This window comes from Siphateles boraxobius, unplaced genomic scaffold (genome assembly GCF_051911475.1).
Source record: "Siphateles boraxobius isolate OS27281-9 unplaced genomic scaffold, OSU_SipBor_1 30, whole genome shotgun sequence".
NCBI classification, from domain to species: Eukaryota; Metazoa; Chordata; class Actinopteri; order Cypriniformes; family Leuciscidae; genus Siphateles; species Siphateles boraxobius.
The window spans coordinates 376,759-448,847 of record NW_027508920.1 but is presented as its reverse complement, the minus strand read 5'-3'; the positions used below and the strand labels follow the sequence as shown (position 1 = coordinate 448,847).

The 72,089-nt window shown below is 43.3% G+C and overlaps 2 protein-coding genes across 2 annotated transcripts; one reads left to right on the top strand and one right to left on the bottom strand.

The window, feature by feature from the left end:
* The first annotated feature begins 29,037 nt into the window (after positions 1-29,037).
* LOC143757166 (extracellular calcium-sensing receptor-like) lies at positions 29,038-33,037 on the top strand. Its single transcript, XM_077248113.1, has 6 exons — positions 29,038-29,246; positions 29,507-29,795; positions 29,879-30,634; positions 30,699-30,926; positions 31,583-31,706; positions 31,847-33,037. Exons 1-6 carry the CDS (start codon positions 29,038-29,040, stop codon positions 32,755-32,757), a joined length of 2,517 nt encoding a protein of 838 aa, XP_077104228.1. The 3' UTR covers positions 32,758-33,037.
* A 9,650-nt stretch (positions 33,038-42,687) lies between these two features.
* LOC143757157 (uncharacterized) lies at positions 42,688-56,385 on the bottom strand. The gene is made up of 9 exons (XM_077248105.1): positions 56,304-56,385; positions 53,285-53,431; positions 46,187-46,383; positions 45,988-46,124; positions 45,690-45,783; positions 45,193-45,537; positions 44,911-45,088; positions 43,444-43,571; positions 42,688-43,002 (listed from the first exon to the last, which is right to left on the bottom strand). Exons 1-9 carry the CDS (start codon positions 56,383-56,385, stop codon positions 42,688-42,690), a joined length of 1,623 nt encoding a protein of 540 aa, XP_077104220.1.
* Positions 56,386-72,089: the final 15,704 nt, after the last annotated feature.

Here is a 72,089-nt window from a genome sequence, read left to right as displayed (position 1 = left end):
GCCGCCCGAGGGGTCTTCACCGCCCTGGCCGCCCGATGGACTGTCTGCTTTGCCCTGGCCGCCCGATGGACTGTCTGCTTCGCCCCCTGGCCGCCCGATGGACTGTCTGCTTCGCCCTGGCCGCCCGATGGACTGTCTGCTTCGCCCTGGCCGCCCGATGGACTGTCTGCTTCGCCCTGGCCGCCCCATGGACTGTCTGCTTCGCCCTGGCCGCCCGATGGACTGTCTGCTTCGCCTTGGCCGGCCGATGGACTGTCTGCTTCGCCCTGGCCGTCCGATGGACTGTCTGCTTCGCCCTGGCCGGCCGATGGACTGTCTGCTTCGCCCTGGCCGTCCGATGGACTGTCTGCTTCGCCCTGGCCGCCCGATGGACTGTCTGCTTCGCCCTGGCCCCCGGCTAAACCATCACCCCCTGTTTCTGTTCCCTTTCATGGACCTGGCCCCCCATCCCTCCCCTGATCCTCCACCGTTCCACCTCCCTCCTGAACTCTTGTGTTTTGTCTTGGAGCATCTGGTAGCCACTCCGTAGAGGGGGGGTTATGTCACAGTGTTGGGTTTGTGTTTCCCAGGTGTCCACTAGATGTCCTCCTTCCCCACGGTGTCATCCACTTTATGAACTGCATTCCCCACAATCCTTGTCTGTATCCATCACTGCATCATTGCACTCAGCTGTTCCCCATCATCATTGCACTCAGCTGTTCCCCATTATCATTGTTAGTTCTGTGTTATATTTACCCTGCCTGTTTAGTGTTTGTTACGGAGTCCTTGTATATTGTCACACCACTTCTGGTAGCCTGTTTTTGCCTGTTCTTGTTTGTTTTCTTGTTTTTGGATTGCTTTTTGGATTTGACCTTTGCCTGGACTAGTTTGTGAGTACGGATTACCCTTTAAATAAAAATGCAATTGGATCTCTGTTTCCCGTGTGTGCATCGTGACAGAAGGACTCCGTCACAAAGAGATCCAGCATGATGGGGTTCCGTATCCTCCCTCCTACCACGGAGAAAGAGAGGATGGGCCGTGTCCAAAATTTGATGAGCTTTCGTCAGCAATGCCTGCCGGTGGGTTGCATAGCCTAGTCATTTTGGACGCTCTCGAGGGGAATGGGATACAGTGAGGCAGCATTAAAAGCCATTTTTAATACCTGTCTTGATGACCCATTGCCGGGGTGGGAAATGAAGGGTCTGGAAATCTTGGACTTTTGGAGTTTTACCAGATACCTTGAGCATCGGAGTCAGTGGGATGTATTGGAGCCTCGCCATGCCGACGCCGTCACAAGTCCGGTGGTCCCAGTTCCGGTGGTCCCGAGTCCGCTGGTCCAGAGTCCGTTGGTCCCGAGTCCGGGGGTCCCGAGTCCGGTGGTCCGAAGGCGGAGGAGGAGGAAGAAAGAGACGTCTACCGTCACTTCTGCCGATTCAGAGACTGTTCACGCTCCATCTGCCCAGTCAGAGATTGTTCACGTCACGTCTGCCCAGCGAGAGATTGTTCACGTCCCGTCTGCCCAGTCAGAGACTGTTCACGTCCCGTCTGCCCAGTCAGAGACTGTTCACGTCCCGTCTGCCCAGTCAGAGACTGTTCACGTCCCATCTGCCCAATCAGAGAATGTTCATGTTCCGTCTGCCCATTCAGAGACTGTTCACGTTCCGTCTGCCTTCATGAAACTGGACTATCTGAAGCGTCTGGCTCGGATCCTGGACATGCCCGTGTTTGCTGTTCCAGAGCCGGAGCCAGTGTCTCCTGTTCCAGGGCCGGAGCCAGTTTCTCCTGTTCCAGGGCCGGAGCCAGTGTCCGTTCCAGAGCCGGGGGCAGAGCCTGTGCCCGTTCCAGAGCCGGGGGCAGAGCCTGTGCCCGTTCCAGAGCCGGAGGCAGAGCCTGTGCCCGTTCCAGAGCCGGAGGCAGAGCCTGTGCCCGTTCCAGAGCTGGAGGCAGAGCCTGTGCCCGTTCCAGAGCCGGAGGCAGAGCCTGTGCCCGTTCCAGAGCCGGAGGCAGAGCCAGTGTCCGCTGTTCCAGAGCCGGAGGCAGAGCCAGTGTCCGCTGTTCCAGAGCCGGAGGCAGAGCCAGTGTCCGCTGTTCCAGAGCCGGAGGCAGAGCCAGTGTCCGCTGTTTCAGAGCCGGAGGCAGAGCCAGTGTCCGCTGTTCCAGAGCCGGAGGCAGAGCCAGTGTCCGCTGTTCCAGAGCCGGAGGCAGAGCCAGTGTCCGCTGTTCCAGAGCCGGAGGCAGAGCCAAGGCATGTTCCAGAGCTGGAGCCAAGGCCTGTTCCAGAGCTGGAGCCAAGGCCTGTTCCAGAGCTGAAGCCAATGTCTGTTCCAGAGCCAGCGCCTGTTCCAGCGCCAGAGCCAGCGTTTGTTTCTGTGTTTGTGTCTGTCCTTGTGACCATTTCTGTTCTAGTGACTGTTCCTGAGCCGGTGTTTGCAGTTCCTGAGCTGGTGGCTGCTGCTCCAGAGGCAGTGTCTGTTCCAGAGCCGGAGGCAGAGCCAATGCCTGTTCCAGAGCAGGAGGCAGAGCCAATGCCTGTTCCAGAGCCGGAGGCAGGGCCAATGCCTGTTCCAGAGCCGGAGGCAAAGCCAATGCCTGTTCCAGAGCCGGAGGCAGAGCCAATGCCTGTTCCAGAGCCGGAGGCAGAGCCAGTGCCTGTTCCAGAGCCGGAGGTAGAGCCGGTGCCTGTTCCAGAGCCGGAGGCAGAGCCAGTGCCTGTTCCAGAGCCGGAGGCAGAGCCAGTGCCTGTTCCAGAGCCGGAGGCAGAGCCAGTGCCTGTTCCAAAGCCAGTTCATGAGCCGTTGTCTGTTCATGAGCCGGTGTCTGTTGCTGCTCCTGTGCCATGGTCGCCCTCGCCCTGGTCGTCATCGCCATGGCCACCCGAAGGGTCTTCACCGCCCTGGCCGCCCGAGGGGTCTTCACCACCCTGGCCGCCCGATGGACTGTCTGCTTTGCCCTGGCCGCCCGATGGACTGTCTGCTTCGCCCTGGCTGCCCGATGGACTGTCTGCTTCGCCCTGGCCGCCCGATGGACTGTCTGCTTCGCCCTGGCCGCCCGATGGACTGTCTGCTTCGCCCTGGCCGCCCGATGGACTGTCTGCTTCGCCCTGGCCGCCCGATGGACTGTCTGCTTCGCCCTGGCCGTCCGATGGACTGTCTGCTTCGCCCTGGCCGGCCGATGGACTGTCTGCTTCGCCCTGGCCGTCCGATGGACCGTCTGCTTCGCCCTGGCCGCCCGATGGACTGTCTGCTTCGCCCTGGCCCCCGGCTAAACCATCACCCCCTGTTTCTGTTCCCTTTCATGGACCTGGCCCCCCATCCCTCCCCCTGATCCTCCACCATTCCACCTCCCTCCTGAACTCTTGTGTTTTGTCTTGGAGCGTCTGGTAGCCGCTCCGTAGAGGGGGGGTTATGTCACAGTGTTGGGTTTGTGTTTCCCAGGTGTCCACTAGATGTCCTCCTTCCCCACGGTGTCATCCACTTTATGAACTGCATTCCCCACAATCCTTGTCTGTACCCATCACTGCATCATTGAACTCAGCTGTTCCCCATCATCATTGCACTCAGCTGTTCCCCATTATCATTGTTAGTTCTTTGTTATATATACCCTGCCTGTTTAGTGTTTGTTACGGAGTCCTTGTATATTGTCACACCACTTCTGGTAGACTGTTTTTGCCTGTTCTTCTTTGTTTTCTTGTTTTTGGATTGCCTTTTGGATTTGACCTTTGCCTGGACTAGTTTGTGAGTACGGATTACCCTTTAAATAAAACTGCAATTGGATCTCTGTTTCCCGTGTGTGCATCATGACAATTGCAGTATGAAGAAATGGAGATATATCAGGGATTACAATTGTCAGTCTTGAAAATAAAATAGCTTTATATGTTGATGACATTATATTATTTCTATCCAATTTAAGTACATAGGTGCCTTCTTTATTGTCCCTAATTAAATCATTTGGATCTGTTTCAGGTTATAAAGTGAATGATTCAAAATCTATGATCCTATTTCTAAAAGGATCAGAATGTCTTACACCCCCCTTCCAGACCCCCTTTAAAAATGCTCAAGAAGGTTTTGAATATCTTGGTATTAATATCACCGCAGACATAAATAATTTGGCTATAAGCAATTACAATTATACAACTAAATTAATCACTGAATCAATTAATTAATGGTCATCCCTACCAATCTCTCCCCAAATTCTTATTTTTATTTCAATCAATTCCTCTGCCCCCACCACATTATTTGTTCTGTAATATGAAGAAGCTTTTCACCAATTTTATTTGGGCAAATCGAAGACCCAGACTGAGGCTCTCTCTTTTACCATATGAAAGGGGAGGGTTGCAGTTGCCTAATCTTAAGTGGTACTACTGGGCAGCTTAGCTAAGAGCAGCAATGTTTTGGTTTACAAACGAAAATTGTATCCCTTGGATACGGACTGAGGCGAGTACAACTCAACAATTGCCTTTGAATCTGTATCTGTATTCAGCACCCCTGCCCAAATTTAAAAAAAGCCACTTCCAACCCATTTGTTAAAAATACTATTGTGGTATGGTATGAAGTTTTGAAACATATTGGACAGATTCCACAATTATCACAATTTACTCCTATTTGGGGAAACACTATGTTTACGCCAGGGACACATGATGGTGGTTTTAAAATCTGGGCATCAAATGGTTTGAACAAGGTGGCAGATTTATTTAGCAATGAAACTATACTCAGATTTCTGGAATTAAGACAAAAGTTTGATTTGCATAAACCCCATTAAAAAAAAAATCTTTAAATTAGGAATTTATCAATGAGACAGCATCATTCTCTTCTCTTACCAGATCTGTCCCATTTAGAAAAAAATACTTTAAACCACCTTAATGGTGCTAGGCAAGTTTCCTTGTTTTATAGACTGATCTCCAATAACTGCAAGGAAAGTACAAAGAAAAAGTATTTGGCTTGGTGTCAAGATGACACAAATGTAATCCCAACATTCCCAATCAATGGAGTTCCCATTCCCACTAAAATTCAACCTAGAGATTAGCGGTGTCCCCGACTAAGGATTTTCATGGTCAAATCAGAATCGTCAAGTCTTCCCTATAGTCGACTAATAGTCGAATCATGTGTGTGGGGTTGGGGAGGGGTGGGGCTTTAACATTTTAAAGCCGCGATGTACAGAACATCACACAAAGATATAGAAAAAAATGTAGAAAAACATTTTGGATCAATAAAACTAAGAAATAACATAAATAACTGCAGAAAGGCCACACTGCAGACAGGATTTGCATTTCACATGAAAATCAAATTAAATCGGCTAAATTGCCTGTGCGAGCAGGCTCTAAGTACAGAGCGCAACATCTATGCAGCGAAAATTAATCAACAATTAATTTACAGAATTAAATTAGAACAGAATATACATTTAAAATCCCCTACAGCGCGAAACATGAGTCCCGCAAACGCGGCGCCGAGGAGCTTGTATGTAATCGGAGGACAAATGGCTCCTTAGTTTTGAAATGGTTTGGGTACAAGGTGATCGCGTTGAAAATAAAGGCATTAGTCTAGCGTTAGAAGCTCATTTGAAACATTGCAGTGGCTCATTTAAGAAAATGACAGCTCCGAAGAGACGCCGCTTTAGTTTGAGGTAGTGCTAACAATAATAAAGAAAGATGATGATCATCATCATCTTATCTGTTACCACTGAAATGTAGATGTAATGTATTTCTACAGTATTAATACTGTATTTAAGCACTGTATCACACAAGTTGCAACTTACTGTGTCATTCTTTTTGGTGAAATGGTCCCATTTCCTGTCGTCTGCCCTGGCTCTAACCTCCAGTGTTTTAGCCTGTAGCCTTTACTTTTCGCAAACCTTGTGAGTGAGCGAATCCAAACGCTGTGACCTCACGCCAAATGTTTTTATTGGTTTATTAAGTACAAACAGGCGAGTTATGAAAAATTGAGTGTGAGGGATTTGTTCACTTCACACAAAAATATCTTGGAATGAGATGGCTAACTGTAGTAGCGTTTAGTCCACTGTCTATAATAGCCTAATTTAGAGATACATTTTTTTTTAACCGACTACGGACAACTTTGATCGGTTAACGTTGAGACGGTCAACCATCGGTCAAACGGTCATTGGTTAGCATCCCTAGTATGTACTATACATTAAGCCATGTAAAAGTGCCCTAGCGTTTTAAAAGCTTTTTTCACGTTAAGCGTTTTAGAATGTCCCGAGGAAAACCAACTTGTTAACGTTGGCCTGCAGAAGTGCGATCATGGTTTTCCTGATGCTAAATCCAGTCTGGGAAAATATCCTTTCTGATGGTGTGCATCCACACTTTAGATTTTGTTATCCCAGACATTTTTAAAGATTTAAATCCCTGCCGCCAAAACGCTCCTCTATCGGTCACGTATCGAAAGTGAAACTTAAATCTGTCACGGGGTGTTTGGATTTATTAACGCACGTTAAAAATATTTATTTAAAGCTTCTTCCTTTGGGCATTTGTATTTACAGCATTATCGTAATAGGCTCCTATATTAACGTAGTGACAGAAAACCGGTAGTTCTATGTGAAATCAGACATTGAGCACCCTTATAACCTCTGCGAAGATTCGACCGTGAGATTGGTAGTCGAATCAGGCTCCTCCTGTCGATGCATCGAATCTTCGACTATTCGGGGTCACCCCTACTAGAGATAGGAACTTTATACCATTGCTTATGAAAGTGCCCTCAAGTTCAACTTTTCTGGGAAAAGGTTTTGGACTTTTTGTCACTGGTGATGAAACAGAATTTTCCCAAAATGTCCTAAACTTTGTATATTTAATGTTTTCCATGTAACTTGCACTTTAACTAGCTCTGGTAAGAAAATGTTGACCTTCTGTGTATTACAAGCAAAACTTGTAGTCGCTCGTCATTGGAAAAACACAGAAAGCCCTAATTTTAAACAATGGTTACAGGAATTGTCTTGTTGTTTGGCTTAGGAGAAACTCACATATATTGTTAAGGGATTTTTGAAGGAAGCTGAACCAAATAGATTATTTTCTGTCAAGTCAAGTCATCCTCATTTATATAGCGCTTTTAACAATGTCGATTGTTTCAAAGCAGCTTTACAGAGATAAAGATATAATTTAAGGTAACAGAGATTGGTTTGGTTTTATAGTGGCTCTTGAAAAATGTTTTTTCCAGCTAAAGTTAGTTTTGATTGATTCACTTCCGTCTAAATGATCATTTGTTATTAAATTAGGGGCCGCTAAGACGACACCGTTCTCTCTAAACAGACTTTAAACGTGAACCTGTGATAGACGCTGATGGCGTTCACATGCGCATTAAGAATTGATTCTATAGTTATGTGCGTTTGAATATATGTCCGCAGGTTTGTAATTCTGTGTAACCAGGCATAGCATGCACACATTTTCATGGCTCTTTTCATGTCTTTTATATGCCCTGTCCAGTGCTTGAAGTGGGAAAAGAAAGGTGCCGGTACTCTCTTGCATTGGCAAATCATGACATTTGAGATTTCTACAGTGAAAAACAAAACTTATAACAAAACTTATTGTTATTTATTAACAACATAAATGTATTAAAACAAGTCATGCGTGTGTTCACGTGCGTGCGAAAACGGAACTCCTCCAAGCCTGCAAGTCCAAAAATAGATTTAGATTACTACATTTTATTTAATTAAATGCATTTATGGTGAGATTATTATATTTTCATGTCAATCTGTGTTTTGACCACGAACCATGAGCTGTCACTTTAATTCACCGCGTGCAGCACAGCAAAAATAGACTCGGAACGATCTCTGCACTGCTGTATACGCACAGCACCAGGAGTGCATTTACGGACCCATAGGCGCCGATACCGTGGGTGCTCCGGGGCTCGAGCACCCACGGAAAATACCGAGCACCCACGTGTGTGCCAGACTGCCAGTAGGCTACATTCATTTAAAATTAAACATTGCAGTTGGTGCTATTTGAAGCGTCTGTCACACTGTGATTGGTTATGTCGCTGTCAGTCGACTGCTCCATATCCTATCCACCAATCACAGCGTTTCTCGGATGAAAACGCCTCTGAGCGCGGTTACGTGTCAGTTAAACTTTTGATCTCCAATCCTGTCTGTATTTGTGAGAAGTGGCGCTGTCCTGAGCTATGGTCCTGAGTTGAAAGATAGTCTACTTTACGGCTTTATTATCAAGTAAATGGGTGTGTGCGTTCATGTCGGCGGCTGTCCATTTCCTAAAAGGGGTCGGACACCGGACGAGAAACGCAGCGCCGCGTAATGCCATGTCTTTTAAAAGTCGAACACATTATTCTCTATGAATGTAACTTACACACACCGGCGGCGCCCAGCTACGGCTATATATGACCTTGTTCAAAATCCTGCCGTGCCCCAGAGCGCGATTTACATAGTTTTATATTACATTTACATTTATTTGTCTCAAATCGTCGTTAATGTACTGCCTTCAACCTGTGCTGCAATATACATTTATTTTACATTCATTTACAGAAATCAGCTGCTTGAATGAAAATTGCTGATGTTATCGCCCCTGTCAAAGTTAGACAGATCTTCAAACCCCACCTTTGACCAAACAACACATCCGTGAGATGGTTTCATTAAGAGGCATGGCCAGCAGTACATTTTATTTGTCACAGCACTTCCAGTCAGCCAGCTAATTTTGTCAAACCAGGAGAGCTGAAAGGAACTGTTATTTTTCCCTATTTTTTGCACTAAATCAATCGTAGGTGTTGATCTGCGCTTCTGTTTAATTTTAAGCTTTTCCTCGTAAGGAAGACTTTCAAATGACTTCGCCAAAATCAGGTCGACAATATTAGCACTGTCTGACATCGTGTGCAGTTTCACCCACGCTAGGCTAGCGTTGCCTACTATATGAATTAATGAATGAATGAATGACGATCAAAAAAAAATATTTAAACTCTGTTGTAAACTTCTTCCTTCTTCAGTGTAGAAAAACTCAGAAGCGAAAACCAGGAGACTTATTTAAGCAGGATTCTTTATTTGCTGTAGTCTGCTCCGTACCCAAGTCAAGTGAAGTCTAAAAAGGCAGTATACATTGAGTTCATATATACATTTCAAGGGGGAGGGATTACATTGTGATGAACAAAGCATGTAAATGAGCTGAGACATGAGAACAGGAAAGGCATAGACTTCTCGTACTGAGATGAGACAAATGGTCTCAGTAATAAAATAACAGGTGTTCAAACTTGCTCAGCATGACTCTTCACCCGGTAAACAACGAGAACAGGAAAAGCCTAGCCTTCTCGTACTGAGATGGGACAGTCAGGAATATCCCGCTGGGAACCCCTACCGTTTGCAGAGATTTCCTGGTCTCATCATTTCTAAACTTTCTCAATATAAAATACTATTGTATTGGAAATCTAAATTAAACATTTAAATAAATTTGTAATCCTACATTTCCCCCTTTGAGAGTTCTAAATAACTCTCACAAAATACAAATTTAGACACTTAAAAGTTAAATTCTTGTAACTTGTGATCATTACAGGCTCATGCTTCTGTGTTGCTGTTTCTGCAATTGCATGCTGACACAGAAACAAACATGCAAATTTAGGGTCCGTGAAGTTCTTAAGGGTGGGGCGTGAGTCATTTGTTGAATGAAACACTTGATACTGTGGACGCATAGATAGTACGCTAGTAGAAGAAATAACAGCAGAATTGCTATTTCCTTTATTCATATCCACAGTTTACCTAACAAGTTTCCGAACCATGAAGAATTATCTTCAGTCATCTGGTGTAATTTTGCTGAAAGATCAAGAATGTCTTGTTGGATTTTGTTCAAGTTCTCTGTTGGATCCATTAAAACCCGGTGCAGCACTCAGGTCCGATGATGGTGCAGGCTCCTCCTTGCGTTGCTAGAATGTAATCCAAGGCCACTCTGTTCTGTAAGATCATTATCTTGTGCGAAGCGAGAGTGTCCGTGATGTTACCAAGGGCCAACGCCGTATCATTGGCCAATTTCTGTACAGAATTCGATGTTGACTTGACTTCTGACTTGATCAAGGGCTTGCATGACACCATAAGATGGTATTAATGCTCCAAGAGTTCTTGACCACCATGTTTGTGCACAAGTGAGTCCTGGAATGCAGCCATCTGCTTCGTTAGTGGTAGGAGCTGAATTTTGTAGCTGTGGGGAGCTTGGGGTGGAGTGTGTATTTTCTCTGATAGCTGGTAGAATATAAACCAGGGTGCACCTTCCGTTAAATTGGCTGGGGAGGATGCTGTAGACAGAAGTTCCACATAACCAAAAAGTGTCAGTTGGTGGAGAGATCATACACAACTGATTTATTTTAAAAAAAATTGGTAGGGATGGCTTTCTGGAGAAACACTCTGTTAAGTCATTTTCCTCTTTCTTATCTGTTGTAGTAAGGTACACGTGGGATTCTGCTCCTCTTTCAATCACAAAGCTGCAACGTTCACAAGGAATTTCACCCAGTGGAGTCGATGCTGGAGCATAATTTTCCATGCACCAATAGAACATCATTGGCAGGAGTAGATCTGTCATGATGGGAGTAGCTGAAGTTAGGTTGCAGGATGGTAGTCCTGGAATGCAACACGGAGAAGCTGGAGGAATTGTTGTAATGTGACATGTATCCTTATTGTATAATTCACTGGTATGATGATTGAATAAGGTACACGTGTCACATTTGGAGATAGGGTGTGCCACCCAGGGGATTCCTGCTCCTACTGAAGGTGCGTGTGGCATGCAAACGTCCTTTCCAGCAAACAAGGCATTTCTTGACATATTCATTAGCTCTAAGAATATGTTGTTTCTGGAGTCCACACTTTGTGCGATGTCCATGATGCTTAGTAGAACGACAATCTTGATCATGTTGATGGATGATTGAAGGTTTCGTATGTGAGTCTCTGCGTTGTGTATTTTTTTTCTTTCGTGATAGTTGGTTCGCCAGTGAGTCTAGTTGTTTTCTGGAGGTTGTGGCTTCATACGCAGGTGAGGAGGTTGGTGCGTATGGGTCCCGGACTGTCATCAAGTGGTGTCTGCACAGAATAAGAAAGAAAAAAACAAAAGACAGTAGAGCAGTATTTGTTCAAACACTAGGATTGTGAACTTTTTCTGAGTCTGCTAGACAATGGAGCAGTATTTGTTCAAACACTAGGGTTGTAAACTTTTCTGAGTCTGCTATTGTTGATTTCCTCTTTCCCTATTTCTTTAACCTTTGACACCTAAGGAACAGTGAGGTAAGGATGGACTAGGATAGGGCCTATGAGGGAAGTCTTCACGCCAGGGTTAGCCTCCGAAGCCTGTTGCGTTCGGTTCTTCCCGGGGCTCCTCACTGGTTCCGTGTCCTAACCTATCCCTGTTGGTGGGGGAACAACCTTACAGTGTGTACAATGAGTCCAGGTTTTCCTTCCCTGACACAATACTGTAGCGGCTGTAATCAACATCACTTGATGTGGCCCATGCCACTTTGGTTCTAATGGCTTATTTCTGAATGACTTTATCATGACCCATTGACCTGGGATGATTGTGTGTCCCCCTTCTGGTGGAGTCTGCCAACATGACTCAACTCTCCCTCTGGCACTCTGTACCGCCTTTGTTAGGTTTTCACAGTAAGCAATCAGGGCATCTGAGGTAATGTGTAGATCAGCATTTCTAAGATCAATCACACCTGGCACACCTTTGGTCCAGCAACCAGATGAATCCAATGTGGCTCCTTTGTCTAATCATGTCCATGCTTCATACAGAGGAACGTCTCTGTACAGATCAATTATTGATTCAGGAGGCATAATTGTCTTCTGTGCTGCACTACCTGAACACACTTGTACAGTTGCATAGAAACAAGCCTGTTTAGCTGCCATATCAGCAAGAGCATTACCTTTAGCTTCCGAAGTATTAGTTGTGAGATGTGCTTTCACTTTGATCATTGCTAATTTCTTTGGAAGTTTCATAGAAAACATTAGATCTTTCACTAATTCAGCATGCTTAATGGGGGATCCAGCAGAAGTTAGAAATTGTCTGGTTTTGTCAAATGACACCAAAATCATGAATTACCCCAAAAGCATATCTGGAATCTGTGTAGATATTAGCAACTGATCCTGAAGCTAGCGTGCATGCTCTTGTTAGGGCTACTAGTTCTGCAGCTTGAGCTGAAAAATGATCTGGAAGACGTCCTGAAGCTAACACTTCCGTGGTGGACGTTACTGCATAACCTGCTCGTCTGTTACCTTCAATTACTTGAGCTGAACCGTCAACAAACAACTCAAATTCTGAATTCTCTGTGGGAGTTTCTTTTACTTCACTCATAGGTGTATATGTAAGCGTAACACAATCGTGTGTCATTTCTCCTTCATCCTCTAACAAAACTTCAGTCATAGCAGACATCATACATGAGGACGGATTCGTGACAGCTGCACGCTGTAAGACAATATTCGGGGCTGTGAGAGTTGCTAACCAATTTCCCCAGCGAGAGGAAGGGACAGAAGTGACTTTTGCTTGATTCATTAATGCGGACACTGCGTGCGGACATCTTACGTTTACAGACTGTCCTAACACCATTCCTGATGAAGCCTGAAGCGCTAGATGCACTGCCTGTACTGCTCTGAGGCATGGGCCCATACCTTGAGCTACTATGTCAAGTTTACCAGAATAGTAATCAATTGGACGTAAACTGCCCCCATGATCTTGCATTAGACATGCAGTCATGAAGCTTAAATGTTCATGGACATAAAGCACAAATGGTCTATCAGTTTGGGCAATTCCTAATCCTGGTGCTTGACATAGTGCTCTCTTCAAATCATTGAACGCTTTGAGGTGACATTCTTCCATACAAACAGTATCAGAATCTTTACCATGGCCTTTCAACAAGTCATAGAGTGGCTGTGCAATTGAGGCATAGTCTTCAATCCAAGGTCTACAGTAACCTGCTGTTCCTAAAAATGATCGGAGTGTTTTAATGGTAGTAGGCGGGGGTATGGCTTTGACTGAAGCCGCTCGATCCTGTGTAATGGATCTATTTCCTGCACCAATTATTTGACCCAGAAATGTGACTTGCTTTTTAGCAATTTGAGCTTTGTGAAAGCTGCATTTGTGTCCTTTCTTATGCAAATAGTCCAACAATAATGCCAATTCAGTTTGATGTACCTCGTGATCTGTTGAGGCAATCAAAATATCATCGACATATTGGATCATAGTGGACTGTTTTACCGGACATTCTGGGTCACACAAATCACGTCTGACAGCCTGATGGTATATGATTGGGGAGTTTTGAAATCCCTGTGGCAAACGTGTCCATTGGTATTGCTCATAGTCAACTGTGAAAGCTAACCATGGCTGGCTGTCAGAGTGCAACGGTACAGAAAAGAATCCATTAGACATATCAATTACTGAAAAAATCTTACTCTCTAATGGTATGCCATTACAAATTGTGGAAGGATCTGCCACTAGAGGGGTAATTTTATCAATATTTTTATTGGCTACTCTGTAGTCTATTGTAAGTCTCCATGTCCCATTGGATTTCTTGATGGGCCAAATGGGTGAGTTACAGGGACTGTTGGTTTTAACTAGCACTCCTTGCGTCAGCAACTTTTCTACAATAGGTTTGATCCCCTGTATAGCTTCCTTATTGATCGGATATTGTTTGGTGACCGGAGGTGGAGTCCCCGTCAATTTTATTGGTTCTACACATGTAAACAAACCACAATCATCCTTGTCTTTAGCCCAAATTGGATGATTCTGTAAGAAAGCATACTCTGGATGGATTACATTATTGGTAGAAACTCGTGCTGAGGAAATTTGAATGCTAGCAGACTCTGAGGACATGTCTAAAGTTAGATGTACCTGTCTCAGGAGATCCATGCCTAAAATTGCACCTGTGTTTAATGGAGCACATAGCAGTTTTGTAGTCAGAGTTTTAGGGCCACATTGTACCTCTATGGGCGGGGTTTCATACAAAACAGAATCTTCACCTACTAAACCAGTTAAAGAAAGTTTGGTTTTCTTGTACGGTATGTCTAAACCTTTAGCCAATTTTGTAGGAATTATTGTTATCTCTGCACCTGTATCAAGCAAAAAATCAATTTCTTTCTCTTGTATGCTACCTTTCACAAAAATTATTTTGTCATTATGATGGATTACAGGTGAAAGGTAGCTACTCACAGCCCCAACAATTTGTTTTTTTCCTGGTCTTTTTGTGCTCTTAGAAGAGCCTGAACTAGCTGTCCTAAAGTTTCAGTGGACACTTGCGGAACTATTTCAGGGTTGTATGCAGGCTGAGAAGGAGCAGAATTATGCATAGCATTTCTTTTTGTATCTTGCAACTTCTTCCTACACTCTTTCTCCCAATGTCCTAATTTTCCACAGTAGTGGAATTTGCCTTCTTTTTTAGACCACCTGTTTACTGGTGGCGTTGTGCTAAATGTAGCTGCTGCTTCTACTCTCACTTTGGCTTTAACATCAGCATCTCTTTCCCATGCTGCCAAACTGTCTAAGTTACTTCTGAGAGTTCTGTTAGACCAAGCTATATCTAGGAATGGCAAAGCTCTTCTGTATTCAGCAACAAGGCTATCTGACCAGATACGAATCAGTGATCCTTTGTCATCAAGCACACTTTCAGAGTCATCCACTATTCCACTGTACGTTACGGCTGACTGACAAAACCTCTCAGTATATTCGCACACATTTTCATCTTTCTTTTGTACACAGCTAGTAATTCTAGACCAATCTATTTTGGGCCCTAAGATATTCTTTAGGATTTTCAAAACACCTTCTCTCACATCACTTCTACTGGCATGTTGTAGTTCAGAAGTCACGGCAGATTCAAAACTGTTGAATTCAGTTTCAGTTAAAATTTGTGACATTAACTGTGTGACTTCTGTTAACGACATGTCATATAGACGCATTTTGCTGATTAATGTTCTTCTAAATTCAGAAAACTGTTTACGTGCTGAAGGTAGGCTCTGGGTCAGTCGCTCTATGTCTTTAGGTCCAAGTGCTTTTGCAACATTTTGGATTTGGACAACAGAAGAGTTGGTAGGAACATTTTCAGTTCCCTCAATTCCCTGCGATCTCTTTCTAGCACCACACACATTTAATGAATTTACAGGCACATCAGTTACTGGGCGGAGAGCCGCGTCTGTTTCAAAGAATGCTCGTAAATCAGGGTAAATGTTATCCGGCTGACTAACTTCTTCTACATCATTTTTTTCTATAGGTTTGTTGCGGTTCAATTTCTTAGTCAAAGAAGAAATTCTAGCACGTAGCCCTTTGTTCTCTTTTTCTAGTTCTGAGTTATGCTGAGACTGTTGTGTAGCTACTGCTAAACCAAATTCTCTATGGCAGCATAATATCCCTTTCACATTTTTTTTGCGGATACTTGCTCCAAGCACCTTTTTACACTCATCTACCGACCAAATCTTGTCTGGATGAATCTCATATTTCTGTGTTAGTTCTTGTCTAACTTTTTCTGTGACTATTAGGTTCATTTGTTCTCCTAACAGTGTTTTAAATTCACTATCTGACCACAAAGGGGTCGCAAGACCACCTTTTTTAGTTGTGGAGATTAGTCTAGCACTTTTCTTAACCATTTTGTGGATTTCTTTGTTACCACACAAACAAACACTAAACTTCTCTGATTACAGAGGGTACGCTTGTTAACACAAATAAACTATTTTTAAACTTCCTTGTTACCAACAGATCACAAACTATTAGTAGTGTGGCGGACTACTGTCATCCCGACATCAGTCGCCGCTGGCAACACACACAGAGCAGCTGGCCAGCAATCAACACACACACCTGACAGCTATCTCTCTTCATCCCGACATCAGTCGCCGCTGGCAACACATACACAGCAGCTGGCCATCAATCAACACACACACCTGACGGCCATCGACCAATTCATCATTGGGGCTATATAAACACCAGTGAAGAAAGGCCAAGTGGGTTGTGTGATCTCCCAGACACTCACTAACGTCTGTTTATCCCTTTGTTTCTTACAGAAAGTGACTAATGAGAAGGAACCTGGAAGCCTTGACAAACTCTCTGCCATACAAGCCAACTCTCTGCTGTCTGGCTGAAGTTTGCCGTCTTCAATCCACTTTCTCCAGCACTCTCACCACAGGAGCACAAGAGCACCGATACTCCTACAGCCCTCACTATTGCACAACAAATAAAACACACCCTCTGGGTTTAACCACTTACGTGTTTTATTCTCCTTTTTCCCCAAGCGCCCGCTACACTGGTGGAGAATGCGGGCCGGAGATCAACGACACGAAGCCCCCCCAGAGGCAGCTTCCCTCCCCAGCGCGGAAGACGTCATCCGCCACCTTGCTGAGGTCTCCATGCGGCAGCAACAGCTGTCAGAACAGTTGTTTGCTGGCCAAAACCAGGTGGCTGGGGAGCTTTTGCGCCTACGAACAGAGACTGCCCGGCTTACACCACTGGAGCCAAGAGTTTCTGCACTGCAAATTCTCCCGAAAATGACAGACCAGGATGATGTGGAAGCCTTTCTTCACACTTTTGAGGTTGTTGCGGATCGAGAAGAATGGAACCAGCATGAGTGGGCACGTTTGCTGGCCCCATTGTTGACTGGTGAACCTCAGCGTGTGTATTATTCCCTCCCGCTTGAGGATGCTGCAGACTATGACTCACTGAAGAAGGAGATCCTTGCCCGGCTAGGACTGTCTCCGGTGTGCGCAGCCCAGAAAGTGCATGAGGGGAACTTCGAACCCAGGGTCCCTGTACGTGTCCAGGCCGCCCAGCTTGCCCGACTGGTCAAACTTTGGCTTTTGCCGGGCCAAGCCTCTGCTGAGGAAGTGGTAGAGCGCGTCACTGTGGACCGGCTGTTACGTGCTTTGCCTCTTCCCTCATCGCCGCACCGTCGGTCTCACCAACCCACGGACCCTGAATGATTTAGTGGAGGCCGCAGAGCTGTCAGAGGCGGCCCTCGCCAGAGACTCCGGGGAGAGAGTGGTTCCGTTTATCCGAAAGGGCGCTGGCGAGCGTCGTGTTGTGGGTGGCAGTCCCAAGCCGGTGAGCCTAACGACTCCCTGGGGGAGTATGCTTGATGAACCGATGCCCACGGACCCAGGTCCACCAGTGGGAAAAGCCTGGATGGCGGGCTGCATTGTTCACCACAATGTCCCAGACGGTGCCCCCAAGCGAGAAGTTCAAATCAACGGACGCCGTGTTTGGGCCGTTCTTGACACAGGAAGCAGCGTGAGCTTGATCCAGCCTCAGCTCCTCGGACCAGAAAGGCCAGGCCGAGCACTTCTTCCCATTACCTGTGTCCATGGGGATACTAAGTATGTCCCTGCCTGCACTGTCTCTGTTCCAGCTGCGCCAGGTACCTGGTCGATTGAGGTGGGTGTCATCAGGGATCTTCCTGTTCCTCTGCTGTTGGGGAGAGACTGGCCGGGGCTTGACCAGTTACTAAGACGACCAGAGAAGCCTGTTCGCCGGAAAGGACCCCCAGGGCCCAGGAAGCCACGCGGTCACCAGGCTTACCTAGCCTCGGAAAGTGAGAGAGCGGGTGAGTCAACTAATAACCACCTGGATGTCTTTTCTGATCTATTCCAGCAGGTTGCAACGGGGGGCTCCCTGGCCAGAGAGCAGCGCGAGGATGACAGACTCCAACACTGCTGGAAACAGATCAGAGTTTTAGAAGGAAAGGACCATATGCCACCTCCCCACCCCTCTCCGCACTTTGTGGTAAAGAACGGCCTGTTATATTGCGTGGCCACCAGGAGGGGAGAAGAGAAGGAGCTCCTAGTCCTGCCAAGGGGGAAAACTGATATGGTGATTTCTTTGGCTCACACACACCCAATGGCTGGCCACCTCGCAGCGGACAACACTCTTCAAAGACTCAGGGACCGCTTCCATTGGCCAGGAATCAATGCGGATGTGCGACGGTACTGCCAAGTCTGTCCTGTCTGCCAAAGAACTGCCCCTCAGAAGCCAGCCCCGGCCCCCCTGGTTCCGCTTCCTGTTATTGATGTACCGTTCACACATATTGGGATGGACCTCGTGGGACCACTGCCCAAGTCAGCTCGGGGTCACGAGCATATTCTAGTAATTGTTGACTATGCCACCCGCTATCCCGAGGCCATCCCCCTCAGACGAGCAACGTCAGCAGTCATCGCCCAAGAACTCTTCCTGTTGTGTAGCCGGGTTGGGATTCCTACAGAGATCCTGACTGACCAAGGGACTCCCTTTGTCTCCCGGATAATGGCCAACCTCTGCAGATTACTAAAAGTGAAACATCTTCGAACCTCAGTCTACCACCCCCAGACTGATGGTTTAGTGGAGCGATTTAATAAGACATTAAAGCAGATGCTGAAGAGGGTGGTTTCTGAGGATGGGCGTGACTGGGACCGGATGCTGCCTTATGTGCTTTTTGGAATAAGGGAAGTCCCCCAGGCTTCCACTGGTTTCACCCCCTTTGAACTACTCTTTGGACGCCAGCCCAGGGGACTACTCGATGTCGCCAAAGAAGCCTGGGAGCAACAGCCCTCTCCCCATCGCTCCGTCATTGAGCGTGTCCGTAACATGAGGGAGAGAATTGACAAGGTAATGCCTCTGGTAAAGGAACATCTGCTCGAGTCCCAGCGTGTCCAACAACGCCTGTATGACCGGCCTGCGCAACCCCGTGAGTTTCAACCTGGGGACAAGGTCCTTGTCTTGATTCCTGACACTACCTGCAAGTTCCTTGCCTCCTGGAAAGGCCCCTACACGGTCATAGAGCGGATCGGCCCTGTGAACTACCGTCTCCGCCAACATGGGAGACGAAGGCCAGAGCAGATCTATCATGTTAACCTCTTAAAAAAGTGGGTCACAGCCCCCACTGCCATGGCCCTGTTAGCAGAGAAGGACGAACACGTCGTGGAGCTCGGGAACCAGCTTTCGGCCAATCAGCGAAAGGAGCTTGAGTCCCTGGTTCACAGCTTCAAAGATGTCTTCTCGAATCTTCCAGGTCACACCACAGTGGTCTCCCATGAGATTCGGACCCCACCTGGTGTCATTGTCCGACAGCGGCCCTATAGGGTTCCGGCTGCCCGTCGAAAAGCCATTGAGGACGAGGTCCAGAAGATGCTCCAGCTGGGGGTCATAGAACCTTCAAACAGCCCCTGGTCTAGCCCGATTGTGTTAGTCCCGAAACCTGATGGCACCTTCCGCTTCTGTAATGATTACAGGAAGCTGAATGACGTCTCCTTGTTCGACAGCTACCCCATGCCCCGAGTGGACGAACTGATTGAGCGACTAGGGAGGGCCCGATACATCTCCACCCTGGATCTCACAAAGGGATATTGGCAGGTACCCCTAAGCTCAGATTCCAAGCAGAAGACTGCTTTTAACACCTCCTCAGGGCACTGGCAATATCGGATCCTTCCTTTCGGCCTGCACGGGGCTCCCGCTACGTTCCAGAGATTGATGGATGTGGTTCTAAGGCCCCACCAACAATACGCTGCCGTCTATTTGGATGATGTGGTCATCCACTCGGAGAGCTGGGAGGACCATCTCACTCGGCTGAGGGAGGTGCTATCGACACTGCGTCAAGCTGGACTCACCGCCAACCCCCGGAAATGTCATTAGGGCCTCTCTGAAGCACGTTACCTGGGGTACCGAATTGGCCGGGGCCTCATCCTACCACAGGAAGACAAGGTAAAGGCAATCCATGAATGCTCCCGGCCCATGTCCAAGAAACAGGTATGTGCATTTCTGGGGTTGGCAGGGTACTATCGCTGTTTCATACCGGGTTTTTCCTCTTTGGCCTCTCCGCTCACAGACCTAACAAAGAAAGGCCAACCCGACAAGGTGCAGTGGAGTCCCGCAGCAGAGGAGGCGTTTCAAAACCTAAAAGCCGCTTTGTCTTCCTCTCCAGTGCTGCACACCCCAGACTTCTCTCATCCCTTCACTGTCCAAACCGATGCCTCTGATACTGGGCTAGGAGCAGTCTTATCCCAGACTATCAATGGAGAAGAACACCCTGTGACATACATCAGTCGAAAGCTCACCCCTCCAGAGACCCGGTATGCTGCCGTCGAAAAAGAAGCACTGGCTATAAAGTGGGCTGTGCTGGAGCTACGCTACTACCTCCTAGGGCGCTCTTTTACCCTAGTGACCGACCATGCACCGCTCCAATGGATGTCCAAAGCAAAGGATACCAACGCAAGGGTTACCAGGTGGTTCCTAGCACTCCAGGACTTCCACTTCAAGGTAAAACACCGGGCCGGAATATCTCACTGGAATGCTGATGGTCTGTCCAGGATGTTCTCGGGCTGGTCAGGTCTGTCAAGGGTCGTTCCCACCCCCCCTCCACTAACTTGTGCCCTTACTTACAGGAAGTCCGGCTCCACACAAAAGGGGGGGGGGGGGAATGTGGCGGACTACTGTCATCCCGACATCAGTCGCCGCTGGCAACACACACAGAGCAGCTGGCCAGCAATCAACACACACACCTGACAGCTATCTCTCTTCATCCCGACATCAGTCGCCGCTGGCAACACATACACAGCAGCTGGCCATCAATCAACACACACACCTGACGGCCATCGACCAATTCATCATTGGGGCTATATAAACACCAGTGAAGAAAGGCCAAGTGGGTTGTGTGATCTCCCAGACACTCACTAACGTCTGTTTATCCCTTTGTTTCTTACAGAAAGTGACTAATGAGAAGGAACCTGGAAGCCTTGACAAACTCTCTGCCATACAAGCCAACTCTCTGCTGTCTGGCTGAAGTTTGCCGTCTTCAATCCACTTTCTCCAGCACTCTCACCACAGGAGCACAAGAGCACCGATACTCCTACAGCCCTCACTATTGCACAACAAATAAAACACACCCTCTGGGTTTAACCACTTACGTGTTTTATTCTCCTTTTTCCCCAAGCGCCCGCTACAGTAGGTTATACTAATCTTCCCTAAAAGAAAAATGCAAAAGGATCTTTCACCTTAACTTTTAAAGGATAAAACAAACAAAAACACTAAATCTTCTCTGATCAAAAGAGGCTACACTCGATAACACAGTTAACCTTCCTTGCCCAGAGCAAAGGGTAACACACAAAATATTAGCACGTTACACTAATCTTCTCTAAAAGGAAATGCAAAGGATCTTTCACCTTCCTAACTTTTAGAGGATAAACACATCCCTGTTTGAACAGAGGTTCACCAATATTAACACGTAATGTTAACCTTCCCTGCCTGAAAACAGACGGTACAATATATTAGCACTTGATGCTAAGCTTCCCTAATTTTATAGAGGATAAAACACTTCCCTGGCAAAGCAGAGGGTAAACAGTATTAACATGTACGTTAATCTTCCCTGCCTTAAAAACAGAGGCTACATTTCATCTCTAAAGCAACTTTAGAGGATAACTTTAGTTAACAAACCCTACAGCTGTCTGTTAACTTCTTCTCTGATGGCACAGAGGATAATTTTTACTGGTTTTTCAACGGTTCTTTGAATCGAGTGAAACTCACCAAATTTTTGTTGTATGGAAAAATTCCGTCTGGAAATTCAGTCAGAGATCTTTGTTGAGCTTGGTTCTGGAACTCAGTTAGCTTTGTTGAGATCTTTGTTGAGATTCAGTTCGCGAACTCAGGCAGCTTTGTTGAGATCTTTCTGGATTCAAAAGATTCAGTCTGGAACTGGAAAGTCAGATCTTTGTTTAGATCTTTGAGCTTTGAAGTTTCAAAAGTTCATTCTTTGTTGAGTTTCAGTTTCTCCATCCGGGTCACGGCACCATCTGTTGTAAACTTCTTCCTTCTTCAGTGTAGAAAAACTCAGAAGCGAAAACCAGGAGACTTATTTAAGCAGGATTCTTTATTTGCTGTAGTCTGCTCCGTACCCAAGTCAAGTGAAGTCTAAAAAGGCAGTATACATTGAGTTCATATATACATTTCAAGGGGGAGGGATTACATTGTGATGAACAAAGCATGTAAATGAGCTGAGACATGAGAACAGGAAAGGCATAGACTTCTCGTACTGAGATGAGACAAATGGTCTCAGTAATAAAATAACAGGTGTTCAAACTTGCTCAGCATGACTCTTCACCCGGTAAACAACGAGAACAGGAAAAGCCTAGCCTTCTCGTACTGAGATGGGACAGTCAGGAATATCCCGCTGGGAACCCCTACCGTTTGCAGAGATTTCCTGGTCTCATCATTTCTAAACTTTCTCAATATAAAATACTATTGTATTGGAAATCTAAATTAAACATTTAAATAAATTTGTAATCCTACAACTCGCTAAAACTCAAACAAGGGATGTGGTGTGTAACTGTGAAATATATAAATGAAAATTGGCAATTTCGCACGCAAATATCAAGAAATAGGTTGCAGCAGTTTGTCTTTTGACTACACTTGAGAAATCCGCAATGGGACTGAGCACGAATAGCTTCAGCGACTTCTTATAGTACAAAATAGCTGTCAGTCAAAAGGAGATGCAGTCTTTCAACAGATCCTCCAATCATCACGCAGACGCCCGGACTCCAGGCCAGCCCACTTCTCTATTCACCCCAGAGACGCTGAGCGTCCGTGGGCGGGACATAATCGCAGCATTTATCCAATGACCGTCTAGTTTCGAAGCACTGAAAAAAACTGTTCTAAGCAGCCCCATTGAAGTCAATGGACAGTCAGCTTCAATGGGGAAATGCCATAGGGAAATGCACTGTGATGCTACGAGACTGTATGAGAAGGAAATCGAGTCAGCCGACCTGCTATACGTTGCTGATTCTGAACGAACTTGTCTTCGAGATTAACTTGTTCTAACGCATTTTTAGTCAATAAAATATTAACACAATAGTATATATTTGACCATTATTTTTTTGACAGTATACAGGGGAAGCTGAGCTTCCCTTGCAGTCTTAAAGAAATCGCCTCTGCCGTGGACGCACACCGTTATGAATGCCTGTGCAGCCGTGCCCTTTTTAGTGTCATTTTAAAATTAGCGCCATTTCGGGGGCTGATTGCTTGAATTGTGAGTTCAATAGCCTATTATTCTTCATGGAAAACACAACAACAAAAGAGTACAATGATAGATTCGCTTAAATAGGCGCTTTTACATAAAATATTCCGTCATCATCTTTTCAGTGAGCTCTTCACTCTTGTGATTAATGAAATTTGACTCCTGTTACTGATCTTTGCTGCGACTCTCGTTCAGCTCACAATTTATTAAGCAAACACGTTCAGGTTTTAATTGTAGTGACTAAATTATTTTATTACACACACACACACACACACACACACACACACACACACACACACACACACACACACACACACACACACACACACACACACACACACACACACACACTCACACACACACCAAATCGACGCTTGGGGGAAATTATATATTTAAATCTACATATTGTAATATCTGCAGGGCACCCCCTAGTCTAGTCTTATTAAATTTATGCTTCATCTTTCATTTTTAATTTCTAAATTTGATCAATAAATTCAGTTATTTAGAATAATAAGACATAGGCTGTTACCCTAGGTAGGGCTGATCAAATTAATTATTTTACACTGAAAAACAACAATGCATTAAATAATGTTATGAGATTGTTTTAAATATACGTTAATTAACAATCGTTGGAAAGAATGATACTTTTAAACATAACACTAAACCGCCATTAGGTGTCGCCAGGCTACCGTCTTAATGAGCGAGTCATTGATTCATTCGTTCAAACAATTCATTCAAACGATTCGTTCAAACGACTGAGTCATTCATGAATAAGGACAGATGTTTATGGATTGATCATTGAATCTTTGAGTCAACCGATTCGTTCAAAATGCTGAATCATTCAGTAATTAGAAAACACGTTTCTGTGAGATGCGCGATGGTTCTGCTGTGATCTTTGTTTGACTGTTTTCGCTGCTGAAACTGAACAAAAACAGTCAATTTTGCATCTAAAATGTAAGTGACTTAATTGTAACTGTTTATTGAACTGATGAATCAAATCAATGTCACAGTTTCAATCGTGATGGTATTCAGGAAAGAGCACTCATCATGTGAGGTTGCTTAACTGTAGGCTATCATATGTTAAAAATAGAAAAACTCTTAAAAAACAAAAACAAATTTATAGGCAGTATATTGTTAACTGAGTTTCTTTTTTGTTTACATTTCTCCTCGAGAGGCTGCACGAGCCTCATCAGCACAACCTTGTTACCATCAGTAATAAATGTACACTATCCATCGCAACTTACAAAAAATGTAATAAAATCAGAATAATCTCTTGTTTTAGTGATTCCCTAGTTATTTTTTTTTGTCATTGGCGTTCTAATCAGGCCACTTGTCTGTTCGGGCAAGTAAAATTCTAATTTTCTTGTCCATTCAAAAAAGCCCTTAAAAAAATAAAAAAGTTAAAAAAAAAATATATATATATATATATATATATATATATATATATATATATATATATATATATATATATATGTATAAAAATAAAACTGTTGGGCCCAAATTAGAATTTTTATTTATTTTTGTGTTTAAAATGTTTATTCTAAGCATTTGATCTCTATCTCTCTTTCTCTCTCTCTCTCTCTCTCTCTGTGTGTGTGTGTTTGTGTGTGTGGGGGGGGGGATTCAGTTGTAAATTACCCTCTGACAAGAGTTTAACCCTTCCATTGCTGTGTGCATTGGCCTGCATTGAAGGATGCGAACTGTATTAGGCCTTGTCTCTTCTTAATAAGTTTGATTAACAAAGTCATAGAACCAGTTTTTTGTAGTGCACTGACAACATACTTTTAAATTAAGTATTAAGTATTATTTTAGTTTAATAATAGATTAATAAAAATATTAAAAAAAAAACTTGAGATAAAAACTGTCCTCATGCAAAAGATAACTTTGCACTCATTTTAAAGTGACCTATGACATTCAATGACATGAAATCCATCTAAATTAAATGATCTCATGGATCTGGCTGTTGTGGTTCACGGTCATAGTGGCACCAGCTGCTTCAGTAAATGTGGCGTATTCAGGCGACTTTGATGTGGTTCTTTTACATTTATTGTGTTTTACATTCATATTGCTCGTCATGTACAGTTACCCTAAAGGCACCGGGGTGGCGGGCCCATCATCGCTGCTTGCAGCTATATTTTATTTATTATTTTTTATCAATCTTTATCAACCACTTTTGGGGCCCTTAACATGCTCGAAAACTAAAAATTTTGCACACAGGTCAGAACCCGCGGTCATCAGAGCTGGGCTGAAGCTGGTACCCAGGTGTGGCGGGGGTTCAACAGCGCCCCCTTGAACAGTCAGTGTTGCATCTAAAATGTAAGTGACTTAGTTTGATCTGTTTATTGAACTGTTGTATGAAATCAATGTCACATTTTCAGTTGTGATGGTATTCATGAAAACAGCATTCGTCGTGGGAGGTTGCTTAACTGTATCATATTTTGAAAATATAAAAACTCCACACATTGAATTTTATAGGCACAATGTTGTTAACTGCTCATTTGTATAGATTTCTCCTCGAGAGGGTGCGATCCTCAACAGCAGAACATTGTTACTATCAGTAATGTATTTATTATCCACTATCATTCGGAGAATAGAGGTCGGGCAAGTACAATTATATCTGTCTTGTCCCTTCAGAAAAATATAATATATACATACACACACACACACACACACATACATTTACAGGTCCTTCTCAAAAAATTAGCATATTGTGATAAAGTTCATTATTTTCCATAATATAATGATAAAAATTAAACTTTCATATATTTTAGATTCATTGCACACCAACTGAAATATTTCAGGTCTTTTATTGTTTTAATACTGATGATTTTGGCATACAGCTCATGAAAACCCAAAATTCCTATATCAAAAAATTAGCATATCATGAAAAGTCTCGTCTGTTAAACGTCTGTGGGAAGGAAAAAGTGTGGCAAAAAACGCTGTACAACGAGAAGAGGTGACTGGACCCTGAGGAAGATTGTGGAGAAGGACCGATTCCAGACCTTGGGGGACCTGCGGAAGCAGTGGACTGAGTCTGGAGTAGAAACATCCAGAGCCACCGTGCACAGGCGTGTGCAGGAAATGGGCTACAGGTGCCGCATTCCTCAGGTCAAGCCACTTTTGAACCAGAAACAGCGGCAGAAGCGCCTGTCCTGGGCTACAGAGAAGCAGCACTGGACTGTTGCTCAGTGGTCCAAAGTACTTTTTTCGGATGAAAGCAAATTTTGCATGTCATTTGGAAATCAAGGTGCCAGAGTCTGGAGGAAGACTGGGGAGAAGGAAATGCCAAAGTGCCTGAAATCCAGTGTCAAGTACCCACAGTCAGTGATGGTCTGGGGTGCCATGTAAGCTGCAGCTGCACTATAATAACAATAATAATGTATAATAATTTTGATACAATAACAAAATATTGTCATATTTTTGGCCATTTTTTATTCATGATTAATAACTAGTCTAAAATTAAGAAACCCCTAGAAAACAGTAAAAGAACAACAACAAATAGATGTGTACATTTAAGATAGGCTACTTAATTTATTATTCCGATATCCAAATATGATACTAAATCACACAGGAAAAAGGACTTTTATTTGTGACGTGCTGTCTTTGCATTTGAACATTGCACATTTTAAACAGGACACGCATTAGCTGAATAAACGTTAGCCAATACAAACATATTTTAGATGTATATTTTATACATATTTTAGCCAATACAAACATATAGAAAATAGTTGACAATGAATAGACAGGAGTCCAATAATAGCAAAACGAATCACTTATTCTAAAAAGAATATCAAGTATATAAGTTTAGATGAATCCGAAATATGGGGCTGTGTTAACAGTAAAACGTCTGTCTTTTAACGAATTTTAAAAACACGGATGGATAATACATAATGCTTTGACATTTTGACAGAAAAAAAACACAACCTAAAAACAAAATTTAAACTTAGCCCGTCAATTTACAATTATCTTCTCTCTCTGTGTGCGCGGTCTGTGTTTGTGAGAGAGAGCTCGAGCAGCACTGATAGAACAGTACTTTTTAATCCATAAGTAACTAATACGCTAGTATTCATACAAGATAATTATGTAACATAATTAGGTACTTTAGTTATTATTAACAATAACATAACACATAAAGACTACGTTTCTCAACACTGAGAATAAATAAATAAATGCCTGTTTCTCCAGACTCGTGCTTATCAGTAATCCACAAATTACAAAACTTTCATAATAACTAAGCCAAAGCGATTTTAATTTTATTTAGATTTATTGTTCATTTAGTTTTAAAATGCATACTTAAGCATTTTATAATTTGCATGGCTGAATGATGTTTTCCTCTTATCTGAGTGACCATGAATGAAGGAGTATTTTAATCCATGTGATCACTCCCGTATGATCATCGAATCCAGATTAAGTTAACTAAAAACAATATTTCAAATTTCCACATCCACCCCAGCTCGTTTACCTTCAGGAGTCAGAAGTGCTGTGACTACTGTACTGTCCTCGCTTATGAACTCAGTCAGACGTCGGGCCGCGGGAGTGGAAGAGGATCGGTCTTGCTGCCGATTTTCACTCTTTTTAGTGATAGGCCTTACGCATCTGTCAATCCTCCCCGCTTGCTATTTGGGGAATGAACCCAGCGCTATGATTGGTCGAACTCCGCTTCTTTTGCTGTTGCTTGATTTGAGGACTGCGCATGAACAGAAGCGTCACCAGTTTTTTGCGTAGTTTAGAGAGACAAATCGTACCCCCGTAGTTTGAGGTCAAAATGCGTACCCACTAGGCAAAATGCGTACAGGTTAGCAGGTCTGTATATATATATATATATATATATATAATGTTTTTTTTGACATTATCTAAAAAAATTTTTTTTACAAATTAGATTTTTTTTTGTGTTAATTTTTTTATCTTCTGGCTCAACTACCTAAACAGGCTAAGCATTTTATCTCTCTCTCTCTCTCTCTCTCTCTCTCTCTCTCTCTCTCTCTCTCTCTCTTTGTAGTGCACTGACAATAGTTTTATATAATTAGTTTAATAATTAGATTAATAAAAATATTTTTAAAAAACTTAAAATATATACTGTACTTATGGACAAAATAATTTTTGAGCTGCGAAAGATAACTTTGCACTAATTTCAAACTGACCTATGACATTCCATTCCATCTAAATTTAAATGATCTCATGGATCTCAGCATGATGCAGTAGATTTGGCCTATTCAGACAACTTTGATATGGTTCTTTTACCGGGTTTAACTTCATATTGCCCGTCGTGCACAGTTACCCTAAAGGCACCGAGGTGGCGGTGCCACCGGCTTGGGCCCGTCATCGCTGCTCGCAGATATATTCTTTTTTGTTTTTTTCAATAACCATACATAAACATTATTCTCTCATCAATACGAACATGTACATACATGTTGCTCGCATATTATGGTAGCCCTGTTTGTGTAATGACACCATTGCCATTCATATTTTTATAACCAACTGAAAAAGCACAAATGTCAGGGCATGTCAAAACATCTCAAAGACCTCAAAAACACCGTAGACACCTAAGGGTTAATGTGTAAGATATAACTTAGTGATATGGTTGTTGGATCTCTTAGAATTTAGGACAAGAATATCTTGACCAATAGTCAGTGCTCACATGCTATTTTTTTAGAAACAAGCTGATGAAAGTTAATCGTTTTGATCATGTATATTAGTCTGTCTCTAATATGCCAAATAAAATAAGAATGTGCATCTGTTCTACCAGAAGTTTTTATTTTTATACAAAGGTACCTAAACCTATAGGAAAATAGTAAACAAATAAGAGGTAAGAAGTGAGAGGCATAAAACTGGTTAGGTAATTATAAAACATTATTAGATACTCGGTAATGCAAATATGATTGCACCGAACAAAAGTGAATATTTCACTATTGACAATTTTACATTTGACTGAATTTGCTTGCTTGAGATAATACATCCATCATATTACTTAGACTCTGTTCCACCCCCAATTTGACCTGCCTCATGTCTTATCCTGTGAGGTCATTGGCTACGTCCATAATCAATCATCCATATTAATTATATCTATAAAAGTAAAAAATTATTTTTGGTCAATTGCATTTGATATGTGCAGTTGAGATCAATCATTGGGATGCTTTTCTTTCTTTACACACTTCTGCTTTTAGTTCAACTTCAGGTAAAAGCAGAAAAGCATCTTTGCAGAATGATGGGAGACCCGAAGTACCCACTGCTTTCGAAGGATGGAGATATAAATATTGGAGCACTTTTTCCAATCCGAAGCATAGAAACACTACCTTCATTTGAGTTTACACTAAAACCTCAGTCGCTATCATGCTCCAGGTTTGCTACATTTAACTTGTTGAAAAACAATACAGGGGACAATACGTTTAATATGATCATTTACATTTGCTACAATGAATGTTTATAAATGTATAAATTTATAGCAGCAACTTACCATGACATCTGGAATGTTAAGTTTAATGTATGAAACAAATGCAAAATGTAAAATACAAATTTACTTTACTTTTCCATTTATTTGTTTGAAATTTATTTGTTGTTGTTTTTTGGGTATTTAGCCTACTTGTTAAATGTTTTCACAGTGTAAATCTAAGAGATTTTAGGATGGCTCAGACCATGACCTTTGCCATTCATGAGATTAACAAAAGTCCAAGTTTGCTTCCAAATGTTTCAATTGGTTATAGAATTTATGATACCTGTGGTTCAAGACTGTCTTCCATGAGTGCAACTATATCATTAATGAATGGTGAAGAATTTGCATCTGAGGACACATGCAATGGACAGTCTCCTATACATGCTATCATAGGAGAAACAGAGTCTTCTGCCACAGTGATTCTTTCCAGAACTACAGGACCTTTTAAAATTCCAGTGGTAAGGGTCTACCTACACAATCAGTCTAACGAAGGTCTGTAAACTGATGATGGTACCACTGTTTCTTGTTCTTTCTTTTTCAGATAAGTCACTCAGCAACATGTGAATGTCTCAGCAACAGGGGAAATTATCCTTCTTTCTTCAGGACTATTGCTAGTGATTACCACCAGAGCAGAGCACTTGCATACATAATCAAGCACTTTGGCTGGTCTTGGGTGGGAGCTGTGAACAGTGATAATGACTATGGAAACAATGGAATGGCCATATTTCTGAATACAGCTCGGGAAGAGGGGATTTGTGTGGAGTACTCTGTGAAATTCTACCGAACAGAGCCTGAAAAACTTCGCCAAGTGGTGGACACAATTAAAAATAGCACTGCAAAAGTGATTGTTGCATTTCTTACTAGTTTTGAAATGGAAAATTTGCTTGAGCAGCTAAGTACTAACAACATTACAGACCGTCAAATGATTGGAGTAGAGGCATGGATAACTGCAAAGAGTTTGATCAGTTCAAATAGCTTTCATGTTTTGGGAGGGTCACTGGGATTTGCAGTGACAAAAATTGATATTGAAGGTTTTTCAGATTATGTTATAAAATCATTCTGGGACACAGATTTTCCATGCTCACAGGTTGAGAGAAATTCTTCTCAATATGCTTTAAGTTGCAACATATATCAGGATCTGCTTTCGCTGAAAAGTGACAATGAAGATGTGCCTGAACAAAGATATGCAAGCAATGTCTACAAAGCAATATATGCTGTGGCTCATTCACTACACAGTCTACTCAAGTGTAAAGAAAAGGAAGGTTGTGAAAAACACATGGAAATACAACCTCAGCAGGTAATACAATAAAAAAGAGTTATACACCGAAAGTGAGATGTTTAATATGCCTTTATCTTAATAGGTTGTTGAGGCTCTAAAAAGGGTAAATTTCACTGTAAAGATGGGAGATCGTGTGTGGTTTGACAGCACTGGTGCTGCAGTAGCTCAATATGAAGTCATAAACTGGCAGCAGGTCTCAGACGGATCAGTCCAGTTTAAAACTGTGGGATACTATGATGCCTCACTACCACCTCACCAGCGCTTTGTGCTTAACACTGAAAACATAATCTGGGCTGGGGGACAGCTGGAGGTAAATTACAATAAAATACTAGAGGGTTTGTTGAGACTGAGGGGAAAAGTCCTAGACACAAAGGTTATCAGATGGGAAAACATACATAAATAAACAGTGCAACCTGTTCAAACTGTTTGAAGACTTAGTTTAGGTCTTTTAGTTGTGTTTGATTAGATCCTGGAGGGCCATTGTCCTGAAGAGTTTAGCTCCAACCTTGAGTTCTTACACAAAACACATTTCACATTCAGTATGTAAATTATATTATTACCAATAAATGTAAAATAAATTAATAGGAAATCTCTAAGAATCAACTGAACATATTGGAGAACAAACATTACAATACTTCTTGATGGACCTAATTAAATATTCTCTTTGATTGGCACATTTTTCAGCAAAAAGGCAAAGTGACCAAAAGGTTTGATCAAGTAGACAAAAGTAACAGCAGAGAGCATTAATGAGAATATTTTGGGCAAAGGGACAGTACTATGGTACTGCTGGTGCTGATTTTCTGTAACACCACGTTCAAATTATTTTTGTTTCAAAACATTTTCACTGTCCATCAGCCCACAATAGTTATACATATTTGCATTTTTTAATTATTCAAATATTCAATACTCAGTAATATTGAATCATTTACATTTAAATAGCTATGCACAATGTATCTTTCTATGTAGAAGCCAAGGTCTGTGTGCAGTGAGAGCTGTCATCCAGGCACCAGGAAGGCTGCACAGAAAGGAAGACCTGTCTGCTGTTATGACTGTGTTCCATGTGCAGAAGGAGAAATCAGTAATACGACAGGTAATCTTAAACTCATCTCTTTGTTTCAAAGAAAATTGGCTAGTTTTTTTTCTGCATACAAACTTCTAGCAAAGGATTACATAAATACCCTTTTTTTTCCGTTTGGTTTATAACTACAGTGATCACAACTTCCTTTCCAGATTCAAATAACTGCAAGCAGTGTCCAGGGGATTACTGGTCTAATGCTGAGAAAAATACATGTGTGTTAAAGGCTGTCGAGTTTCTGTCATTTACGGAAGTTATGGGTATAGTTCTAGTCTTTTTCTCACTGTTTGGAGTAGGATTAACTGTGCTGGTGGCCATCCTGTTTTACAGCAAGAATGACAGCCCCATAGTAAAAGCCAACAACTCAGAGCTGAGCTTCCTGCTGCTTTTCTCATTGACTCTATGTTTTCTATGTTCACTTACTTTCATTGGTCGGCCCACTGAGTGGTCCTGTATGTTGCGTCACACAGTGTTTGGGATCACTTTTGTCCTATGTATCTCCTGTGTTCTGGGGAAAACAATAGTGGTGTTAATGGCCTTCAAGGCTACACTTCCAGGAAGTAATGTCATGAAATGGTTTGGGCCTACACAACAGCGACTCAGTGTTCTTGCTTTTACACTTATACAGGTTCTAATTTCTGTCCTATGGCTGACAATATCTCCTCCATTTCCCTACAAAAATATGAAATATTATAAGGAAAAGATCATTCTTGAGTGCAGTCTGGGATCTACAATAGGTTTCTCAGCTGTGCTGGGTTATATTGGCCTACTGGCTGTCTTATGCTTCATTTTAGCTTTTCTGGCTCGCACACTACCTGATAACTTCAATGAGGCTAAATTCATCACATTCAGCATGATAATATTCTGTGCTGTATGGATAACGTTTATCCCTTCTTATGTAAGTTCTCCTGGAAAGTTTACAGTAGCTGTGGAGATATTTGCCATTTTAGCCTCAAGCTTTGGTTTGCTATCCTGTATATTTGCCCCTAAATGTTATATAATCTTGCTTAAGCCTGAACAAAATACAAAACAGCATATGATGGGAAAGGTTTCGTCCAAAACATAGTGAGAGAAAATAAAATGTCTATATTAACATTGTAATTTGATTATTCAACAAACAGATTTAAATACAAGTCATTAAAGGGAATAAAAACAGACAGACACATAAATGCTTTGACACATTCAGTAGAATGACCCTGAAAAACGTTTTAATCACAATTTCAAAAGAAGAATAAAGGTCGTCCCAAAGTCTCAAAGTACAAAGGGTGTTTTCTCAATATAGAAACCTATTATCATCCACCTAAGTGTGATTCTAACTATATGACCACAGTATACTCACCATTGATTCTCCCCTGTTATCACTCCCTGTTCCTGCAAATAAATACCAGTGACATTCTACTTATCTGTGTTGTCTCCTTCTGTATCTGTGACAGCTATTACATTAAAAGTAAAGTAGGCTAATTAAGCAACATTGTGAACACAACAGTTTCATAAATTTTGTGATTATGACATGCTCCATTATTTTGAGTCACTTTAACCCAGAAATATATTTAACTCTTTCCCCACCAGTGTTTATAAAAAAAGTTGCCAGCAATCACCAGCGTTTTTGATATTGTCAAAAAAATAATCATGGTCCCCAGAATATTTGTCTAATATATCTGAACATGCAACATATCAAAGGAAAGAACAACACATGAATGTGCGTAAGTTTCATAAAAATAAAAAAAACCAATATTTTGATAAGAAAGCTTTTTTTGTCTCCCTCACTGCGCCCACCGGGTCTCTCTCGAAATGAAACATTTCAGGGTAAAAACACATCATACAGCTGATAATACTGTATATGTCACTGCGTGTCATCCATACAAATCACGAAAAAAAAACCTGTAACAAATAATTTTGCCTTTATTGCTTCAAAGACACAGCATGCCTTGTTGAATTCACCTTACCATAAAACGAGGTTGATCGCGAATTAAAGATCTCTGTATATACTGCTCACTCCCATTCGTTTTTTGGCATGAACGTGTTTCGTCAACAGTTCATGTTTAGATAATGCCACATTGTTGACAATCATACACACACAGCAAAAATCAGAGTGTTCAATGTACTCTATAGGAGTACATTGAACACTGGTTTCAGTGTGTATATATAGGTCCAAGAGTTCGGTGTTCAGTAAACACTGAAAAAAGTGTAAAATATATACTCTCCAAATAGAGTTACATTTGAACACTTGGAGAGTTAAAATGCACTCTTATAACTAGCACTTTTTGACACCGTTTTAGTGCTTTTGAACACCTGCACTGTAAACCTAGAACACCCTCAGTGAGTGAAAAATACTCCAAGTCAGTGCTTTTTATGTCTGTTTTATTGGACATGTACATGGATGTTAAAAACCACAAACTCATACAAACACATGTACAGGAACCACATATTGATAATCTCTATCAAAACCATAAGTAGTTTGCAGATCATACGGCTTAAAAAAGTGCAATTCATCAACTTTAAGCATGGAAACATTCTTATCATTTCCCTGTAACACATGAAAGGAATGAAAATGCTCTGCAAAACAAAGTGTCTGAAAGTCCTCTGTTACAAGAAAATATTCACTATTAAATGCAATGATGTCTTTTATCTGACTAAATACAGGCAAATCGTCCTCTTTGTTTGTGCAAACTAAAAGGCCTGGACGATACTCAGTTCCAAAACAAGTGATCCAAGAAGTCTGATCAACTTCACAGTCTAAGTCAACCTGCAGTTCTTCTGCAATCATCTCACCATGTGGCAAGTCAATGAGCTGAACAGTTTTTACTGGCCCACAGTCAATAGTTTTAAATGGCATTGATTCCCAATGGTATGCTATAGCCATCTGATGTTTTTGGGCCAATGACTTGGTTATGTTTTTGAAATTTTTGATTGTGTTCTTGAAAAACCTATGTTTGGCTTGAAATCTCATTGACCAAACATGTAGAATTGGACCTATTTTTCGAATGACTCTGGGGTAATGAATCATGAAGTGATGTTTAGGGATCATTCTGCAATGTGGGTAAAGCTCTTTGAAAAGTTGATGATGGTCAACAAGGAGATGCTTCAGACATACTGTCATTCCATCAGTAACAACTGGAGAAAATATAATGTTCATAATTTGCAACAGAAGCAACAAGAGTCTATAGTGGGCATTACCTTCTTGTAAAACATCTCCAAATATCAAGGGCATATTCCGGATTAAGCAAAAAGTTTGAATGGCATTGAGACCAATTCCGTTTCCAGTCTGCTCTAAGTTTATTCTGGTTGGATGATTTTTTCTTTCAACAAAGCCATAATTGTACGAGTATATTCGGTTACAAACATCTGTCTTGGATATGATTTTGTTGTCTGAGAGGTAAGCAAACAGCAACTTCATCTCAAATTGCCCCACTCCCTCCAATATGTCATGCATAATGTCTACAGCATAATTTTCAGAAACATTAAAGTACTGTAGATCATTGAATAAACATTGTCGCTTAACTCCAAATGTGGATGGCAGTGTAGGATCCACCATGAGGTCATTGCAATGCTGAGCATGCAGTGCTTTATTACGTAATGTTATTCTTGGATCATCAACACTAAAAACCATGTGTGAGGTCTGTTTGTCTACTAGACAAAAGCGACAAAAATGGTTTGCACTGAAAGATTCAACATACCCGAGTAATGTGTGCAATCCCAAATTGTCTCCAGTTACTTGTGCAATTGTTCCGTGAACTGGTTCATCGGAGAAAGGAACTTTAATTCCTGCACACTCAAGGACTTTCAGATCACGTACAAGGGGCTGTAAGATTAAATCAAATCCGTACTTCTTTACATCGTCAGTATGAAAAAGTGCTAAAAGATGAATATTCATAAGAGCGGAGTTTATCTTTGGAGATAGGTTTCGTAAAACAAAGTATATACTTCCAACCTTATGGATACCATGTTTGGATCCAAGTGGATTTGCCACTTCAAAATCATCGTAGAATATCTGTATTTGAAGAGACTTTGGTTTTTCAGAGAAGAGGGGGTGATCTCTAAAATAGTCACCATCACAGAAGTCTTTGTAAAACCCAGTTCCCTTTCGTTGTCACTCCGAGTTACGTCGGATGACGACGAATGGGGTTTCGCTTAGAACACCTATCGACTTCGAGTATTACAAAACGAGCCAATGGCAAAGAAATGCCATGGGTCTGCGGAATTTGCATGACGTAACTCCGCCCCACCTCGTGGGTATAAAAGGAGGACGCCAGCAACAGGCAGATATGTTTTCGCTTCGGAGCCAAGAGCATTTCTTCACTCCACAGTCATCTCTGACTTCGCTCTACGAGACGAGCTTCTCTCTCCGGTGTTGGTGTGACGGCGATCTGCAGCGAGCTCACAGTGCCTGCTGATCTGTGCAGTAATCTGCCAGTGTGTGTGTGTCTCCCTGTGCGCTTCAACATCGCGGAGTTTTTTTCTCTCCTCTCATAAAAGAGCTCGCACGCGGCACGTCTTTTTAAAGACGGCTCGCCCGTGCATTTCTGGTTGCAGCGGACTGGTATCGGACTCTGATGGGCACGAGCGCTGTCTAGTGTGTTTGATCATGCTTGAACAGCGCTCGTGGGTGACTCATGTTCTCGCAAGGGAACGTGATCATCGCGTCATAAATAGGTCGAGACTCGGTGAACTCGCAAGAGTGAGAGTCCCCTCATCCACCCCCCGATCTTCGGCGGGTGGCCAGAGTGACCTGAGGGTTACGGTCTGGAACAAGGCGCCGACTATGTGTCCGTGACCCCAGCCCCCCTCTTCAATGACGGTGCCCGCTAGTGAACTGCTGATTCCCGCGAGTCTACCCTCTGGTGGCCCGCGTGTTTCAGTTGAAGCTACAGAGGAAGATGCCATGTCTGTTGCAGCATCACTAGGTGGGCTTGAGTCTTCTGGAAGTGAGGGCTCGTCACAGCTGCCTACGGCTGTGCCTGAGTCTGATCCGGAGATGACGGCCATGCTTTCCTGGGACGATTGGTTTTGGGTAAGGCCGCCGACCCTCGTCCGTGGCAAACCCCAATACCTCTCTTCCCGGACGTGCATGATGAGATCTCGAAGTCCTAGAAGACCCCCTTGTCTTCTTAGGACCGCTCGCTGATCTCATCCGCCTTTCCTCCCCTCGATGGGGCCGCTGCCCTTGGGTACACTGGGGTTCCCCCGGCTGAACGCTCTGTTGCGATGCTATGTGTCCTCAGAGTGCTTCTTCTCGGCGCAATCCTAAGCACCCGCCCGTGGTCTGTAGTTTTTCGTCTACGCTTGTGGCGAGATCCTATAGCGCCACGGGACTGGCAGCCGCCTCACTGCATGCCATGGTCATTCTGCTGGTCCACCTGACCCGGATGCTCATGGACCTGCACGAGGGCGGGACTGACCCAGGGCTCTTCACTGAGCTGCGCGCCGCCACTGACCTTGCTCTCTGAGCGACGAAAGTGGCCGTACGCTCCCTGGGTCAGGTGATGCTCACCAGTCTGTGGCTGAACCTGTCTGATGTGCTGGATGTCGCGCGGACCCGTCTGTCCGACATTCCCATATCCCAGGTCGGCCTCTTCGGCGGTGCGGTTGAGGGCTTGCCCAACAGCTCTCAGCCGCCCATGAGCAGAGTGAGGTTGATTCTGTCCCGACGGCCCCGCCGTCCGCTCAGATCCCTCGTCTGCCCACCGCCGAAGGCGCCCTCCCGCGGCTCCCACCCCGCCCGTTCACGGGGCGGCTCTGGGGGCCGCGGGCGGACGCCACAGCCCTCTCCAGCCCCGCCCCCCGCTACACGCCGGGTTAAGCGGCGCTCGTGAGACGGGCACCTCGGCGATGGAGCAGACTGAGGTTGATTCTGTCCCGACGGCCCCGCCGTCCGCTCAGATCCCTCGGTCTGCCCACTGCCGAGGGCGCCCCCCCGCGCTCCCACCCCGCCCGTTCACCCGGGCCGGCTCTGGAGGCCGCGGTCGGACGCCACAGTCCTCTCCAGCCCCGCACCCTGCTACACGCCGGGTTAAGCGGCGCTCTTGAGTTGGGCTCCTCAGAGATGGGACTCAGTTCTTTCCAGGAGTTGGTAGCAGGACCACTCCTTTCCCCGGGGAGGGCCGGGGAAGAATCCTTATTCTCCAAAGAGCTGATTCTCCCGTCTCTGAGCACAGAGTTCTCGGACGTCACAGAGCGCCGCCCACAAGCCGTGCTCTCCTCGTCCCCCTCTGTCCCAGAGGTGGTTGACATGGCGTGCCGTCCACGGACCGCTTCGCCCCTGTCCCCCTCTATCGCCAGACCCCTGGCAGAGCAGGCCCCCGCGGGACGACCAGCCTGGTCCTCCCCTGGCCCCTCTGCCAGGGCGCGGTTGCTAACTGTGCCCCCACATCGGGCCGCTATGCCGTCCACGTCTGGGCCAGTTACTCCGCTTCGCTGCCCCTCCGGGGGGACGCCTGTGGTCACATGATCCCGCTGGTTCAGTTCCTGGGAGCCTGGTTAGAGCTTCCCCGTCTGTCCCGCTGGGTCGCGCGGACCATCAGGCTCGGCTATGCGATTCAGTTCGCACGGTCTCCTCCCCACTTGGGGAGTCCGCTCCACTTTTGTCGGTGGCTATGCCCCCATCAGGAGAGCAGAGATTGCCACCCTGCTGGCGAAGGGCGCAATCGAGACTGTCCCTCCAGCCGAGATGAGGTCAGCCGGCTTCTCAGCCCCTACTTCATTGTCCCCAATAAAACCGGTGGGTTACGGCCAATCCTGGACTTGCGCGTGCTGAACCGCTCCCTTCACAGGATGCCGTTCAAGATGCTCAAACGCGTTTTCGAATGCATACGGCCTAGGATTGGTTTGCAGCGATCGACCTGAAGGACGCCTACTTCATGTCTCTATTCTCCTTGACACAGACCGTTCCTTCGGTTTTCTTTCAGGGGCAGGCATCCAGTACGCGGTTTTCCCTCTCGGGCTAGCCCTATCTCCTCGCATCTTCACGAAGGTCGTCGAGGCTGCCCTTGTTCCCCTTCGGGAACACGGGGTTCGCATCCTGAGTTATATCGACGACTGGCTGATCATAGCTCACTCTCGAGTTCAGGTTGCGAACATAGGGACCTAGTGCTTCGGCACCTAGCTCGTCTGGGCCTTCGGGTCAACTGGGAGAAGAGCAAACTTTGCCCCGTGCAGAGGATCTCTTTTCTCGGTATGGATATCGACTCGGTCGCCATGTCTGCGCAGCTTACGAGCTAGCGCGCGCGCAGTCACTGCTGACTTGCCTGAGACAGTTCGAGGGCAAGAGTGCGGTTCCACTGAAACTTTTTCAGAGGCTCCTGGGCATATGGCTTCTGCAGCCGCGGCAACGCCGCTCGGATTGCTTCATATGAGACCGCTTCAGCTTTGGCTTCGCGACCGAGTCCCGAGGTGGGCATGGCAACACGGCACCCTCCGAGTAACAGTTACTCCGACCTGCCGTCAGACCTTCACCCCGTGGTCGAACCTCAGTTTTCTACGGGCCGGAGTGCCCCTGGAACGAGCTTCGCGGCATGTTGTTGTAACGACAGATGCCTCCTCCACGGGCTGGGGTGCCATGTGCAATGGACGTGCTGCCGCGGGCTCCTGGACAGGACCCCGTCGCCTCTGGTATGTCAATTGCCTCGAGTTGCTGGCCGTACGTCTTGCTTTGCGCCGCTTCCGGGCCGTGCTCAAGAACCAACACGTACTAGTCCGCTCAGACAATACCGCCACTGTAGCGTACATCAACCATCAAGGTGGTCTACGCTCCCGCCGTTTGTCGCAACTCGCTCGCCACCTCCCCATATGGAGTCAGAAGCATCTGAGGTCGCTTCATGCCATTTATTTCCACCGGAGCCCTGAACTGTGCAGCCTACGTGCTCTCACGGCTTCAGCCACTCCCTGGAGAATGGCGACTCCATCCCCAGTCGGTCCAGCTGATTTGGGACCAGTTCGGGGACGCACAGATAGATCTGTTTGCCTCCCACGACTCGACCCATTGCGCCCAGTCTTATTCCCTGACCGAGGGCACGCTCGGCACGGATGCTCTGGCGCACAGCTGGCCGCAGGGCCGCAAGTATGCGTTTCCCCCAGTGAGCCTTCTTGCGCAGACCTTGCGCTAGGTCAGGGAGGACGAGGAGCAGGTCATTCTGGTCGCGCCGTACTGGCCCGCCCGGACCTGGTTCTCCGAACTAGTACTCCTCGCGACAGTACCTCCTTGGCCGATTCCCCTGACGAAGGACCTCCTTTCTCAGGGACGGGGCACCCTATGGCACCCTCGTCCCGATCTTTGGAACCTCCACGTGTGGCTCCTGGACGGGACGAAGCAGGGTTGAGTACCCTTCCACCTACAGTGGCGGCTACCATCACTTCCGCTAGAGCGTCGTCCACGAGACACGTCTACGCGTTGAAGTGGAACCTCTTCGTCAACTGGTGCTCTTCTCACCGAGAAGACCCCCGGAGATGTTCGATTAGTGTCGTGCTTTCCTTCCTTCAAGATAGGCTGGAGCGAAGGCTGTCTCCCTCCACCCTGAAAGTCTATGTTGCCGCTATTGCCGCACACCATGACCCAGTCGAAGGTAAGTCTGTTGGAAGGTACGACCTGATCATCAGGTTCCTGAGAGGAGCGATGAGACTGAATCCTCCTCTCCCTCCTCTCGTTCCCTCTTGGGACCTCTCAGTGGTTCTAACTGCCCTGCGGAGTGCTCCCTTTGAGCCTTTGCAATCAGTGGAGCTTAAGTTCCTGTCTATGAAGACAGCGCTCCTGGTTGCATTGGCCTCCATCAAGAGGGTGGGGGACTTGCATGCATTCTCCGTTGACGAAGCGTGCCTGGAATTTGGGCCGGCTTACTCTCACGTGATCCTGAGACCCCGGCCTGGATATGTGCCCAAGGTTCCTACCACTCCCTTCCGGGACCAGGTGGTGAACCTGCAAGCGCTGCCCCCGGAGGAGGCAGACCCAGCCTTGGCACTGCTCTGTCCAGTACGCGCCCTCAGCGCCTATGTAGACAGGACGCAGTGTTTCAGGACCTCAGACCAGCTCTTTGTCTGTTATGGTGGGAAGCTGAAGGGAAAGGCTCTCTCCAAGCAAAGGTTGTCTCACTGGATAGTGGACGCCATTGCCTTGGCATACCAGCAGCAAGGTCGACCGTGCCCCCTTGGTGTGACCGCCCACTCCACCCGGAGTGTGGCATCCTCTTGGGCTCTAGCGCATGGCGCCTCGCTAACAGACATCTGCAGAGCTGCAGGCTGGGCGACACCTAACACATTCGCCAGATTCTACAATCTCCGAGTGGAGCCAGTGTCCTCTCATGTACTCGCTTCAACCAGCTAGTACTGGACCCGCTCAGGTGTCTTCGCTTGCTCGCCATTCCACTCCACGGACTGGATACGTGCGATATTCTCCACAGGTGAGCTTCCCCGAAAAGCCCTGAGTTCCTCCAGCACTCCTGACGTTGGCGCCAGTGTCTATTGCCTGTGCGTCGGCTAGGTGCCTCCCGTGTGCATGGTCCCTCCTCTGAGCGACCCCCACATGTGTATTTCCACTGTAAGCCTCTCTGAGCGGGTGTCTTTCCCTTGGCAAGCCACCTTGCCACCCCTGGGGTTGAAATATTCCACCTGCGGCTGGACACCCCAGTGTTCTCCATATGTCTCCTTCGGGTCATATGTGTATTCTCTTAGTCCCCCCCCTCTGGGTTGGCAGTAATTGCATATTTCCCCTAAACTTTGGGATATGCTCCCCAGTGTACCTTGGTATTCCTGTGCTAAATAGGAGTCCTTCGTCCGTGCCAGTCTCACGACAGGGATCTCAGATTTACGCAGGGCACTGGAAGACAGCTGAGAAGGTGGCGTGATTAGACTGGTAACCCCATTCGTCGTCATCCGACGTAACTCGGAGTGACAACGAAAGGGAACGTCTCGGTTACGTATGTAACCCTCGTTCCCTGAGTAGGGAACGGAGACGTTATGTCTGCCTGCCACTTTCCGCTGTACCGCGGGGATCGCCTGAGCTCAGTCTTGGCTCCTCAGCGAAGAAACATATCTGCCTGTTGCTGGCGTCCTCCTTTTATACCCACGAGGTGGGGCGGAGTTACGTCATGCAAATTCCGCAGACCCATGGCATTTCTTTACCATTGGCTCGTTTTGTAATACTCGAAGTCGATAGGTGTTCTAAGCGAAACCCCATTCGTCGTCATCCGACGTAACGTCTCCGTTCCCTACTCAGGGAACGAGGGTTACATACGTAACCGAGACGTTTTCTCAGAAGGCTGCACAAAATGATCACAGATCTCTTGGTTGGTGAATATGAACTTCAAAGTTTGCAATAGAGGAATATAAACAAATGTGTCTGTTATGGGAACTTGATCATATGTGCCAGTGTTTCGATTCCTTCTAGTGTCATACCTCACACCTAGGGCTACCTCAACAGGTTCTACAATACCCCATTTTTCACTGAAATGTTTTTTTCCTTTTTGCCTCAGTGTTCATTTTGCTAAATTGATTTTCAAGGTTGTCAAAATAATCGTCAAACTTTGTTCTGATCTCCTCATCGTTAGGGAGTAATTTTACAACATCATCTTTAACTGTTGAATGCAATTCCTCTACAAGTTCCTCCATATTTTCAACAACAGTCGTTATGATATTAGTAGCCACACCACAGCCTTAGAGTTTTGCAATAAGGGATGAACACATTTCTTGGGTATGTCGCCTGGTCTCATTACAGCCTGGAGAATTCTCTGGTTGCTCTGGAATTAAATTAACTACGGGTTCATTAGAGGCGTCAACTATGACGGGTTCGTTCTCAAATTGATCTAAACTTTTAGTGATATGTTTTTTATGAAGATGTTTTCTAAAGCCTGAAATAGTCCCAAATCTCTGGTGGCATCCACTCTGGTCACATATCAATTGAAACTTCTTACCAGGATAAAAGGCATGGGAAACTTTGAGATGACGGATCAACATTTGAACGGTAACAAAATTCGACTTGCAAACAAAGCGTCTGAACATCGTAATTTTTTTAGTTGAGGAGCTTAGCTCTTAGGTCCTTGACTCTGGGAGCTTCGTGAGAATGACCTACATCTATGTTGTAGATGGTGGTCTGTACAAATGTGTACATGACATTTAAGGCCTGGTCATAGGAGATGCTGAAAACATAATGTGCTTTGAAAAGTTCATCAAAGGCTGACAGGGAAGACTTGCCCTTGCAGGGAAGCAGATCACCATCCAATGCAATGTAGAACTCATGGATGTGCTTTCTTGTCGTCCCAACTGCCAGGATGTAGGGCTGCCTCCGCTGGTTTGGACCAGAGTGCTCCTGAAGGCTGCGACACGACTGTAAGATAACAATAAACAGAAATGTATCTACACTGAACATCACATTTTGATGGATAAGTCACACTCTGATAGAAACCTTTGATGGACAGTTAGCTTTCCCATGCAGGATCTATCCAGCATATAAGGATAAGGTAAGGCAACCAAGGTTTTTGTACCACGGTCACACAAAGAGAATCAAACAGAGAGGTCATCAATGTTGGTTACCTTATCACATGTCCCTACAAACTCCAATACTTTGGCAAGACAAACAAACAACTAAAAATAAGAATGAACGAGCAAAAGACTGCAGTAAAAAGAGGTGAACCCCACTCTCTATTCGCTATGCACTTCAAGGAGGCAAAACATAAATTATCAGTAACAAACAGATCAATAATCTGGGGGGGTTACACAATTGCCTTTTGACAATGGCTATTGCAATTGGAGATCAGGACACACTGACCTTATGAAACTTGACAACATGATCCACAGCTTCCCGAGTACTGATCTTTAAAGCTCCCTTCTTTCCACTTGGAGGTGGTGGGAGGAGGTAGACCAGCAGTAACAGCGAGGCCATGTCACTATCCCAACCTGAGAAGGGAGGAGCACCTGCTTTAAGCATGACCAAAACCTTTGATTCTACATCAATATTAAAACTCAAAACTCTTTTCAATAACAATACAAGTTCTGCAACTAGCAATTTTTTGATAATCGATTAACCTGTCAATTATTAATCAATTGCTTGGATTAAAAGGCCACATTTTTTTCTTCTGTATTTTATCAGGGAAATTTTATTCTTTACAATGCTCACCTTCAAACATTGTGCAAATCGAGGCCTATGGAAATAGTATAAAATTAATCTACGTGGAATATACTATAGACCTTATGCGCCAGAGAAACAAGGGCGCCACCATCTTTGGAATATTGTCTTTGAACTTCCATTTTTGCGGTCGCTCTGTATATTTCTATGGGATTGCTGTCCAGGAGTAATTAGCTTTTGAAGTGGATTTACTTGATGTAAAGTTAACAAAAGTTATCATGAGGATTGTAATGTTTAAAGCAGATGTCTTAACAAATGTCAGTATACCAGGAAGATTTTAAAATGAGCCGTTCATTTACAAATAGGCAAGATCGCTGTGAAAATACAGACCGGAAGACAAAAGACAACGAGCGCAGCGCTGAAAAGGGGAGGGGCTGCATAAGGTCTATACATTTTGAAAATATATATATATATTTTTAATAACGTTAAAAACCACTATATTAAAAATGCTAAAAATAAAAACAAAAGCACAAACTAAGTGTAAACTGGTTAGAGGTTGAATGTTCTACAGTAACACATTAAATGAGATTTTTAACATTTATATAGAATTACATAATCTCATTACAGTAACTGCTCTCATAAAAACACAATTACTTTTGTTTCATGTAGAGTTTAAAGCTAAATATAAAGTCAAACAAAATATTTGATCAAAATTAGTATTTAAGTCAAGGGTTATTGCGCATCCATTTTGAGCGCCGTTTGATTGATGCACGGACTTGCGCTCATTCAGTGAAGTTTACTGAAGACTCAATTACTGTAAGGACGTTGTGTAAAATGCTGAGGAAATCTCAAAACAAATTAAACATCACACACATTTGTCACAGCATCTGACAAGACAGGCCACGTTAATACCATTACAAGCAGCTAACTCTGCGACTTCTGCACGTTTTTTCACCATTGTGAAGTGACATCAATGACTGGGATTTTACACAGTGACGTCACAGACCCAACTAATTGATAATGAAATTCTTTCTTGTTTATTTTCATTATCGATTTTATTGATTTGTAGTTGCAACCCTAAAAAAAATATGTCTACACAACCATTTGTCGTGGTAAATAAATTAAATAAGTCGACATTTGAAAGATACAAGATTAATGTCAATTATTTACCTGGGACCTCGTCATCCTCATCAGTGTTCTCTTCTGCAGACTGGATGAGGTGTTCAAGCAGGGGTGTCTTGTTGATGTCCTTGGCTTGCTCTATTACTTTGGCCTTCAGGAAATCCCATTTCTCAAGGAGTTTTGATGAAGTCTCCGCTCCAAACAACAGGTCAAAGTCTTGTGCCACCTAAAGGGGAGGAAGCAAGCATATGTGTATTTGATGATGGTGGTATAGTAGTAGGTGACAGTTTTCATGTTTGAACAGCTGTTCTTGACATTGCAAAAACTTACCAGGCCTTTTGTGTCAAGGAACCTTGGGAACACAGTAAGCACTGTGCTGCATTGCTCAGGATCATGGATCAACCTTTGTCTGTGCTGGAAGGTTTCTCTCATTTTCATGAAGATCTGTTCGTTGTCTGTGCTGTGTTTCAGTAGAGATATGGCCTCACGACACTGGTCTCCCACCAACTGCTGCACTTTAGTCACTTCTCTCTGTAAGTTTGGTCCACTGCTGCCTGTAGTGTGAGAGCTCCTTCTCCGACCCCCACTGATACCGGCATTGCTGCGGTCTCGCTGTGTGTTTTTAATCTTCCAGGAAATGTAGCCCTCATTGCTGTCTATGTCAAAAAAGTGTTCCTAAAGACAGCATCAACAAAGATGGAAACTTATAAAAAATAGTTTCAGCATAAATCAATAGAGATCTTTAGAAAAGAAGTGTGAGACTTCTAAAATGCACCAGAACCTCATTTGGTTATTAAGATTAACCTTACTTTTAAATATGTACTCACATAGCCTTTTTTGGAGTAGGGATCTTTTAGAGAGGGGAACAGTGTTACTATCCCCAATGCATACTGTGCTCTAATCTCCATAGGGGGAGCACATCTGTGGAATAAATGTTGTGTATTAAAACCAACACACTGGAAACCCTATGATCCGCCCAAGGCCACAGCTCATTGGCCATGGTTGTCATTTAAATATAATCACCTATTTGATTACAACCACCATATCTGCAATTGAATACTATGAATATACACTTCTACTACCACTTCTACTACCAAATCATGCACCATAAAACATTTTACTTACCCATACTTTTCAAACATTTCAGCAACAACAATGTTGACGAGTTCACGGCGTGCTCGGTCCTTCATCTCTCCTGTCATAGCATATTTTGTAAGGATTTTCTCCCCTCCAGGCTTTTGTTCCAGAATTCTTTTGACAAGCTTGAAAAAAGGAAAAAACGTTATGAAAAAAATATGTTATGCAAAAAATATACAATATTTACCACATAAAGAGAAATTTTCTGAAAAAACATCCCCTCTTTGGCTTGTGAAGAACTGTCTTCAGTATGTAGACTTTTTGGGGACATCACAAAGGCATCATCAATGCGCTGTCTTTTTGGGGACATCAGAGAAGCATCACTGTCCGATGAGCGTGATGATAGTGTCAAGGTGTCTGTGCACAAGGACTGGATGGGAGAGTCTAAAAAGGGCAAACAGATCATCATTTAAAAAACATTATTTCAGTCAATGTTTCAAAAGGTTTAAGTGAGGAGACGTTAAAGGTGCAATGTGTAAAACTTTTGAGTATCTATTAACAGAAATGCAATATGAAATCCATAACTATGTTTTCAGTGGTGTATAAAGAACTTACTTAATAAACCGTAATGTTTTTATTACCTTAGATTGAGACATTTATATCTACATAACCGCGGGCACCCCCTTCTATGAAGGTCGACATATTGTGACGTCATGTTTCTACCGTAGCCGAACGCGAACAAACAGCACTACAGAGCGCGTTTCCTCACTACCTTGAAAGAGAAGCAGCAGAAAGCTAGAAGCTAGCCATAAACACCGTGAGTAGTGACTTTTCCCTTGTCAGTGGTGTAAAATATGTAGTTGGATTGTTTCATGTAACTTAGTTCTTCTCCCTCGCTGTGTTATGGCTTTGCTATGTGCTATTTGCTCACGTTCGTGAGACAGCTGATTAGTCCTCTTGTCATTGACCGTAAAACAGTAACGTTACAGGAATCACCAACCCGTCGATCGCGGTCGACAAGTCGATCTTGGAAGCATTTTAAGTCGATCGCGAAGAGTTTTCAAAATCAGAGAAAAAAGCCTATTGTGTGTAGTAAATGGTGTCTAGGGGATGCGGAGGCGCACCTTTGGGCTCATGCGCACGCGTCAAGTTTAAACAAGGCTTTACGCTTTAACCAGCTCAGCCACAGTCACAGCTCATATTTAGCCAGCTAAACTTTTACTACCCTGTTAGAAAAAATATATAGTTGCATAGTTTCATGTGGTTCTTCTCCCTCACTGTATTATGGGTTTGCTATGTGGGGGGAAATGTTCTGGTTACGTTTGTGAGACAATCAGCTGATTACTATTATTATATTATATATTAAGACCCTTGATCCTCACCTGACTATGGCTTTGTAAACTTTATCCATGATGTGGTTTATAATGGACTGTGGTACAGAAACAGTGACAATGTTACACACTCTTGGCTTACTCTGGCTATTCTCTGCTGTCTCAGACGACGATATGTTTGTCCCATGTTAGATACCGTAGCTTCTTCGAAAGGGAGGGGTGAGCAGTGGGCTGAGCCCTTAGTACAACTCGCAACCGAACCGCTAGATGTCGTTAAAAATCACACACTGCACCTTTAAAAAAAAAGCCTGTGAAACTGCTTCCAGTTTTCTTTGCCATCTATACAGGGCCGGCGATTGCTATAGGCGAAGTAGGCGGTTGCCTAGGGCGACAAATGTGTTGGGGGCGCGGCGCGCAGGCGCCCTCTAATGTTGCCCTTGGCCTACATCCCATTAATCACAGAATTAGAATGACAAGCGCAACAAAAACATGTTTATTAAACATGATCATCCTAAGGCGCCCCCTCAGCCACACATTTATTTACTTGTCAACCTGATTATTAGATTGAATTGATGATTATTGTCGATCATTTCCTAACGGTGGGGTGGGGGGTTACGTTACATTACGTTAGGCAAGTGCTCAGCTGCTGGCGCGTTGTTCGAAACCCTCTGGTGCGCAAAACTCAATCTCACCTAGGGCAACCAAAGGGCTAGAGCCAGCCCTGCATCTATACATTACATGAGTTTTGGTAGTTAATGTGGCCAGACTTTAAAGCAGTTTAGGCCATGATACATGAACTACTAGATGGCAAGACTGGCTGTTTTTTGAGAAGTACTCGGGGCAAATGGCTAATCCATTATATATCAAATATAGTTTTTCACATATCCCTAATGAGAACAGATAGAGGTAATAGTGCAGCAGATTAGTAAAAAAAATCATTCACTTTGGTATAGAAGCATGAAATTTGGCACAGATACTCTCTAAGGGCCACTATTTTGGAAAAAGGCGTTGTCCACTCATAAATTCAATGTGGCGGCCAATTTTCAAGATGGCCGCCATTGCCAAAGGCAAAGCCCCAACTTTTGTCCCCAACCCGCATCTCCTCCCGCAGCTTTTGCCACGGACCCACGAATGAGGCATCAAATCGTGCGGATTATTAGGAAATGGTGTGCTATGACTTTTATAAGTGATCGGGGGTACGATGTTCGCCCCGGGGGCGAAAAAGTGGCCGAAAAAAATCCCATAGACTTAACATTGCGACAAACTTTGACGATTCATAGCTCCGAGCGAGGATTTCGCAGAAACGTGCGGTTTACCACATTTGAAGAGGCTGGCAGGCTCTGTAAGAACATACCTCACAATGGGGTAAAAGTTGCACCCCTGGGGGGCAGGAGCTGCCCAAAGTTGCCCCATTGACTTACCATGGTGTAGGACGGCCCATGAAATTGTCAGACCAGGAATGTCAGACCTAGAACATGACAAACCAGGAATGTCAGACCTCTGTCACCAACTTAAGCCTGGTTCACACGGCAGGATAATTAGGCCGATTTTAGCCCCGATTTACCCCTTCCGACAATCTTAAGTATGCTCCGATTATCGTAAAATAATCTGATCAGATATTCCTGCCGTGTGTGGTGTGTTAAGAGTGCTCACATCTGCTCGAAAGGACGTCGGGACCGCTCCGATCTCAAATCGGGGATATCCAACATGTTGTATTTTTTTGGCCCGATTTCTCCTCGTGTGTGGTGTCCCCTGGGGACAAACGAGCACGCAGCCAGTGGACTGTGGCATGTAGCCAATCAGAAAGCGAGGTGACGAGGCGCAGAGGAAGCACCGGGAAACAAAATCAAAACAGCCGTTCTTTTGATAACTTTTTTTTCGGTTAAAAACAAACTACAAACTATCGCCACTGTATCCTCCTCGTCCTCCATGATTGTTTACTCTGAAGTCACGTTTGATCTTGAGGGATTTTGCGAGATTTTCCGTTTGACCTGGGAATGCTCGGGAGTCAAATCGGTTCGAGTGTGATGTGTTTGTTTTGCCTTGTGGCTGCGCACCACACACTGTACGACCAAAACTGTTAGACCCGTGATTTTTTATCGCGGTCTGTGGGGTCTCTCAGGTTTGGAAAATCTGCCGACAATTTTAAAATCGTCCAGGCTTAAGATAAGACCAGACAGAAGTGACAGAACCCTGACAGAAATGGGCAGTCATACACATTGCATAGGGATTTTGTATTGAACATAGCTCTGGATCACAGTGTCATAGAGACAAGGGGACGTGCTCATTTTACTCAGACGACCAATCAGTCTCTCAGGATCATTGTGAAGCTATTAAGCCACGCCCTAGCAACCATTTACAGCACCTTAGCAACAAGTTCCATTGACTTCCATTGAAAGAGATAAAAGGGATATCTCTGGATAGAAGTATCATAGAAAGATGAGTGTGGTCTCGTTTTACCCGGGGCAGCAAACATTCAATCATGAATTACCTGAACAATTCTAGCCCCTCCCTAGCAACCATTGTTGAGCACCTTAGCAACCAAAATCCAAAGAGGTATATCTTCTATTCTGAATGTCACAGAGACATGGGAGTTGTTTTATATCATTCATAGTGACACGCAGCCTTTAGAGTTTCATGATTGGCAGCTGCAAAGTCACTCCCTAGTGACCAAAGAGAGTATCCTAGCTACCATTTTGCAAGACCTATACTGCCCTACAAAGGCAAAATACCTTAACTCGCTAGAGTGTGGAACTAAGAAAAATGACTTTAAAGATTTTTAGTTGTCCCGCCAAATTAATTATAGGTAGGACACTTGAAATCTGGCAATTAGATGTTTAAGTAATAAAAATTATCTACGTAAAAAAATCTTGAGCTCAAACTTGACTTTTGACCACTATTTTAAAGTTACTGTACTCTGCCTTTGTATTGTCAGCAAAAAGTGAGAAGTCATGCCAAGGCAAAAGACAGTAACTTCCACATTATCAATATTTGGTTGCTGATAACCATTAACAAAATCATTATAGTAACACCTGTATACAATCTAGTGATCATGGCATTTATTTTGAATGATTTACAATTACTTATAGCTATCTACTTATTGTGCTTTGGTTGCATTCTGGTGGCCCTATTAATTCATTAGACATGACAAAATACTTCCGTAGCAGTAAAGAGTATAGGCTATCTTCAAGTGGTACTGAGTGGCATAAGACTTGCTAAACACGCGTTCAAAATGATCACAATAAAACAGATCCTCGCGCACATTCGACCCGGAAACTGGATTATAGCAATGGATCTGAAAGACGCATACTTTCACAGACGCTTACCGAGATTCGTGTTCAAGGTGTCACGCTCCTCGTCCGTTCACGAAAAGTAGCCTATGCAGTGCTTTACCCCTTGAGACTCAGTAGGGAGCGCGTTCTGGACTACCTAGACAACTAATGCATTTATAGCACAACCTTCTGTGTTCTGTGTCTTTTCAGTATGCAGTGGTTTCAGCTGCCTGTCTGCCCTATTATTGTGCTTGTGCACTTCGCTCGTCCCGCGGATTTATTCCGGATTCTGTGATTGTATAACCTGCTTGTAACAGCTGAGCTGGTCTGATCTTGTATGCACCAGCACTTGTTTCATTATGTTTTATGCACCAATATTCCCTTGTTGCTTCATTATTATCACTCCCTGTGATATATTTCTTGCGTTGGCTCGACCGTGTTCAGGGCGGTGCTGAAGGCTAGGGCTGTCGCGATAACCGCAATATTGTAGTACCGCGCTACTGACAGGCCAGCCGCAGAGGAATGCAAGTAACCGCAGCAACCACAAACCGCGTTTTCTTTTTTCATAAGGCCACCCTTCGTAGTTTGTACCATGTGTATTGAATGTTAAATAAGTTAATAATGATAACAAGACTGTTTATCATGGTGATTTGTACAGAGGCTTTGTGGATTTGGACTTAAGCCTAAACAGACAGTGAATGAGATCGACTGAGCGCGTGCGATTACCTGCGTGCGTCTCTTTGAAGTCAAGTATATTCGTGAAAAGTTTGCCGTTTCCAAGGAAAGCGAAATATTTGTCGTATCATCCTTTTAACGTGTGGTATTTACCATGAATGGCGTCAGCTCTGGTCAGCATTACACAGCGCGAGGAAGCTGTGGGGCTGGAAAGCAGCGAGTCACGCATTGAATCAATGCCATTGGTCTCTATTAAGTGAAGCATTGCTTCGGCTTTGCCCAAAAGTGAAGCATTGCTGGCCAGCTGAGCCTTTAAAAGTGGAGCTCAAAGTTAAAAAATAATTAACACCTTGTTTCATTACATCTATCATTTAAGGAATCAGCTTTTTGAACGTTTTCGTTGAATGAACGGTTTAATGACTCACTCGACAGTCCGTTGGCGTAACAATGTAACTGCGCGCTGAGTGACAGTCTTTCAATGCGCAGAGACGCTGTTTAGTTCGGTTACATTGTTTTTGTGAATGCTGACAATATCATAACACATATTTATATAACAACAAATAAATAGAAATAAATAAATGGCGGTAATACCGCATAAGCTCTATTGAGCCACTCAAAATTACCGCAAGGGAAATTCCTTCACCGCGACAGCCCTACTGAAGGCGCCGGCGAAGTTTTGGCACTCTGCCAGCTAGATGCATGATTGTTTCAACCAGGTCCGGTACCCGAACTGGGTGAGGCGGGGCTTTAGTTCTTTGTTGTATTCACCTGCTATGGCATATGTAACACTTTTCTGTCAACTCTGCATATATCCTTCGCGATCGATATCACACGTTTGTCGAAAGAGCGGGTTCAGACCATACTATCTGACCGCATCAGTGCAGGACAAGGCTTTGAGGACATCAGAAGTTACAGGGACTGATGTCAGCTGTAAGTACACAGGCCAAAAATGTGCCAAAAATATCAATAACTCATTTTCAACCAAAAACGAAGTTACGGTCTTTTGCCTTTGCACGTCAGCATATCTCTACATCAGAACATCGTATAGAGATGGGGGTTGGCTCTTTTGACTCATGCTAGCAAACAGGAGTTCCAACATGCTACACATGCTAGCTGTGAACAGCTACATGCTAATAGCGATTAAGTAAGTGCTCAATCATGCCAAGAAAATGCTAAGAACTCCAATAGTGACCATCTGTGACAACTACTAACCACCTACCAACACCATAACAACCACACAGAATACCCTAGCTACCGTCTACCAACACCATAGCAACAACCCAAAACACTCTAGCAACCACCTAGCAACCACCTGAACACATGAATAAGCCATATCTCGGCACCAGAACATCGTACAGACATGTTTGTTGGCTCGTATGCAATCATGTACCACACCCTAGCAACCGAGTGGCGAGTTTTGCCACTGCAAGCACCAACTCACATTTTCTTCTGGAAAATGGTCCAGAAAATGGTCGCCATCTTGAATTTTCGATTGGCACACACCTTTTTCCATGATAATGTTCCTTGAAGAATATTTGTACCAAATTTCATGATAGCATCACCATTTGAAAAAAAATATGTAAGGATTCAAGAAAAATGGTGGCCATCTTGAAAAATGGTTGCCAACTTGAATTTGAGGGACAAGCACTGTTTTCCAAAAAAACATTCTGAAGAGAGGATTTTCACAAAATGTTATGCCTACATGATATCACTGTTTGAACGATTGACATAATGAGCATTTGACAAAAATAGCGGCCATCTTGAAAAAATGTCCGCCATGTTGAATTTTTCGGTGGCCAACGCCTTTTTCCCAAAAAATGACCCTTGGAGAGTATCTGTGCCAAATGTCATGCTTCTATACCAATTTGAACGATTCTCTTGAGATATGCCATTAATCTGCTGCACTATAAGGTTGGAAATCTGCAAAGTGGTCCTTTAACATAGAAAGCGCAAATCGGATATGGGTGAGAAGCTAATGTTTTGGTTTTGTGATAGCAAATAAATTACAATGTTAACACATTGGTATTGTAACCTTGCAATGTACACTGTAATTGTGCAACCATTTACCAAAAACTGAAAGGACATTAACAATGGTCCACAGGATGTCTGCTTTTTCCTCCAGGAGGTCGCTGAAGACCTCTTCGTCAACCTCTGTTCCGCTGTCATCCAGCACATACATGTTAGTCTCAGCGGGTATGCTGAACTTCTCTTTAGCTTTGAATACAGAAAAACATACGTTGTTGCGTTTAAAAATGCAACAAAGTGGGAGAATAATAATGTTTTTTAGCACTATTTATATCTTAAAGTGTTAGTTCACCCAAAAATGAAAATTCTGTCAGTAATTACTCACCCTGATGTTGTTCCAACCCCGTAAGACCTTCGTTCATCTTTGGAACACGAATTAAGATATTTTTGATTAAATCTGAGAGCTGGATCACTCCTCCCTAGGCTTCTTGAGGGATTGAACTTGCCAGCCCCGAAAAGTTATTACAGACATCGTTAAACTAGTCCAAGTGACTACAGTGGCTCAATCTTAAGTTTATCAAACGACGAGAATACTTTTTGTGCGCAAAAAAACAAAAATAACGACTTTATTTCAACTATTAATTTCCTTCTCTGTGGGCCTCGAGTCAGTTCACTAGTGTAACAGCGCAGCGCTTCTGTTGTTGTACGTCACACGCATCACAAACATGACCAGCGTCAGCCAATAGTGAGCCTACGTGTGACGTAGCTCTACGCAATCACACTAAGTTAACTGACTAGAGGCCAACAGAGAAGGAAATGTATAGTTGAAATAAAGTCGTTATTTTTGTTTGTTTTTGCGCACAAAAAGTATTCTCGTCACTTGATAAACTTAAGATTGAGCCACTGTAGTCACTTGGACTATTTTAACGATGTCTTTAATAACATTTCGGGGAACAAGTTTTAATCCCTGAAGAAGCCTATGGAGGAGTGATTCAGCTCTCAGATTTAATCAAAAATATCTTAATTCGTGTTCCGAAGATGAACGAAGTTCTTGCGGGGTTGGAACAACATGAGGGTGAGTAATTACTGACAGAATTTTCATTTTTGGGTGAACTATTCCTTTAATGGGCAAAGCTACGGTAGACAAGCATGATGGTGCTAATAATAAAATTATCAAAACGTAGTGTTTGCTTAAAACTTTCACATTGTCCTTCATTTTGATGGATATAGTCGTAAAAATTCCAACATAATCTATTACGCTATTTTAATTTTCATATTTTAATTATAAAACATTTAATAGATTTTGTTTTAATTCACATTTTAATTTTTAATCATGAACTTACAGGACATAGGAGCATATAGGCTAGATTATGCATTTTTTAATTATGAAGTGTCACTTTTCATAGTCAGGGATTGTACAGATTTTTAAGAGATTTATAAACAGCACCCCTTTAGAAAACTACAAGCTAAAATATTAGAATCTTCAATATGAATACAACTTATGTATATTAAATCACTCTTTGGATACTTTTTAAAAATGTGGTTGTATTTTTGTTGTCAACTTTAGGTTTAGTTGAGTTTTTTATATGCCTTAAAATTATATTTCAATAAATAAACATTGTTTTTTTCAGTACACTATTTAACTAAATCTAAACATATTCAGCCAAGACTGATTTGTTTTATTTATTCTTGTCAATGGCATATTAGTCTGTATTTACACAGTAATACATGATGCACAGATCTATATTGTCATATCTGATTTTTTTTGTCCCGTTGCTATGGTTACTGGAACGATCATTTACTGAACTCACTCTGGTAAAAGTGGTGGTCACTCCCGAAACGTTAGTCCTCTAAAGCCCTACTCGCACGAGATAAGTAGCCTACTACCTGGTGACCTCTAGTCATTTGTAATAATTGCAGAGGTTGTCTGAGATCTTAATCCCGTGCGAATCGACCATGACTGTATTGTAAAGTAAAAATTCCCCCACAAATTACCTATTATATTTCGCCGAACACAGAGGTCCTGTGATAATATTAGTCCCGTGGGAATAGGCATCTCTGTGATTTGGCCGGATCGTATATCATTTTGAGATAATGGTTTCAGCGCCGAGACTATTTTTGCTGCGCAGCTCACGCTTAATTAAAGTGAAAGCACACTTTTGATGGACAAAATAAATATTTCACACAAAAAGTGCCTAAAATGCACATCATTTTCATGTCTAGTGTGTTTTTAACAAAAACTGGAGCTGTGTTGGAAAAGAAAATGAAGACTCAAAAATATTTATATAAAATTTTAAAGATATTATAGTAGTATAAAGATAGAATCCCCTCACCCTTAAAACGGACTTTTTGTTCAGTGCTGAATTCTGTATGCTGGCAAATCCTCTAATTATAACAAACAAAGTGTATATATTATAAAAGATTCATTTGTGCTGTTAGCTTCATTGATATTAACAGAGATGTGTGAGATCGCGATGAACTGATGTCAGCTTTTTAGGAATTAATAAGGGAGCGCACTTTGCGCACATTCAGTCATGCCACACCATGCACGCAGTAGCCGGCTTGCTTTTATGTTAAATTAACAGTGGTTTGTCTCCGATTACCTATGGAATGGCTGATTCTCCCATAGCGCACACATCAGTGTGTTTATTGCATACAGAACAGGATTCCTTTTTGTCTCTTATTCCTCGACGCAATCAGTTTTTATTTATCATCTAGCCAATTAACGATAAAATGGCAGCAAGCAACATATCTTAATGTAGATGTTTGCGCGGCAGGCGAATACACTAACTTAGGCGCCAAATAACATGCATGGAAAAACACATGACGTTCTTTGCAATAGAGGCTGCCTCGCAAAATTAAACAAAAAAAATAAAAAATATAACTATTGCCAGGTGGTTTTAATTACATCTGACGTCCTATATAAATAAATTAATATCAAGCACTTTCCAAACTTTCGAAACTCTGTAGGAACCCTGATTAGGCCTTCAGAAGTTTCCGTTACTGCTAAAAAAAAAAATCAGTCAATGACGGAAAATATTCGGTTAACACGACCTCTGATCTAAACTTCTAATATCAAGAGAACAAAGAGAATTAATAATAATAATTTAACTTAACTTACCCTCCCTGAGAAATGCTGGATATGATGTTCCATTGAGTTTGATGTACTTCTTCTTTCCTTGGTACTGCACTTTCAAAAGCATTGCTGTAGTTTTCCTCACATATTACTACAAAATAAAATAATGCAATTGGTTTATTGAATGCGCACAATACCAAACGTAGTGCAAAAAAAGTCAGACTCGATCAGTTCAGGCGGTCTGTAACGTTAGCTAATGTTACTAACGTTATGTTAGCTAGTCACCAATTCTGCCTGCACGAGGTCCGAGATTGGGAGTGGCAGCTAACTAATGAATGCTGCATTTCATTTAATTGTCGATTGTTTGATTAACGTTAACAGTAAATCAGTTTTACTAGATTCAACATTCGCAATTAACTTACTTTAGCTACCATAAGTATAATTAGTAAGTTAGCTAGTTAAACTAAATTACCAGACGTCACACCTCTTCTACTTCTACATAAGCGTTTTGGTTATGAGAATTAAAACAAGAAGACAAACAGGAATATGCGGCATGATTCACTTGGTGGTTTCTTACATAGACAGTATATAAAAGGGCTTCTTACCTACAGTCCCGAGGAGTCAAAATGTCGACGTCTTTAGATGTCAGTTGGAAACTGGTGTCCACGAGGGTGCCTTATGATTCAACCAATGACAACGCGTAGTCGATCTGATGACGTATCGAAACCTAATCTCATGTGCGGACGGTACAGCAACAAATTGACTCTCAAAGAGTTCATCATACCACCAACACTACAACAGCTCCCCATCAACACTAAACCAATATACTAACACTTTAGAGAGTTTCTGATGAAACCTGACAAGTGTATTTTAAGCCCATTTTACTCCAAAGTGTATAAATGATACTCTTGTCATCAATACTCTGGGATTGTAACACTCTGACATTTGCTGTGCACTGCTCAAACATTCTAAAACTCTACAAAACCAGTTGAAACAACTGGATTGAACACTTCAATTGAAATTTTGTGTGAAAAAACTTTAAATACAATAAATAAACTACAATATTTATAATTTAATAAGATATAGGACCTACATTTGGACACATCGAGAGATTTATCCTTAAAATAATTTTGCCTTTGCATGCTCATCAGGCTGGCTATCCGAAACTCTCCATATGAAAGACGGAACATTAACACCTATTGTCCTGCACCCCCACGATAAAGTAACTGTCCCTCCAACTCCCCCACAGACTTTCTGAGTTTGAGACTGACTTAAAACAAAGAGTAGTCACACTTAAATCACTATTCTAGACATTAGCATTAGGCTATAAAAGTGTTGATAATGAAGGAATTAGATAATTTAAGCTACATGTAGTGATATTTCTGTCATAAAAGTTTGTTACTAAATTCCAGGGGCTCACGGTGAAACTGGCTTCATGAGAAGGGAGCCCACGGAAAGCAACGGTTCGACTATAGGTGTCGCCCAGCCCCCAACTAGAATATCTGTCAGCGAAGCACTCTGTGTCAACGCCTAGGCGGGAGCACACACTCACTTAAGAGGAGCTCACCACCTAAGTGGACATGAGCATCTCAGGATTTTCACCAAGAGGACGGCAGCCACCATGCAGTGGGCCAACCTCACTTGGAAACAGCCTTCCCTCTCTGCTGATTTCTTTAACAGACAAGAGCTGGTCTGAGGTACTAAGGCTTGCGTTTTGTGCATGTATAACCGCAATGAAGTGGACGGACAGAGAAAGCCAGGGCTGGGTCTGCCTCCTCCGGGGCAATGCTTGCAGGCTCACTACATGGTCCCATTAAGGGAGAGGTAGGAACCTTGGGCACATATCCAGGCCGTGGTCTCAGCTCGTGAGAGATAGCCGGCCTGAATACCAGGCACATCTCATTGACCGAAAGTGAGCAACTCCCCAGTAGAGACCACACGAGCAGGAGCACTGTTGAAAAACAGAATTTTTAACTCACTGCCTGCAGTGGCTCAGGGGTGGTCTCTGCAGTGCAGTTGCACCAGAGATAAAGCCCAAGAGGATAAAGAGGGTGCAAGGTGATTCCCCTTGCTCCCTCAGGAACATGACAATCAGTATGTGCTTCCCCTGCTTCTGCATCATGATGTGCATCAAGAAAAACAGAGCCAACATCATTTTGAGGGTGTAGGAAAATAGCGTACTCCAACCCATCATGACGGAAAGAGCACTGAAATGACTGAACGCTCTCAGGATCTCTTCACGGAGAGAAGAATCACTCAACGAATAGGTTCCACTTCTATTTGGCGTAAGCACAACTTCCTGTTTTAGGGAGTGCTCGCAGAAGTGATGTTAACCACCACATATTCTTGCGGTAGCCACTTGAACCTCCGTGTCCAGCTTTTAGGACCGGCCTGGAATCTCTCCAGGGGTCTGAACAAGGGTGCCATCATGCCCCTTCCCTGAAATGTATTCAGGGGAAGTCAGGAAGGCTGTCGAGGGGAACTAGGTCTGGTTGGGCCAATAAGGGGGCAACTACCTTCTCCACTCCTGACCTGTCACAGTAGGTGCAAGCGACGTGCACGGACAAGACAGGAGCACTGCTCAACGCTACATGTGAAGATCACTGAGCTTCAGGAGCATCTCTGCTCAACACCTGAGTGTGATGAAATTCACTGAGCTTAGGAGCATCTCTGCTAAACACGTGAGTGTGATGAAAATCACTGAACTTGAGCAGACACCAAGAGACAATGAATTGCATAGCCCCTTTTAGAAGGCTCACTGGGGAACACATTTCTGCGGGGCCCCTGGGGCCAGCTGATAGCCAGTGCCTGTCCAAAGGTTGTCCGCTCGGACAGAAATACGCATCTGGCAGAGGAACGATTCCGGAGAGGCAACAGATGTAACTGTGCACCCCGAAGTGGTCCCGGCCCAGCTGGACCGCCAGGGGATGGAGTCTCCACTGTCCCTGGCCATAGCTGTCGTGAGGCCTGTTGGCGGCATGATTGAGCAGTCAGGAAAAATAATGGAATGAAGCGACCTCAGAAGCTTCTGACTTCAAGGAGGAGGTAACGGGTGAGTTGTGACATGCGAGTGAAGCTTAGCGCAACGGTCGCAATGTTGTCTTTTCAGACCAGGACAGCTCGCTGAGCAGCGGTTTAAAGCGAGGTGAACTGCAACAACTCGAGACACGAATGTCCATGCAGTCGGAGGTTGCCCAGGCCTCAGTTAAAGCTTGCCCTTTGTACAGGGCCCCTCAGTCGGTGAGGGTTTGGCAGCAAGCCGGTGTGGACTGTTGTCACACAGGGTGTGCTGCTCTGCCACGGTCACCTTGGGACTCGATCATGAAGCTAGTGCTGAAGCGGTCTTCATATGGAGGAAGCCAAGCGGCTGCATCTGCCATATGCCCCAGGAGCCTCTGAAAATTCTTTCAGTGGGACCCTTTTTCACTTCTATACAGCACCAGCTGAACACACTCTCGTCTTGAAGAGACGTGTTGGACCGAGTCCTTCTCCCAACTGAAAAAGAGATACTCAGCCCGTGGGCGAGATTGCTCTCTCCCAGTTGACCCAACTGGCTATGGAGCACTCGAAGGGTAGGACTCTGTACTGGTACTTCAAACCCTCACACGCAACACACAGGATGGCCTGTGTGCGGAAGGAAGAGATCTGAAGTACATGTCTTTCAGGTCAGATACTGCAGACCAACTTGGGCCAAGATGGTCACGACCCACCCCATACCACCATGAAGAACGAGTTTACAACAACTGGCCTTCACATCGCCTGGAGGGAGCGGCTATATCAAGTCCTAACGAGGATCACCTCTCCAGGAGGCAGCGGCCGCCGGACACAGTTGCATCGCGACAGACAGCTCCACTGGAGGGATAGCCTAGTAACCCTTCACCGCTCCCCCGGCAAAGGTTAGTGAGGGGGTAGGAGCTACTTAGGTGGTTTCTGGCAGAGAAAGGTGCCGTCCACACCCTCGTAAGCTCCTCATGCACTTCAGGAAAAAAAGGCTTTCTTTCTGAGAACCAGCCCAGCCCGCCCCGAGAAACCAATCATCCAACCGAGACGGCTCAGGACACGGTGGAGGGTTCCACGCGACCCCACCGCCTCGGCGTCCTTTTTCAGCATAGCTGACATCTCTGGATCTGGCTCGGGCCACGCAGCCGAGTCGTCATCTCCAGAGTTCAGCTCCCCTTCTGATGCTGTGATAGAGAAACTATACCCTGGAGGGGCCCTAAATGAAACAACAGAGGGACCAGTAGGTTCATTGGGGAGCTCCACCGGTTGCGGTGCGTAAGAGGAGTGAGGGATCCAAGGGGCTTTGCCAGGCGGATCACCCCTCACTGTAATCCTCCGATCACCCAGCTTGGACGGCACCCCGGTCTTCCTCTGGGAAGGTAACCCAGAAGAAGAACCAGGGTGGGGCCCAGAGGCGGGCCTTCGCTTATAACGTAGGCGAGTCTCGATTTCAGCACAGAGATGGTCATATTCCCGCAATGGGAACATGACTCATCCACGAAAGCTGTCTCAGCGTGCTGTAAGCCCAAACACACGTTACAACTTTTGTGACTGCACCTGCACCTGAGAAGAGAACGGCAGCGCCTGAATTTGATCACACAGCGCTCACTCACATTCTCCGTCTCTCTGTCAGTCATATCTAATAGATTGTTAGACAGAACCGGTGGCTACAGAACTGGTAATCAAAGAAAGTAAATGGTATGCGAAAAAGTAATGTGTTTGCTTTTATATTATTTGTAACAGAAAACAATCAGGCTAAAATACTTTCTCATTTACCGTCAACATTCAGCAAATGCGCTTCTACATAATTGAAACAAATCTCTGAATATCTAATAAACATTTAATTTCACAGACCTTGCACGATTTAATCAAAGCCACCTGTGATATCTTGTGAAGTGTGCATTTGTAGCCTGCATAAAAGTGTTCTTGCGAGTGACGTCCGTGCGAAGTGAGTAAATGCGAACAGAAGATCAGCTTCACAGGAGACGCGATCGAAAAACTTTGAATCCTTCATTTTAAAATATGCTGTGCTATATCCAGTTGCCCACTGTCATATTCATGTCGTTTTCACTGTGTGCTGTATCTAAAATGACCTTGTCAAAAGTCAAAGTAAAAAAAAATATGATTATCAGTGCGCATGAAATCACCAGATTACTTAGTGCCCTGTTACAGTGTTTACTTCCTTTTTACTCACATGTTAATATATTTTTAAACAATTACTTTATTTGTGAAAAATACTGTAATAGGATTGCAGATTCAAGAAGTTGCCATCTAAAGTATAGGGCCTAAGTATATTTATTTTAAATATTTTTAAATATTTATTAAATTTATCTAATTTATTAAATATTGATTTTTATAAATATAAAGTGTGTGTGTATATATATATATAATATATGTGTGTGTACATATATATATATATATATATATATATATATATATATGTTTGATATATAAATATAAATATCGGCTTTATATCGGCCATCGGCCACCCTGCTCTCTAAGGCCTACATACTGTATAACACAAATAGTGCGCAACGCGCGTGTGCCCAAAATGTCAACAATATTAAAGTTTATGCAGGAGGCAAATGCCTGCTGGCATTTTTCTTTAAGCAGTTATGACAGGAATTTTCCAAATAATCACATTTCACCTCCTCAAATTACTGTTGCAAATCTCTTTACACTACTTTCTTATTTCAGTACAACACACACAAATGAAATATCCGCAAGCCCATTATATCATCAGCAGGTTCAGCATCTTAAATAACGTCTAAAGAGCAAATGAAGCTTAACTTACATTTCAGCGCGCACGGCGGGCCTTCATTGCAGCAAAGGTCTTAACTGCATCCTCTATTTCGATTCTCTGTAACAGTTCATGTTCTATGGCGATTGTTGCCAGTCCATTAAGGCTGTTCCCTGTTCACAAAACGTTCCCCATTCAAAGCAATTGGGACGTCACATATGAAATAGCCAGCCACCGCTGTCAGTGAGTCGCCGTATTCAAGCACCTAGGGCGCGCGCGCCGCGCCCATACCTCCGGTTCAGTTTCCCGAGCCCACGAAGTGTGGCGATCGGAACCCGGAGGCCATTCTGCCCCTAGCTGTAGCTACATGTAAAAGCATGGGAAGCGATTCCAGGGATGCAAAGGGGCCATTGAACCGGTACCTCCTTCTCTGAGAAAGTCAGGCTTTTACAGCCGGTTCTATGGCCCCTTTGCTCAACAGTTTCGCTATTTCAGCGCGGCTTTAAAGAAGTACTTCAAAACATTTTCGGTGTAACTCCCACGGTTCAGCTCGTCTGCGACAATCTTTGCGGCGTCCATCTTCATTGAATTTTGATATCAGATAGAGCCGGCTCGCATAATAGAGCGCATAATAAGTAGCCACGCTGTTCACTTGGAGGGCGGGGGCAAAAGCCGGCTTATCCAGTATGGAAATACACACAGACAATGACACGCCACGCCCCTACTGCATGCTAGAATCTCCGAAAACAAGCCGATTTCAACCTCAAAATGTAAGCTTTTAAATATACCAATACTGTTATCTCAAACATGGAGAGGCTTCTTTATGATCTTAACTAACAGATTCTGCAAAAAAGTGGAAATCACCAATTTTGAAAAAATAAATTCGCTTCTTTCTCATTTTGCTCGTAAGTTGTGCTGCCGACTTGTGTCTCTATTTTCCGTGATTGGTCACATATATATATATATATATATATATATATATATATATAAAGTGCCCTATGTTAAATGTGATTGGTACCATCTATGTTTATTTGTTTTTGTTTTTGTTTTTTCATGGTTGATATCCGTGTTGTGTTTTGTTAAAGTTGAAAATGTTCAGTAAATAAATAAATAAATATATATATTTATTTATTTATTTATTTATTGAACATTTTCAACTTTAACAAAACACAACACGGATATCAACCATGGAAAAACAAAAACAAATAAACATAGATGGTACCAATCACATTTAACATAAGGCACTTTAAGAGTAAAAAATAAATAAAGGTACAATTCAATTTCAGACACAATAAGTACTCACTCAAAAGGCATTTGAGTGGTAAAACCTTTCTGCAGAATAGTTGACAACTCAACCCCAAGATTATTTATATAGGGTTTCCAGACATTATAAAACTTGTCTGGCTGACCGTTAACTACACAAGTTAAATATTCCAGCGGAATAAGTTCCATTAAAATCTTGTGCCAACCCGATATAGTAGGAGTCTTGTCACTTATCCACCTCAGTAATATGTTTTTCCTAGCAGCAAAAGTAAGAAGATTAAACAACCTTTTTTCTTTTGAAAAAATCAAAGCTTTATCAGGATCAAAAATAAAGGATCCCATGTCAACTCCTTATTAAAGATAATGCTCATTTCGGAAACTATCTTGGCCCAATATATTTGTAGCTGATTACAAAACCAAAGACAGTGAGTGAGTGTACCAATTTGTGTCTTACACTTAACATATGAGCAGAAACTGGCTAACAAAAGCTCATTTGATGTCTATTTTAGGGTAAAAACTTTATAATCTATCCAAAACTAGTCAACGAAATGTTGTTTTTCATATTTCGTTCATTCATTCACACACAGCCACCCAATTCATATTTAAAGTCTTTTTGCAAGCTGTAGTAAACAACAGCGCCAATCTGTGCCATTTATTCATTCACACACAGAAACGTGATTCAAATTTAAACAGTATTTTTGCATTTACAGACACTCTTCCATATCGCGATTAGAACAAGGCACAAGAATAAAAAACTTACACAATTCTCAGAGAATAAACAGAGAATATTTATTTTAGTTTTGAATTAGATGATTTAAAAGTACACATTTGAATGATTATAAAGATATATTGCTCATGCCTGGGTGAATAGTATTCGCTGAGTTTTGTTTAAGTTTAAAGACGTGCTCCAGAAAAAAGACAGAGAGGCAGAAAACACACCCTGTTTATTTTCTTTATTTTACAAAAGCAAAAGGGTTTATTTCAATTGTAAGTGGACACATAAAAAAGTAGACATTTAACCGTTTGTTTTTTCATATTTCTTAAGTCTGTATGACCAAAAATGACCAAAAAGTATTTTAAGTCTATTTTCCTGCTATGTGAAGAAAATCGAGCAAAACATGCCAGCGCGTTTGCTGACCCCAGAGGGTTAAAAGTGCTAACTTAACTAGGGCTGGGTAAAAAATATTGATTTCTCGATTTTAATCGATTCTCATTTTTACGAACCGATATCGATTCTTAAATCCCAAGAATTGATTAGGCAAATAGTCATCCTGTTTTCAGTTGATTAATTAATGGAACATTGTAGTGCACATCCCATCCAATAAACGCAATAATCTTTGTGCTTTGTTACTATTGATACGAAACAAAGTCTCAGATTTCAAATTACGTCCATTTTCTTACGAAATTCAAAAACATAAATAGGCCTACCGTTTTGGCGCTGTGGCGTGAGATGGCTCTGGCACGCGCAGCTCAGCTCAAGAGAAGCAGCAGCACGGAGAACACATGATCTTCCCTTCCGCCTTAATATTACCAGTTACAGCATGAAATAAACAAGAATGAGCGTCTGAAAGTGTGTTAAAAGATAGAGTACAACTTATTGAAATCCTTATTGTCACATGGAATCGCTCAATCAGTGTTTCAACCTTGGAAAGACGTCAGTGAAACAGCTTGTATACAATGTCATGTAACGTCACATTTACCTCAGAAAAACCATATCCAGTGACCGGCATGAACTCGTTAGTCAGCTAGAAAAATTAACTCTAGAGTCGAGCATTTTACTAAGTATATGCACCATATTACATATTCATTATACATTTTTTTATGTTTTTCAATATTTAATGCATGTTTGAATAAATCTGGCAAGCTTTTATGACAGCAACCATTTAAATGTTTATATTTCATATAACTTTATCATTAGAAAAATAAATAAAAGTGTAATTTAAGTGTTTGTATACAAATCAGTAAATCTTTACCTTAAATATTAGGCTATAGTAGGCTAATGAAACAATTTTAATGATACTACTGACTCCCATAGTTACAGCATTGGTTAAGAGATTTGTTTTCCATGAGAAAATTTGCCGTGTATTGTACCTGATATCCAAAATAATCAATATTGAATCGAATCGAATCGGAATCGAAATCGAATGGAATTGCAAGCTTGTGAATCGAAATTGAATCGAATTGTGAAATTTGTGTCAATACCCAGCCCTAAACTTAACAGTCTTACTTTTTGTCCCCACAGCAATCTTTGTTTGACGTGTAATAGGCACCAGATTAGATCGGTTTGCTATACGGCTTGAGAAGGCCTTAGACTTTCTATCATGTATTAGAAAAATAGAAAAATAGAAAGAGATACAGGCACACTGGGTTCCTGCTTGTTCTGTAAACATTTGAGAAAGTTACTGTTATCAGCGGGGACCCGACACATATTCGGAACTTTTCGGTTCGCGTACTGTTGTGAACTTTTTCTTCTCAAGTGTAGAAAAGATAGAGTTGCAGACCAGGAGATTGTTGAGGTATAAGTTCTTTATTTCGTCGCTGTAGTCATCTCAATCAAGTCTAACTAAGGCAGTATACATTTAGTTCATATACCCTTTCAGGGGGAGGAGTTACATAAAGGTGGAAACAAAAGCATGTAAATGAGGCATACGGGTTAAGGAATGTGCCCTAGACTGAGAGTGTTACCAATCCTAATCCAATCAGCATAACAGTGTAATGTAAATATCCTAATCCAATCAGCCAGACTCTTCACCGATACCTTCACATTATCTTAATGGCCAGGCAGTGCATAAAGACAAAAGGTGATAGTCTCAGTGCTCTGACCAATTTAACTTACAATAGAGAGCTGGACAGACAGGAACAGGCAGGTTTGTGATCATTTACCTTAGATACAAAATTCACACTAATAAACTTTCTCAGTTTCTATACTATTGTATTGGAAGCTCAATTAAACATTTAATTAAAATTTGTAATCCTACAGTACCTACCCAAAGTGATAAGATAAAATAAAAATTCTGCATCAAAATTCTGCGTGCTGGGCCTGCAGGCTTTGGTGGTTGCGGGGCCTGTCGTTTTTTGGTTGATATCTGGGGGCTCGCAGCAAATAGAGTGGGATAGTTTAGTTCCAGCATGTACCAGTTCTTCCATTTTCTCTGAGAAGCACAGAAGTGGAGATGCTGGTGAGAGGGATAACGTGTCTGGTGAGAGGGGCTGTTGCTCTGGTGTTATCAGAGGCTGTGATATGTTGTCCTGATTTCCCTGGCTGTTTTCCAAAAAGTTGTCCTTGGGTGCTGAATCTTATAGCAGTTCTAATATGTCACAGTCTGTTTGTGGTGAACTCTGTGTATGCAGATGTTGTTGTGGCTGCGTGGTGTTATCCCTGTCCTTGTGATTTGTCAACCGCATGTCCATTCAGGTGCTGAAGTGAAGTCCTGTGGTCATTTATACTCTTTCCAGTTGTGTGTGTGCCATTCAGGTTGAGTGGATTGGCACACACTGCAGAAGGAGAATGAAGGGTAGGGTAGATATTGTCCTTTAGCACTCTTGAATCAAGTTTGTTTGGGTGGTGAGCATCCTGTTGAAACAGTTGACTCTGACTCCAGAAAAGATTAAAGTTGTCAATGAACTTTACTCCTTTTATACTGCAGTTTTTTTGCAGCCATGTATTGAGCCTAAGCAACCGTGAAAACCTATTTGTTCCTCTTGCTGGGACTGGTCCACTGATGAACGTCTGAACTTTCAGTCTTCTAAGTGTTTCAAAAAGTTCACTGAAATCCTTCTTAAGAAGTTCTGACTGTTCTTTATGAATATCATTCTTACCCACATGAATTATAAGTCGATTTTCAGTCTTATGTTTAATCAGATGTTCTGAAGTTCCCTGTTTGAATCAGAAACAGTTGCTTGTGGAAGGCAGCACATAGTTGTATCCCTGTTGCCAATGTTTCTGATAATGGAGTCACCCACTATCAGAGTCCTGGGCTCGGCATGCGCTCTGAGCTGAGTGCCGCTGTCTGCTCGACCTTGAGTGCTAGTTAGCATCAATGTTAGCTACTGGCTGACTCTGTCTGTGTTCAACCCCATTCATCTCGTTTGGGGATTTTTCTGATTTAGTTCAAATTTACTATCAGATTTAATGTTATACCTTGACAAACTATACATCATTAAAAAGATATAAGACTCAAGATTCAGTATTTGACCACTATTGTATTCTGAGAAACATATAGTGACATTTATGTCTTAATTTGTGTCAGGAGTTATGAAATGAAAAAATGAGTCGATACCTTTAATATGAATTATGAGCGTCAGCAGGTCCATTCATAAAAAACACTCTGTGCTGTCGTCATGACAGCGATTCACAAAACAACGTCCCTCAGGGCTTTAGCTCAAAAATGTGCAGACTTGGAGAAATACTGATATATTCTCATAGATTAACATCATATTTCTATAGACAGAAATAATATTTATTGAATTTATACCCAAATGCGTCGATGTAATCATTATGATCGCTTCTTACTGAGATGTGCTGTGTTTTCAATTGATACCAACAGCCTTAGGGCGCTATATGCACAATAATAGTCCATATATGGATCATGAAGAAGACCCATAGTCATGTGACATTCCAGGACGTCACTGATACAAAAGGTAGCTGACAGAGATTGCTGTAACATGCAGATAAAGATGTTTTGAAGACAATAAACATGATTGCAATGATATTTGAGTTACCTGTGTTCTTCAAGCCATGCCAGGTATTTCATAATAAAAGATTATATTTATAATGTAATGCTAATCGATATAGATTTCATCATCGTGCAGAACACTATAAATAATAAATTTTCTGTCTGATTTTTTTTTATCTGAAGCCAAATTAGATCACAGAAGATTATTTAAAACACTCGACTTGCGTTATAAAGTAAGTTTGGAGCACAAACATCGTTTTAATCTCATAAATGGCCATGTATTGATGGTGTGCTAAGCTAACATGCTAGCTAGCCCAGGTGCACCTGCCACCAGCAGTTATTGTTTTATGATTTTTTTCTAAATATTACTGAAATTTTTCAGTACATTTGATACCAGTTTCAAATATTTAGTGAGAACTTTGTTAAAAGAAATTAGGGTTTGAAACCCTATGAATAGCCTGTGAATAGCCAGTCGTTAGTAGCTATAATGTAGACAAAAGAAATTCATATTTAGAGCCATAACCAGTCTATGGAGAGGTGTGAATGTGTGCAGGGGGAGACTGACACTGAATGGGGCTCGTTTGCACCACAAAATAATAGAAACAACAGACTGAATAGATGACTCAGAAGATGACTAAACATCAGTTTGCATTTTAGAGTCTAATCAAAATAAAGTAATTTGACATGATCTTGAAAAACATTTAACTAAATACAGAGTTTTAGACTTATCATTTTCAGATTTTAAATATAAAATGGTCACACATATGGCTTTAGCTGCAGTGCATTTCTAGATTTGCTCCAGGGCCAACTTCAATTTTATTTTCATGAAGATGTTTCATAAAAATACATTTCTAATAACTTTACAAAACTTTGAAGCTATTTAAAAAAGAAATTTCATTATGACAATAATTAATTCTACATTTACTATAAACTAGCAGGTGTCAGCTTTCAAATGAGATCATACTTGTACTTTTAGTGCAAAGGGTTCATGAACTGTATCTGTTTCAGTTTGGGTATGTCATTTCTGGGGATTTTTTAAAAGTGGGCTTGCAGCTTAACAGGTTAATACTTCAAATCTGTTCTCAAGATGTATAGGTGGTGGTAGAAAACCAGTGTTTGCAATCCTTGTTGTAGCTGTATCTGGGGTAGATAATGCTAATGCGGCAATATATGGTGCTCTGGACAATCTGATGTCTCGAGTGTTTGTGCTCCCTATTTGTGCAATCGATTAGTACGTCAATTAGTTATGGCTTGTTTCTCTACATTCAGTATGACCTGTCGAGGAGCACTAGATTCATGGAACTCACCAGCTGTTTGCTGAGGGCATCCATGACGAAGCTCTGTTGTATGTTCGGTCTGGTTTGGTAGTCCCACAAGTAACTTTGTTTCAAGAACTGCAATCCTTTGTAAAAGTCTGTGGTGGTTTCTGTTTGTTGTGTTTGTCAATTAGTATGTCAATCAGTTACAGCTTGTTTCTCTACACTCAGTATGACCTGTCGAGGAGCACTAGATTAATGGGACTCACCAGCTGTTTGCTGAGGGCATCCATGACGTAGCTCTGTTGTGTGTTCGGTCTGGTTTGGTAGTCACGCAAGTAACTTTGTTTCAAGAACTGCAATCTTTTGTAAAAGTCGGTGGTGGTTTGTGCAGCAAGTAGATTCTTGAACCAGAAGAGGAACATTTTCTCTCTTATCCTTTTGAATGTAGGCAGTTGTGTTTTCCCTTCCCCGGAATGAAATCTGATGGCTTTCAGTGGAGGCTGGTTGGATAAAATAATTCTGATTTTTTGTAGTAATCCAAGCTTTGTTGTTTGAGCACTGTGCTAATTTGCTGAAGTTAAAATTAGGAGGTAAAAGGAGATAAAATATAAAATTATAAAAGCGATAGAGCAAAGCGCGGAGCAGTAAGCAAGAGTGTCTGAAAAGTAGCTGAGCAGGAAGTAAAACATTTTCACTTCCAGTGTTAGTCTTTTCAACCAGATGGAAATGTAAGCTTTGGCATAAAGTTCTGCCAGGAAGACTTAATTACTACGTCACTTATTACCTTCACATCTATCCAATCACGTTCTTATACTCTCTGTATAAAAGATTGGTACTTACACACGTTTGAGTTCGCAGATGCTGTTGCGACAACTATCGCTCTAACACCGGGTAACCCATCAGTTTCCATTTCCAAGACATCGAAAGCCTCAACATCGTCAGCTCAGCCAAATAATCCGGCAGGAAGAAAACGTCTCAGGTTACGACTCTAACCCTAGTTCCCTGAGAAGGGAACGAGACGATGCGTTGATGACGCTTTGGGAACGCCTCCGCGTGATTACGTCTGAAGCACGTATGTCAACTAGTCCAATGGAATGAATGAGCGTCACTGGCTGGTGACGTCATGACCAGGAAGAGATAAAAGCACATCCGGTGCGTTACTCGCGTTAACTTCTAGAGCCGAAGCAAAGTCGATCGCAGGGATGCAGGAAGTATGGCAGGGTGACGCATCGTCTCATTCCCTTCTCAGGGATCTAGGGTTACAGTCGTAACCTGAGATGTTCCCTTTCGAGGGAACTCGCAATGCATCGATGACGCTTTGGGAACAAAAATGCCCAATACGCCGCACTTACAAAATGCCAGATGATAAAACTGCCGGCAAACTAAGTAAGAAGCACCTGGGAACCTGGGGCAGCATCCAGGTCCAAGTTGTAAAACCTCACGAATGTGAGCGGTGAGGAACAGCCCGCCGCATCACAAACGTCTTGGAGAGAACTCCAGATGATAAAGCTTAGAAGGCATACTCCTAGTGGAATGAGCCCTGACCACCAAATGGTTGGCCAGAGGACTCACAAGCAAGAAGAATAGTCTCGACTATCTATTTACTCAATAGGTTGGATTTTCTCGACAAAGAAGACCGATGAACATAAGTGTCCAGTGCTCGCACTTGGCACAAGAGGTTCAGCTTTTCCTGGTCTGATAAACAGGGGAGGACAGAAACCTGCAGCGCAATAGGCCTCGGAATAAAGGTAGGCACCTTAGGAACATATCCATGTTTGGGGTAAGATTGCCTTGGCCCTCCCCGGTGCATTCAAGGCAGGTGGGGACCGAAAGGGCCTGAAGGTCTCGACTCTTAGAGGGATGAAATAGCTAGCAGAATATAGTCTTAAAAGAAAGGAACTTCTCTGAGACCAAATCTAAGGGCTCAAGGGAGCCCCAGATAGGCCTTCTAGAACTAGTGCAAGGTCCCAAGCCGGCACCCTAGTGCAAGTTGAAGGCCTCAGCCTCAAAGTGCCACAAAGGAAACGAGTGATCAGGGGGTCTCGACCCAAAAATGTACCACCCACCAGGGCATGGAAAGCCGCAATGGCCGCCACATATACCTTAAGCGTGGAAGGACATAGACCTGATACAAAGCGTTCTTGGAGAAACTCAAATACTGTGTTTACTGAACAGTTAACCGGATCCCACTGACGCTGGTAACACCAAGAAGTGAAAAATTCTCGAAATAGGGAATATAGTTTCCTCGTAGCGGGAGCTCTGGAGCTTAGAATGGTCTCAACAACCTCGTTTGAGAGACCACTCTTTCCCGAGGGGGCTGGTTGAGTGAGGGAGAACCAGAGTGGACAGTGCGTCGTATGCTGAGACGTGAACAGATCCACTTCTGTCTGGCCGTAAAAACTCCCATATTTGCTCCACCGCCTCAGGGTGGAGTCCCCTGGCCTCAGCCCTTGCCTCGACAGGGTGTCTGCTCCAATATTTGGTTCCCCTGGAATATACACTGCCCTCAGAGAGCGTATTTTCCTAAGGGACCAGAATAAGAGGCCACCAATGTGTTGTCTGTGGGACAAGAACCAGAGTTACCTCCATATAACCAAGGCGCGGGGATACTGCCGCGTGATCTTGATCGTACGGAGTGGGTTTCCCCTCGGGGAGAACCCCCTGGTCCTGAGCCCCTACTGTAAAGGTCTCACGTACAGCAGGTCAAAGGGTATCACATTGGACTCTGCTGCCCTGAGGCCTAACAGTCACTGTTCCAGAGCAACACATGAGGGCCTCTCAGGTCTGGGAGGAGATGTCTCAACATCGCATTAGAGATGACCATCATCTCTAGGCAATTCATGTGCCAAGAGAGATGATGACTCCTCCACAAGCCCTGAGCTGAGCGGCCTTC

Excerpts from the sequence above, each read along its gene's own strand:
- LOC143757157 (XM_077248105.1), bottom strand. The coding sequence starts at position 56,385 with ATGCTTTTGAAAGTGCAGTACCAAGGAAAGAAGAAGTACATCAAACTC. Across the intron at positions 46,384-53,284 it reads TAATGTCCTTTCAGTTTTTG|ACTCTCCCATCCAGTCCTTG; the intron begins GTAAATGGTTGC and ends TGCCCTTTTTAG. Across the intron at positions 45,784-45,987 it reads GAAATGTTTGAAAAGTATGG|ATGTGCTCCCCCTATGGAGA; the intron begins GTAAGTAAAATG and ends TTTATTCCACAG.
- LOC143757166 (XM_077248113.1), top strand. The coding sequence starts at position 29,038 with ATGCTTTTCTTTCTTTACACACTTCTGCTTTTAGTTCAACTTCAGGTA. Across the intron at positions 30,635-30,698 it reads TGGAAATACAACCTCAGCAG|GTTGTTGAGGCTCTAAAAAG; the intron begins GTAATACAATAA and ends TTATCTTAATAG. Across the intron at positions 30,927-31,582 it reads GGGCTGGGGGACAGCTGGAG|AAGCCAAGGTCTGTGTGCAG; the intron begins GTAAATTACAAT and ends CTTTCTATGTAG.